This window comes from Pholcus phalangioides, unplaced genomic scaffold, assembly GCF_987345545.1.
Source record: "Pholcus phalangioides strain wild (caught in Gottingen) unplaced genomic scaffold, Ppha-v1.0 ptg000018l_1, whole genome shotgun sequence".
NCBI lineage: Eukaryota > Metazoa > Arthropoda > Arachnida > Araneae > Pholcidae > Pholcus > Pholcus phalangioides.
Window position 1 is genome coordinate 15849730 of NW_028301611.1, and position 64239 is coordinate 15913968.

General features: G+C 35.1%; 1 protein-coding gene across 1 annotated transcript; it reads right to left on the reverse strand.

Annotated features, from left to right (window-relative positions):
- Window positions 1–27633: 27633 nt before the first annotated feature.
- LOC149071770 (arrestin domain-containing protein 4-like) lies at window positions 27634–58454 on the reverse strand. Its single transcript, XM_089247856.1, has 7 exons — window positions 58134–58454; window positions 51791–52151; window positions 45329–45457; window positions 37198–37418; window positions 34794–34976; window positions 34513–34698; window positions 27634–28498 (listed from the first exon to the last, which is right to left on the reverse strand). The coding sequence occupies exons 2-7, from the start codon at window positions 51960–51962 to the stop codon at window positions 28322–28324; spliced, it is 1068 nt and encodes a 355-aa protein (XP_089103982.1). The 5' UTR covers window positions 51963–52151; window positions 58134–58454; the 3' UTR covers window positions 27634–28321.
- Window positions 58455–64239: the final 5785 nt, after the last annotated feature.

Here is a 64239-nt window from a genome sequence, read left to right on the forward strand (position 1 = left end):
CATATTTCAGAAGTTCAGAAAAATTAGATGAATATAAAAAGAATAGAAAGGTAAATTTATATATATATATCTAGTTCGTTTTTCCCCATTTATATGTCCCGACACACCAAAAACATAAAATTCGTTTACAACGAGAAATCCGTTACAACGGCAATCTTCCCTCTGATTGTGAACTGTCATATAACGGACTTTTACAGTACACTGGAACAAACAAATTCTGATTTATATGAACGCACATTTGGAATAAACTCCCTCAGAACATTTACGAGGCAGTTTAAATCGCAACACGCGTATTTCGCAGACTTCCCCTAACCTTTCTGTCGTTTTTATCAAGTTTCTGTTTGAGTATAAAAGCCATATATATCGAAAATATTTTTGTAACCGATCACAAGTGCACTGAGAGGATATTTACCCAAGCGAGAAATAAATGTCACATTATATCATATGCTTGCTGTTTTTTGTTATACATATATTGTTTCTGTCATTTGTGATTTACGCTTGGCTTTGCTCCGAGAATCTTTTCCTGGTGATAAACAGCCTGGGAGGATGACTCTCGACTTGCCGTTCTTTGTTTTTTTAGAAGTGCCGTTTACACTTGGCTACATATCATCGCATGTAGGATCCGAAATTTTGTCAACACACTCCAAAATGCTATTTTCTCCCTTGAACTTGAAAGGATAACACTTGCGTGTTGGTATTCGTCATTCGTAATAAAATCACTGTTGTCTGGAATTTCTGTAGAATATTAAGCAAAATATTGGTGGCGTCGAATAAAAACGATCTGTCCATCCAGAATCTGTTGCTTTGTAATTGAGCGTGTTGTTTTTCGTCCTGTGAACACTAACGGTTTTTTTTTTCCTCCACAAAGCCCTGGTCTATCGCCACAGTGCAATTCACCGACATTTATACTTCCGAGAGTTAGCTGCGTCGCGTAAATGAGCTTTTGTGGAACCTGAATGAGGGTCTATAATATGGTAAAACCGGATATATATAATTATACATGATAAACAGTTATTATGCATAATCATTAAGCATTTTGGTAATCTTGATAAATTTCCTTAAAGTAATGACTTTTACTCGTAATTATGTATAGTACCCAAGTGTCGTTGGTTAATTTAATAAATACAAAAAAGGTATTACCTTTACCGGTGATTGCGCATGATACCCAAGTGGTGCGTCGTTGGTCCACATGTCATAAGTTTAAAATAATTCAATCATAGTTAGTTAAAGATAGATAAATTTCATAATTTGTGATTTTCTATTTCACAACATGTGATACCATGAATGTAAGTAATTGAATACTACCAAATAATCTTAACTACTTCCATTCCACCAAAAAGGACCATTAAAATTCACTTAAGGAGGGTCTTCTACCTTTTTAACTAGACAAAGCATTGAAGATAGGTAAAATTTTGTACTAGTATAGCAAAACATGCACTATCAAATATATGTGGTAAAAATTTAGAATAAATTGGGTACAATGTAAATAGCATTTTTAATGATATTTTAATATAAGAAAAAAATTTCACCATATTATAAGGTAGAAGACTTCTTAATCTATAATGAAAAAAAAAACTAACTGAACTTGTAATTCTCAGATTTCGGATATGATTTTTGAAATTACTAAATTTTCTGCCCTCCCGATACTTTCGAATCACGCTGCCAGCATTCGATAAAGAATATACGTACATCCATCCAGTTTATGACTTTCTCCTCAATCTTTCTGTGTTAGTATATTCATATGAATGAAATATTATATGATAAGAAAAATAAGCCAATTTTGTTATTTGTTCTTCTATCTATCAAGTTTTATATATAATTTTATTTCTTCTTTTCTCGTAGATAAAAATCGACGAAAGATATATATATTTTTAATATAACAAGAAGTTCATATATATGTATATAATCATCACTATCATAGAGATCAAAGCAATTTCTCCCTTTCATTTAGGGATAAAGTGAAATTTACTTCTTTCCGTGTGCAAAATGGCGTAATTTGTTAGGAGAAGCAAAAAAAAGTGAATTATTAACCGCGAAATTATTCTACGAATTCATTCCTATGAGGGAATAAAATAGCGAAATATTCCGGAAATGAATATTCAAATAGTGACGACTACGACTACGGATAATCTTCCCGTAATTACCAGGAATTTTTCTCCCGAACAGACAATTTTCTCCTCTCTCTCTCGAGAATGAAGACAAGTATGGGTCTAATCCAGTTTGATCTGCCCTATTGAAGAGTCCAGTATGTGGTAGCTCTTCTTCTCTTATGTCCTCCTCATTATAATGGTATACAGTTAGTATTTATTACGCCTCTGAATACGGGGGGTCGTACATACATTTAGATGGCATTGCTAGAATGATCCCACTTGAATATTTTTAGGAGGGTTGGTGCACGCAAACTTTTCCAAAAAAATTCATTTTCAATTTTTTTTCAATTTTCAGCTAGTGAGAAATTTTCTGCGTCTAACTGTTCAAGTTTTTGCCCTACCTGTACTAGAAATATTTTAATCTAAATTGCTGGCAGGCATTATACATGCTAATGTTCTCCACTAAAATGCTCTTTTCTGAAAACTAAGTTTTTTGTTAGATAAGAAATTTTTTTACGAACAACACTCATGCAAATGAAAGTTTGTTTGTCTCTCAACACTATGGTGTTGCATACCTCACCATGGGAATTATTCAATAAATTTTTATGACACAAAATATGGGTATATTCTGGTGATTTTTGAAAAAAGTAGTATATTGTTGAAGCTACAATTCGAGAAGAAAATAACCAACAATTAAGATATTAAATGTTCGTGCTAAACTGTGTAAAAATATCCATAGTTTTTCGGGAAAAAATTGAGCGCCTAAAGTAAATAGAAATTCCAAATATCCCTTTAAAGGAAAGAGATTTTTCCCATAACAAAGCATGGGAAGGCAAGATGGTGCACCAACCACCTAAATAAAAAAGCTTGATAAAAAGTAGTTCTGAATTACTTTTCAGCAGTGTTTCAATAAAAAAGAAGTTGCAATGCTTAACTACAATTTCATTTATTTTATAAATGTAAATTCATTTATCGACTGTAGATGACATTCGAGTGCAGACGTTGTATAAATCCAAAAGGATGGACAGAACGAAGAAAAACTCGGGAATACACTATATAGCCAAAAGTCCATGTCGACTTAGGAGTTTAGACATTTTCTCGAAATTCTAGTAAAATACTTAACGAATCGCTCTGAAATTTCGATCATATATTCCTCACATTAGTACTCACCATTTTCAGTGAAAATTTGGCCATGAGTTCATTCAGGGGATCGGCAAAAAATCAAATAGGAAAGAAAAATTTTGATCAACCCTTTTGTATCAGAAAAAAGCTGAAAATGACGAGTAGTTTTGGCCACATATTGTACTGATTATTTGCGATATTTCTGTGAGATTTTTCTCGAAATTCATATTTTCGTGCGAATAGCGTGAATATTCCTGAAAATATAAATGTTTTCTATAAAAATGCAAACTTTCATCGCATGTGTTTTTTACTTATAACCAATTTTTAAGAAATTCATTGAAAAATTGAATTGACCCTATACATGGAGCATACTGTTAATTATAATACATAATATAAGAACATGCTGACAATTATTAATCAATGCGATACGGGTTTTAGTAAATGATTATTAATAACGCATGAGCGCAAGGAACATAAATTTTATTTTTCAAAATTGTATTGCCAGATATACAGTGCAAATTATGCGAAAATTCTAAAAGGTATCGGTGATACAGTGAGCAGTAATTTCGAAACTTTTTGAAAAAACCTGAATGATAACGATTTTATCCAACGTGCTAAAGCATCTTTCATACAACCCGTAGTACATTCCACCATCTCACGCCGCTTGGCTGGGGCGGGGTTACTCTCACAGTGCCTTTTAAGACGTCTGCCTTTAACCCCACAACATTGGCAAAGTCGTCCCGCGTGATGTCGTTGCCGATCATGAAGGCAGCCAGCAGACCGGCATCACATAGTGTTCGGCGATGAATCCCGCTTCAGTTTTGGAGTAGATGGTCATCGGACTCCTCTGCGGAGAAGCCGGGGCCAGCGGTCCATTTAGTCTTTGTTTTGCAGAGGCATACATGCGTTACCCCTAGTGTGATGGTGTGGGGAGCTATCTCTTGCGAAAAAGTCGCCTCTTGCCATCCTGCGTACAACTTTAACAGTTCAACGATATGTTGATGACATCTACGGCCGGTCGCGTTACCCTTCATGCCACGTCATCCTGGAGCAATTTTCAGCAAACTAATGCCAGGCAAAATACGGCTCGCATATTTCTGAAACGCCTTCATGCTGTTGATGCTCTTCGTTGGCAAACAAGGGACATGGTAGGCTGCCAGATTCGGGCATCCCAAAATGTGCAAATCTGGAGCAACAATCAATCTGCCTCGCAGAATGTATCACAAGATGAGATTAGGAATCTTCATCACTCCTTACATCGACGTATACAAGCATGCATCTCCGCTGGGAGGAAGAGGGGGGGGCTCACCAATTACTGATTTAAACATTAAATGTGGAATTGCTAGCCATTGATGGGCCCTGCGGCTTTGAATTTTTAATAATTTGATTAGCTATAATGAGCTTCCCCCACATATTTAATTTCAATAACATTTGTGTGTGTGTGCGTGTTTTCCCAAAGGGTTATATTTCCCCCTTTGCTGCTGTTCGTGTGTGTTCTATTTTATTGTTTTTACTGATATGGGTACTCTTCTCCCAATTTTTCTTTTTACATTGTCCGCACTCAGTTAAGTTAGAGCCTACTGATGTTTCACAGGTTTCGATAATGAATAAACGACTGGACGCAAACTATAAGAATCCTGTGAATTTCTGCCAAATTTAAAATACCCCATCCGTCAGAACCTCGAAATGACGTCTTTCTCCACTAAAAAAAAAAATCCCTTCAAAATTTATATCCGACAAAAGAAAATTCTATATTTTCTCAGGAGATCCACGGCCACGGTACTGACATTCCCTCTTTTGCACAAGTTTCATAACAAGACCAAGGGTGAACGGGGAGAGAAAGGGCGAGAGGAATAAAAGGTGGATGCTTCCTAGGGGTAAATATCCCAACATTGAGGGGGTGAAAACGTAATAAGTAAAGAGATCAGCGACTCTCATCTATCAAGCTTATCTGTCACATTGGCTCCTTTTCCCGTATCGCACGTGTTACGGCAAGGAAACGGACCCTGCTTCCCCCTTTAGAAAATCCCCTTTTTCAAGCATCCACCGTACATTAAAAAAAAGGGGGGGTGAGTTTTAGGAGGCAGAAATTCCTGGCAATAAGTATAAAAAAAACGGGATAGATAAAGTCATGAGGAGCACAAAATATATTTCTTTTCTCATTCCTTCCTTTTCATTTCCAGGCGCATACCCAACGTCTTCCCCGGCCTCCATTCCAAGATGGCGGCATTTGGAGGACTTCCTACTCACATATATACCTACACACTCTATGGAGCCAATCTTATATATATATATATCTACACAATAACGTCTCGAGGAAATGACATGGAGGAATTGATTTGTATGCTGTCGATAATACAGTATATTTTATGTGAATTTTTTTCCTTTTGTTTAGGTCTTTATGCTTTCTCACGAAATACGTTTTTCAAACAAATTCAGTGACATATCTTACGTGAAAATAAAATAAAATTCATTTTTTTAGACTTGGAAATAAACAAACGTCGTTGTTATATAATGGTGCTTGTTTTTTCTTTTCCTTTAGAACTCATGAGGGAAAATCTCTAAGAGATTCCAATTCGAAATAACGCAACGCCTATGTTACTTTAATAACTTGCGAAGACATAGATAAACAATAAATCAATATTCAATATATAAAATATATAAATAAATATATAGGCTATATGTGTGTGTATATATAAAATATAGTACATAAAATTCAATATTCAAAGTCCAAAGACTATATGAAGCCGTACTAGTGTTGTTGTGATACATTTTTTTTTGCTATGGTTGAATGAAGTTCTGCTGAAAATATTATTAATACTCGTTTTCGTTTTACTAGACTGTTGCAGATTTATTGTTATCAAATGATTATGGAACACATTAATAATAATTACTCTCGATTGTCTGGCATAGTTTAAAAACAATAATACATTGATGAATTACAACCCTCACAATCAATAACACATTAATGAATATTACCTTTTCACATTTGAGTGATCATTTGTCAATAAAAAGTAAACTAAGTTTTATGATTTTTGTGTAAGAACTTAGTCTATGTTTTTTTTTATGATTATGTGTTGTCCATTTGTGGAAAGTGTATGTATTTGTACTGTACAACAGTGTTCCACGAAACCTTTTTGATGTTGCGGACTCGCTTTAGTGAAGGTAAGGCACCGCGGATTCCCCTGCAGCAAAGGTCAATTTCCACGCTGCCTCGCCTATAAAATCCAAAATGTGTGTTTTTTTTCTTTTATAATTTATACGTCATAAAAAAATTAAAGTACGTAATAAATTACAATTCCACAATTACAATACTAAATGTATCCTTCATGCAAAATGTATATCGTTTCTGGCAATGTTTGGTGACTTTTTTCGGAAATATTAGCAACGATTGGGAATTTTGTTTGTGTGCCTTTGGCATTGTTTTGGACAATGGATGAGCGATTTACCGTAGTTCCCTCAAGGAAATATGGTCATTCTATTTATAAAGGTATAAGTTTAGGTTTTACGGCATATTTTAAGTTATATTTAGGGCATAAATGCATTTTTATGGAGCATATTCCGTCGGTTTTTAGGTCATAAATATCTTAGCCCTAATAATTACATTAATTATCCGCAAATTAACTGTGATAAAAATTTTAACAACAAAATTAAAATTACTGTAAAGGTCACTTTTAGTGACTTATGTCTCTTTTTTTTTTCATAATAATACTCAGATTTTTTTTGGTGGGGCAACCTGCATATTATCACCGATAATCAAGTGATTTCTAGTTTGCTTTCATCAGCAAAAGTGGTAAAACTTAATTTCGCGGAATGATTAGAACTACTTGTGAAGCTTTCTTCCAGAGTTGAAAATAGTTCGAACTGATGTCACAAAAAATTGTTCTAAATCAGAATTTTGGTTATAGCATGCAGAAAAAGTAATGTGTAAAAAACATTGAAAATTGTATATAAACGTGTGTCCTATGCATATACCCCTTCAAATTGGAAGCATCCAAATTTCACCCACCAAACTTAAAAACTTAAGAACTGAGGTATCGAAGTGTCGATATGATTCATATTGTACAAAGAACTGACAATTTTGATTTTGCCGTCGTTGTGCTGTTCCCAACTTGTTGATTTTTTTTCCATCTCGCACCCCCAAAATCCTTTAAAAAAACTATTTTTTTTTTCACTGGGTAAAATCCACTGTGTTACTATAATGAAGTAAATTAACGTGAATGTAATTGTGTATATCCGCTGGGTTTTTTCGAATTAACAGGCCTAATACAGTTCTTCCCGTATTTCTTCTTTAATGTTAATTAATCACTCCAGGTGGAACGGATGTTGAAACTGGATTAAAAGGGGGGAAAATAGAAAAACGTCTAATGTGACTTCATTTGAATAAGAAAGCTAGATGGAGTTATTATTGAGAGCATAAAGCAGTGTTTTTGGCAAATTATCGTTATTTCTATCGTGCTTTGCAAAAGGGGATGGTTGCTAATAGTTTATCACACCAAATACGTCACATCGTCATATAGCAATTTACTTCCGAACTACACTGTTCAAAACAATTAGGGGAGCACATGGTTTTAACAAAATTACGCAAAGATGTATACCGATAAGTAACATAAAATTAATCATCCATAATTTAAAGCCTAGCAGGAAACGGAAGAAGAAAACTTCATATGCAAATCAAAGTTCATGACGTCAAAAACCAGAAAAAGGAGATAAGGGCAGAAATCGGGTTGTTGCAGAAACGTCTGTTTTATTGCCGTAACTGTGAAATTCGATTGCGCAGTATTTTTTTTTTTGAGACAAGATGACTTGAGGATGTCTCAACAACGTGATTTACCGGAATCCATGGCATGGCGTGTTATAGGCAGACTGGAATCCGGGCAAACACAACGTAGTGTCGTGGACGCTGTTGGAGTCGCCAGAAGTGTTGTTGCAAGGCTGTGGAATCGATTCCAAGAAACAGGAAATGTTAGACGTCGACCAGGGCAAGGTCGGCCACGCACCACTACAGCAACTGATGACCGGTATGTAAGGTTAACAGCCCGTCGAAACAGAACAGAGAATGCTACGCAGCTGCAAAGACGGTTGCTCTTGGCAACAGGACGAAGGGTGTCCAGCCAAACAGTACGTAATTGGCTTCATGAGGGAGGGCTCTATGCACGTAGGCCAATGGTCTGCATTCCGTTGACCCCACGCCACCGTGCGGCCCGAAGAAGATGGGCTGCTGAACATCGAGATTGGGAGCAACATGATTGGAGCCAAGTGCTGTTTACAGACGAGTCCCGATTCAGTCTGGAGTGTGGCACCCGACGTGTTCTGGTATGGAGAGACAGGGGAACTCGAAATAACCCCGCATTCGTTCGTGAAAGGTCACAATACAGACGATCTGGTTGGATGGTATGGGGTGGAATCCGCATAGGCGGACGTACGGACCTGCATATCATTCGGAATGGCACTTTGATGGGCCCGAAGGTATGCAGACGAGATACTGCGACCTCATGTCATCCCTTACGCTAAAGGAGCCATTGGAGATTCCTTTGTTTTCCAGGATGATAATGCCCGACCGCATAGAGCTCGTCTGGTGGAGAACATGCTTGAAGCTGAAACAATACTGCGTATGGAATGGCCAGCGTGCTCTCCTGACCTGAATCCAATCGAGCATGTTTGGGACGTGCTCGAACGACGCATTGCTGCGCGACCAAGGCCGCCTGTTACTGTCCGAGACTTGCAGATTGCACTTCTTGAGGAGTGGAACAGTATTCCCCAAAGTCTGATCGATAACCTCATCGCATCCATGGCAAACAGGTGTGCAGCAGTCTTAGATGTTCGAGGAGACCACACGCCCTATTAAAACTCATGCATCATGTCTAAACAGTACTTTGTTTTATCGTTTACATGTAACCAAATTGTTGCCCTAAATCATCTTTTCATGTTTTTTCCATATTTTCAAAGAATTAAAGCTTAATTCCAAATTTTTTTACGTCTTTTTTCTGTATTGCGCATTGATACGCGTGTACTATCCATTGTATGCCAATACGTGGCTGTCTCGCACGGTTTTCTTCACTTTTTTGCTTGCTCCCCTACTTGTTTTGAGCAGTGTAGTTGGATTGGAAATAAAGGCGTCATCTTTCGGTAGTAGTCTCAGGCTGGATTGGGGAAAAGAAGATGGTGACTGGTTTCGCTTCGCCAATCAGTAAAAAGTGAACATGCATCTAACTGTATGGTGCTATGGACAGGAATTATATGAAAACCCAAGGTGTATACAGACAATGTCTTCCGACAGCATCGTGCCCCATCAAAAAATCTTTGTGTGATCGAACTGGTCACTGTGTGAAATGAGCTCCCTTGCCAGACGCATGTAGGATACAGTGTTTGCTAGGAAGGTGACGACGCCACGTACTCCTATCTCTATCGTGGATTGCAGAATTATGATTTACGACGGAAATAATGATAAGTTGCAAAACCCGCCCATTATGCGTTCAATCACAGCACCATCTAATGGTTTACCACTTGTGTTAAGGGTATACTTTGTATGGCGAAAATTGCTTCTTCAGATGTGTGCTCATAAGCTGATAAAGTTTCTTCGAATGGTGGGGAGGGAGGGGTGGTAGGATGCCCACCTACACTTTCCTGCCTATGTCAATAATATAGTTTTGTTCCGGGTAATGTCTCTCACATGCACTCGGGATGACAAAGTACGAAGCAATTCAAGGGAAACATAGATTTATTTCCCAAAACAGCTATGTACACGTATTCACAAGCAGGCATTTTGAGGAAAAATTCTGGAAACAGAGAGCGACTTTTCACGTACAAGAGATGTCGCTCCCAGAAATTTCCACAAACTCATAGTTCCACTTCGGCGCGACCCCTATACAGACAGAGAAAAGCTTCCAGAGAATTCTATATTCTATATTCTTCAGAGAATTCTAGAGATCGTTATACTCCTCTTAGCACTATGACATCGGCAAATCATCGGAACAGTCGCCAGACTCGCCAGTGTGGCGAGATACACACAGAAATGCATTAATAGTTATTAAAGGTGAAAAATGACATAATAAATGATAAATAAGGATTATTTACATAATTTTCGTAACAATATATTTTCTGAACAGGTAGGCGTTCTCTGTGTCCATCTATGTGTTATATCAATCCTCATTGTTTTACCCTTGATTTTTGAATCACCCTGTACATAGTTTATTAGCCAAATATTCAAATAAAATGTCGTATAAGTATCGGATCCTTGATATTTCATGTCAAACTCGACTTTAAACAAGTGATTTATTACAGTTAAAATTTATTGGACAAAATATGCGTCGCTTCCTCTATAAGCAAAGCATGTATTTCGAACTCGAATGGCTGGTATAACACTCATAACTTTATTATTTTAGGCATCGTTTTGCGAAAAAAATAGAGAAAAGGAAGTATGGCATTTTTCATTTACACAATAATATAACAAAAAAAATTATTTAGCGCTACTATTTTAACCTTTAATTTCAAAGAATAATCACCATTAAATAAAAGTTCAGTATTTAAAGAGAAGATGAAAACAATTTCCCCAAGTTTAGCAATAAAACATTTATTATTAACATATTTAAAAATTAATTTACCATTCATAGCAATCAGTGTATCGATTTTACCAATGATAATGAATTACAAAAATTCTCGCAATAATTCTCTTATCACGTTGTATATAAATACGTGAATAAACTTTAATCAAAATGCATTTAATACGTCTTAAGCTAGGTTACAATCTCTAAACAAATATAATTCTTACTGCTATTTTCATAGAGTTAAATAATCAATAAAATAAACTGCAAAAAAAAATTTTAAATTTTCTAACAGGGAAAAAAAAATTAATTCAAAGCATATGAACGCATTTTGCTACAGTATAACAAATTTCGTTTTAGGTAAAACGGGAATTTCCAATTAATTTCTCGAACAAATGGAATAAATTAATTTAAAATAAAGAAAAAAAAACCAATAAAAGAAAATTTGTTCAAAACCAAATAATTCGCTTTTTTTCTTATTTTATTTAACGTCTTTATTTTCTTGAAAAAGAATCAGGCACATTCGTATCTTCTACTTATATGCCTAATCCCGGAACTCCTTTTCCTTAAAACGAAAACAAAATAAAACAAAAAAAAAAACCATTTAGAATCTTGAACAATGCGAAAATTAAAACCTTCCTTGAAGTAAGCGATATCCTTATCTTTTCTCTTTTCATTATTATAATTCACTTACTACTATTTCACTTTTTATTACTTTTTTTCTTCTTCTCTTCAAGCCTCTTCGTACTTTTCAAACGAAAGTAATATGTATGCAAATAAGTAGCTCGAATTTGCTTGGTTTCCATCTGTGGTTATCTGCATACTGCCTATCACCGTCAAGAACAATTTAAATCGAACTTCCATTTTCGGACATATTCGTTCCTTTTTTTTTTCTTTTAAACTCAATAATTTAGTTCAAAGATTCATCGATTTTGTTTCTGGAATTTCTTGAAATTTTTTTGGATATCGGAATAAAGGTTATTGAAAATAAAAATAGGTTACGCTTAACGGAATTATTTTTATCTGTTTGGTCATTAGTGACTATTTTTTACCTGCTGGCCTATGGAATTTTTGAACGAATCGACATTTGCATTTCATTGTTTTCGACTGTCCTCAGCTCAATAGGGTTTGATTTCGAAGAAACGAAATCTTGGAAAGACTTTCATGTACATCAAGGAAACGTCTTATACGGGGTTGAGCTTGCACGTTTCAGCGTCGTAAATGATTAATAAACATCGGACATCATTTACATGAACATATCAATAAATAGAAACGTTAGAAGGGGAGACCGGTGTTAGTTAACATAGGTTTTACTTTTTGATTTTTCCTGTAATACTAACGGCAAATGTGACCAATGCTGGGGATAGCGGTAGGCCTACTATTTAGCTGCAATTCAATTATGATAATATTACTTAAAATTGCATGCTCAATTCATCAAAAATTGTTTTAAAAAATGTTCCAACTATGCCAACTTACTCCAGATGTGGAGCAAAGGTGGCACAATCCCTGGGTAAAGTTGGTATAGCATGATAGTGTATAGGATCAGAGGAATAAACTCGAGTCAGTAACTATGAATGATTTATTTCCATACAAAAAATCACAAAAAAATTATGTGAATAGTAAGCACTCATTATTTTAAAGAAGAAAACGAATGTAAAAACAAAAGTTACACACATAATCAAAAAGAACGAGGATGTCCTCATTCATAGCTTACTTATTCAATCATTCGCTCACTCACTTACTTGCTCATTGGGTTGCTCACTTATTCATTCGGTCACTCGCTCATCCATTCCCTCAATCGTTCACTCACTCGCTACATCAATATGTCACCACTCACTATTATCAAACTGTTGTCGATGAATTTTTTGTAAATCATCTGCGGGTGCTTATTTGATGTAAAAATAAGGCTCCTTCAAAAGAGTTTTATAATAAAAGAGATGCTAATCACGATGATATAATTGTAAGAAATTGTTAGAATTATTATTGCAAAGTAGGGTAGACCGGGGCTAGTTTACATAATTAGTACTTTTGATTTTTCTATTTTTCCTGTAATACTAACAACAAATGTAACCAATGATGCGGATAGCGATGCTCCTTGGCTACCAATTATTGATGAAAATTAAAATTAATATCACTTAAAATCGTATGCTGATTTTGTCAAATCTGCATTATTTTTTTTACACTATGCCAGCTTATACGCCTGATATGGGGCAAGTTTGCAGATATGGCAAACCTCTCTGGGGTAATTTGCCATACTCTGACGGTTAATAGGATCTGAGGAAAAATCTTCAGTTAGTAACTACAATATTTTCAATGCAGAACAAATGTATATGCATGTTAAACATTTAATATTTTGAAGAAGAAAACTAATGTTAAAAATTACATAAAAACACAAAAAAGAACAAGGAAATCATCATTCACAGCGCCATGTCCACCAATAAATTAGATCGAACGCTTACTTGAACTGGCGGTTCTAATTTTCGCACAATTTTGCTGCGATTATACCAAATCGGTAAGTGTGTGCATGATATGTGTTGCATGCCATCTTGCTCGAACATGATGACTCTTTACACACGAGGGGTGCCTTACTGTTCCACAAAAGTTTCATTCCAGCGCTTGAATACAAAACGCTATTGACGCCACTCTCAATATCACATCTGCTGAAAACGTCTCACCATATTCATGGGCTTCAAAGAACTTAAAAAAAGGAAACTGTTTGAAAGAAAAAGTTAATACTTTCTTCTGGCAGAAAATTAGGAAACTTGCTGTCCTTGTTCTCTGGAAATTCCATTCACACTGAAACTACAATGGATCATACAACATACTCATTTTGTTCGGCAATGGCGATACTAGCACTCACTGCTCACTGCGATAGAAAAGGCAAGCTGTATTCCAACTAGCCCCAATCTCCCCTACTGATTTTTCACAACTAAATAATAATGTACATAATAAATAAATGTGATTTTTTTTTTCGACCGAGAAACCACCATCATTGGAGAAATTATCGGTCTTCATACCCACACATTCACGGCAAAGCATCTTAAAAAATGGAACATAATCTGTTTATTTTCCTAAAAAATTTGAATAAATCAATACCCACACACAAAGAAGAGAAGAAAATATTTTTCTTCATTCAAATTTATTTGATTTTCGCTTCATTTAAGACGTCTCCTCACCCACAAAAGAAAATATAAGGACTCTCTTCGGATGCCTATATCTGTATTTATTTATTTGGTTGTTTATTTATGAATAATTTTTTTTTTCGTGTTAAACAAGCATGAAACATACAGATTCGAGGATCTGAAAAATCAAGAGAATGTAAAAACAAAAATTATTATTTTTTTCTAAATCGAATAAAAGAACGAAACAACCTCTCTCTTGCGTTCCTTCTACATTTTACTTCCCAAAAACCAAGCTCAAATTTCTATACCTTTCATGTCTTTTTTTTTTTCATTATTTACCAAAAAACAAAATAAAAGAAGCAGAACATAGTTGGATATATCTCAGGATTTGTAGTTCGTATCCCGATTTTTATGTTTCCATTTCTTTTTTTTTTTCTTCTTATCCCTGTTTCATAACTTCATCTTTCTTTAAGATATCTATCTCTTTTATCTTTTCCTTCTCATATACTATTTCGCCATTCTTACCTGGAGCTAGAGAAAGATAATAACGACAAAAAAAAACGAGTACTATGAAAACAAATACGTATTTTGGAACTAAATTAAAAACCTTTTTTTTATCTTCTTTTCCAAGAATAAACCAAAAAAAAAAAGCAAAAAAGGAACAGGAAAGGTGAGTTTTACTAAGGTAAAGCGAAGTGAAGGTGGGGAAGTAGACGATTGGAGCTTTCGTTTCTTTTCTTAATGCTACGAATACTCTCCTGATGAGGGATAGATAAATAAGAGAAAATATAAATAAAATACACTATATATACCTGGAAGATATATACAAGGTTAGAAACAAAGTTAGAAACTCAGAGTTCGAACAAATGTCACAAACGTAATCTATATTAGGCTAAGATCAAGTTTCCTTATTAGCGATTGAAGCAGAAAAAACTCAAACAATGTATTCGATGTTATTTTGTGATTAAAGGAAAGTAACATAAATATATTAACTATTACAAATCGACGTATTTTTAATCTTTTTTCTATGTTAGATGTGATTTTTTCCGAATTTAAAGAGATTGCAAATTTTCAAGAAGCGAAAAAAAAGTGATTAAATGTTTGATTTTCATGTTAAATCGAAAAACTTTTTTCTCTGTGGTTATTCATTGTTTTAACTTTGTTTTAATTTATTAGCATGAGAAATATCTCCCTCGGGCTATGGAGATTTCTTTTCTTCTAATATTTAGGCACGGTACCTTCTTTTTGCAAGATAATTATGATTAATCACTTTCTGAAAGAATCATTTTGCTTTCAAAACATCATAATTCTGTTTTAGAATTTTAATTTCAAACATGATTGAAACACAATGTTGCTTTTTTTTATGGCAAAACTGCTGTTTCTGTTATTTTAACTCATTTTGGTTTACCGGCTTAATTGCATCCTCCGAGTCTTCCATTTTTCTAGTATTTTCTTTCACTGTGGCCTACGTTTATTTGGCCAAATTGCTTACATCTCCTCAGAACACAGGGTAGGGGGACCCCGATCGGACTGATGGTCCTTTCTTTTGTACAGAGAGGACACCTCTCTGCCCCTGCCACAAAAGACTACTTTTACTTAACACTAGAAGGGCTGGACTAGACGTTGTACCTAAAAGTGCCTCTGGCAGTCATTTTCACTGTTACTTTTTACTGCAATATATTCAATCACACCAAATTTTTGCAACAAAAAATAACAAGCATCATCACCGGTGGTTAGTTTGTTAATTTTAAAGAAATTTGCTTTTTCTTAAGCATACAGGGTGTCCATAAAATGACTTTCCAACTATAAGTATGAAAAAATTGAAGGGAAACTGTGGACATGATTTACCATGAAAAAAGACAAATAAATATTGCATTTATATCGCATCGTACATTGCTCCATTTTGATGATCTACACATTTTTCTACGTATATCAATGTCTTTTTTATTCACCTTATTCAGTTCATGCTATAGATAACAAATACTGTTATACCTCAGTAAATTTGTATTATCGAGGAAAAACTATGGCACTATTAAAATTTCATACTACAAATTAAATTATGAGGAATATGAAATTTTAAAAAAAACATCTTTCTTTCTTTTTCATCAGTATGCTCCAATTCAGAGAACAGTCACTTCCAGAATCATTACTTTCTCTTTCGGGATAGCAGAAAAATCATGATTTTCGTTGTCAGAGTCGTTGTGCATCGTAAGTCTCCTCAGACTAGGATTTATTGTCCGAAACATCATTCAGCACTGATGAAATTAGGCAATTTTGTTCTAAAACATCCTTTTTCTAAGATCCCTTTTTACACATTGTGAATAAACCTCTGCTAATGAATAAAGCTTTCAAAGCTGATGTTTGCATGAAGAGTTATGAAATAACTCTAACTAAGAAAAAAACCCATCTTGTCAGGTGAACGATCACTAGAAAAAAAAGTTTCCTCAAGTGTGATAACAGAGGCTAATAGCTCAGTAACATATAGGGTTTTGATTGTGGGTACATACATACTGTACCTGTCAATAGACTTTAGATTGCCCAGTAACATGTTGCAACGAATAGCATTATTTTATTTATTTTTTCTTATTGATATGTTACTCGTGAATATATGTTGTGTTGTGTATGCCATCAGGGAATGATAGGGAACAAAAAAAAACCAAAAAGTATACATCAATGCCCACCCCAAGGAGAAAGGAGAAAACGTATGCAATTTACATATAGCAGTCAAATTTATTGCTCCCTGCCGTTCTAGGTATAAACGTCGATATCTCCCGCAGAAAATCACCAATGTCTACAAGTTTTTTGTACTCAGAGATAAGTACAAAAATAATGAAAAGTCGCCAAAAATGGAGTATGTACGTCAAATACTGCCGACATTATAGCTTTTTCCAAATAAAAAAAAAAGCCAAAATGACTTCTCCGGTCGTTCTAGTGATAACTGTTCATGAGCCCCGTAAACATTTCTTTGGAGGATTTATAACGAACTAGTTTCATGCAGGAACGTGTTATGTGTGAGTGTATATATGAGCTCTCATTGGTTAAAGTTGTCAGAGTTATGCTCGTTTCGTGTATGAAAAGTGCTGCTATCTCCCTTCCATATTTTGAGTGAAAAATTCATGTGCCCGAATTTTCGTGTTATGTATGTATCGTGTTAAAGGTCCACCTGCTGATAGAATAAATGATTCAAATCACTAAAGATACTATTTCCTTTTCAGCAGCACACCCTTTAGTTTCAAATGAATTCATAATTTTGAAATTATTTCTGTATTCAAAGATTTTGTTATAACGAACAGTATACCGGTAGAATTAACTGAGACAGGACTTCCGGTGGTACTTGAAGGAATATTGAACTTGGACTGTATTGCATGATTTCAGTAAGAACCTCCTGGACTGACGAAAACCTTGTGTTGCTTATTTTATGACACAATCTGAGATCGATGCCAGTATCAATGTATCAGAGTCCATCCTGAAGATATTTACCAACCATTTAAACAAATTCCAACGTTGGCGTATTCGCGAGAAATCGAAAATTTCCCTTTGCAGGTGCGTTTGCTTGTGAACCATTCAAGTGTTACGTCAGCGTTGAGGGGTATTCCGGAATTGCTTACTTTCAATGGCGGGGTGGGGCAGAAGTGGTTTGAATGATGATTACGTCAACAAACAACCTTTATGAAACTATGAAATATTCTTAATGGCATTTTTTACTTTTCTCACACTGTCTCTCTCTCTCTCTCTCTCTCTCTCTCTATCACCTATATATACTACTCCGTCAATTAATGCTCAAAACTAAAACCAGACTCCAGTAATACAGTATGTATTCATATTCTCAAATTGCAATGACAATCAGAGGCGTACGCTGGGTCGACTTTTAGTGGGGGACACATGTGTGGGACGTGATTAATTTCTTAAACAGAAATTTTGAGTTATTAGCCTTCAGATAGCATAGAAATTACAGAAATTGATTATAATAACTTATATGAAGATATTTTCTTTCGACCCTTTAATTTTTTTAGAAATAAAATAACGTCTTGTACAGGAGGGGCACGAACCCCCTACAACCCCTCCCCGAGTACGCCTTTGATCTTAATACGTGGTAGGATGGAAGCAGGGCAGAACTTAATTTTGCTGAAGGGGGAATGGATGCTCAGATTTTGCTTGCTTTTGTTACGGGAGTTTTTTACATCAAAGCTGACTGAAATTCTGCTGACGAACTACTAAGAATCATGTTCTTATTGCAATTCATCATAATTCACCGTTCTATTAGATTTTTTTTCACGCGTGAATACGTCTTTTAAATCATCTGGCAATACTTCACACTCAATGAATTGACTTTGGCCGGACATTGGATAAAACTCTCGGCCAATTGGAAAACTGGCCAGAAGTCTGACTGCGTCTGTAACATATTTGAGTTAATTTTTCGAATTAAGCATATATCGATTATTGCAGATTCAGAATTTTATCATATTCATATTACAATAGCTCAGTCAAGACTAGATATTGTATTGGTTTAATATATACTGATTATCGATAAGAAAGATGAAAAAATATGTTATCAATACATTGTTATTTTGGAAATTATCTTATGACCCCCTAGTTTATTGTCGCAGTCTTTAAGGAGCGTTGCGACCCATAGTTTTGAAAGCACTGGAGTGGATGATAGGTTAGATTAATGGTCTAAAATCACGATAAAGTTTTGATAAAGTTTTCATGAATTTCACTATTTTTAAAATATTATTCATTTAGGTCTTTTTCCAGTGAGGGAATTTTCATTTTAAAAAAAATTTATTATTTTCTCGTAGATTTTTCTCTTTCGGTAAATTTCGAATATGAATTTAACGATATAAGTCACAAATTTCATTTCCCTGGGTCGTGTTTCAACCAAAAAAGAAAGTCACCACTATCGTTCGAAATAAATCATCAGCACTGAAAAAGCAGAAGGAAAAACAGTTCACACACGCCAAGAAAAAGCACTAAATCATGGAATTTTTTTCCCAAAAAAAAAACAATAAATACACCTAGGATTAGAAATATCTTTTTTTCAATATTTAATGTTATATAATCCCTAGTGAATAAGAAAATTGAATATACAGAAAAATGAACTATTGAATTTTTCATGAGAGAATACAACTTCGATTAATTGCATATATATAAAAAACATAAGCTAAAAACAAAATACAGGCATATAAATCATATGATGGAGGCAAAAGAAACGCAACACACGCGAGTTGTTAAAGTGCTGAACAGATACGCACTTTGCAGGTTTACTATTCCATGCATTTATCGCCCTCCACCGGTCCCTTCTTCTACGCGGTTACCAAGAAATTCTTCCCTCATTGGCTGTGCCTCATTTTTTTCACTATTTTTTCCCTCCTTCTTCTCCTCTTACCTCACTCATGGAATAAGAGAATTGCATCTGACCGTACATACACACTTACATCTACTACCGTACGTAAGATGGCATCATTACTCTAGTACTTCAGGAGCAGCCAAGTGTATAACATTGACTGACCACCGAGGAAATAAGGTGGATTCCGACTCTTCCTAATCAGGGTTCCAACGAACCATCTTATTTTTTCTTCTTGTCTAAGTTTTTTTGTTTTTTGTTATGTTTTTCTCTTTGCCTTCTCTTATTCTGTTTTGTCCCTACTTGTAAGAATTAAGGTTGTTGGCGAAATGTTTTCCGTATGTGAGATGGTGATGTAACTGCTGTGTAGTTATTTATGATGAGAACATGACAACTTGATGTGCAAAAGTCATGTAAACATTCGATGAAAGAGCAATTGAGCATGATTCAGAAACCCGATTTCGAACGATCTCCTGAGAAAAATAACACAACACAGGGTCTAGTTCAAATTGATGGATTTCTTGGGCCCACACGTAGCAACATTACGAAACGGTCTTTTTTGCCATCCCAGGGTGCTCAACCTCAATTCAAAACAAAAAAACCGGGCTTTAATTTTATAAGTTTGAAGAACAAAATAAGAGTATTAGAAGCAATAATAGCTCCATGTTCTCTTACAGTTATGATAAGAATACTTATGACAAACGGCAGCTTTGGTGCTTGTAGGTGTAAATAAATGTGTTTGTAAGGTCTTAACGCACATTAAGTGAGTCGACTTTAATAAACACAAAATAATACACACGGACTCGCAGCTCAATCAAAAACATGACTAAATGGTCGCGCGCACACTCTCACTGACAAGGAAGAAACGACAACAAAGTGAGATTATAAACATAGTGCACGCTGGTTCCCGATTCTGCAAGTCAGCGCTGTTACGGATTGGTTGAAAAACCTGAAATTAAGATTTTTAACCAATTCTTCAGGGACGCATCTCGGCTTCCAGTGCCACTGAAGTGACGGGACTCAAGTGGGATGCGGCTTCACCGTCTCCTCCCTTCCGATTTATATTGTGGTGCTTGAATATTTCAATGGCTTCTCTCTTTATGAAGACGAGCATGGTAGTGCACCTCGGACGTCATTACCTCGGTATTTTCAAACTTAATTTATGACCGATTTCCCACATAAGTTCAGCAATGGCTGAACCTTCCCCTTTTTCCCAGGTGGCAACTTCTCTAGTGCTCCTTTATTCTTGTAGCAGTAGGCCGAGTTTGGTTGGCCTACATCTTTTTTGTTGTTTCTATGTATACTTTTTCCAGATGAGTATGGAACACGGTATGCACCTGCCACAGCAAAGCGGGTCTCTTGAATCTTTTGCAGATCGTAGTGATTGTGCCAAATTTCTGGTGGGTTTGAAAATGGGTTTGATGTTGAACTTTTCCAAAACTTGCCCACTTCAATCGGTGACCTTAAGGATGAATGGCCAATAGGCTTTGGCTCGGGATTCCTGATCTTCATCGTTAATATTGTTGTTTTTCATGCGAGGCCCTAAGGTTCTTTGAATCACTTTTATCGTATAATCGTTCGCTTTGAAGGCCTTCTGCAGATGAAACAGTTCTGTGTGTATGTTACGGTAAAAGCCCGAAGGTAAATTCTAGGATTCACTGGTAAGACCTAGGTTTTACCAGTAATAACGAGTTGGTAAATGCTCGAAATACGCTTATAAACGTTTTCATTTCGGTCTTTATTAAGTGACTACACGGATGAGCTCAAAAACAACAATCTGAGGAATTTGCGTACAAAGCGTTTTTTCTTCTATACTCTATACTATAACAAATTCACTGATTCACATGCAATTTTTAGTATTTTATTTACAATTAAATGAAACATTTTTTTTGGTGTCATTTGCAGTGGCGGCTCCTGGTCGGATATTCAGGAAGGAGCAGATTCTGAAACATTTACTGCCATCTATCTGTGAAAATATGTAGTCAAGTACAGTAAACCCTGTTTTTAACGGAACTTGTATCAAGCGAAAACCTGTCTTCAACTGAAACTTCCGTGATTTCAATGCTAAAACACGCATTAAAAAAAAACCTGGATTGAACGGAACCTGTCTAACGCGGAAACGGAAAAGAAAATTGCACGCTCTTAACAGAAAGTTTCATAGGAATGCTTCACAAAACAATAGACCAAAAGAATCACGCAAAATCTTGAAGTGCTCTACTGGAATTTTTTTTATGAAATCTTTGCTTGCCAATGTGAATTCTGCTACATCCGCCCCTACATTAGCTGTTTCCGCACTTGATGCTGTAATTTTAATAAGCCATACTTAGTAAGGCAGTTGCTCCCTAAAATTGTTACAAATGCTTTCAGAAAAGCAGCCTTTTCTTCGGGAGAAATCAGTGCAAAGGTCGAATTTCTTACTGATATATGCAAGACTTACAAAATTGTATGCAAGCTGCTTTCCGTGATTGCAGGGTTAAAGATTACGTAAACATAAAACACAATGGACAAACTGAACATGATACGACAAATATTGACTTTTTCATTGAAATATTGCAGAGAAAATCACAAAAAGAAAAGGATGAAGATGAGATGAATATCGTCATTTTCAGAGGAAGAAAACAGTATGGGTTTATACACACAGATGTTGTCAAAACCTTCAAAGAACTGCAGAAATCTTGCTTTATAGAGTTTTTCACTCTCTATCTAGCTATTTAGAGATACGAATAGTTAATGTACGTAATGGACTGTATATAGTGTAATATTGAAGTAAATACAGTATGTGTGTATTTCTAATATATATAATGTATCATATAAAGTGATAAATATTTAATAATTAATTATTACTTACGGAAGTAAGGTGCTTTGCATCAGTCCAGGGTTGTGAGCGGTTCTATCTCTCACTTCTTTGAATACTGTATTTTAATTAAAAAGGTATAATGATAAAGTTGAATATATATTATTTTTTATACTCAAATATATTCTAATTTAAAACACAACAGATTTAAAAGATAGATTGTATCATCAATATTCGCGGCGCGTTTTCCAGCGGGACCAAAACAAGGATAATAAACCTGTGCAAAAAACTATTTACTTTCTCCCTTCTCTCGTGTTTCTCAGTAGTCAGGGTATCGGTGCAGGACGGATAGCGCATGAAAAGGAAAGGATAATACAGAGCTCTCTCACGAAAAGATCCGCCGAACTTTGACCCGTATTTTACGGGACATTTTTTTTTTTTCAGTGCCTTCCGAAAATAATTATGTCCTGATTTAACAATTTCATTTAAAAAATAAAGAAATTCAATGGTATTGAATTAGTATCAAATTCATTTGAAGAATTAAATTAATCAGTTGAAACTTTCAAGGGGAGGGGGAGGCACGTGATTTCGCGCCTACTTCACGAGCCGCCCGTGGTCATTTTTGAAAATTCGACTTCAAGGGTCGTGACACCCGTTCAATTCATTTGAAAGTAGAAGAAATTCATTAACAGAACTTCTATCGCCATCTACTGGTAATATAAATTACGACACAAGTTTCTCTAATAAATATCAGATTATTTTGTATCTCCGATTACAGATGGCAGGAGCTGTAACCGTAATTAAATGTTTCATCCCTATCGAAACATCCTCGGCAAAGTTTGACTAAATAGCAATGTATGGTTTCGATTTTAAGATCTCATTATGTCAAGTTTTCTAATACACACAACATTGTGCCCCGGTATACCACCGAACTGCTTAATTTTGTTGCACTTGCAATTGTTTGATGACAGAGTGTTTCGCTGTGGAAAAGCATGGTTCTGCACATAACACATGATTGGTCTAATGACTTATACATTATGGCTTTGTTATTGACGCTCAGTGCAGAGCGTTTTTAACAGACTCTGTTTAGAAGGCCTGCAGTCTTAGCGACTCGAACTTTTGACTCATGAATGTGAGGCATGTCCAGTTGAACACAACCGAATTTAATTTCCTTCGTCGTGTCCGAGCCTAAAGAGGTTATCTAGCGACTGCATAAATAGCCTTACTGATTCGTTGTGATGAATGTCGACATGTTTATTCATCCACGAGTAAAGCATGAGCATAGGCGAACGCAGAATTTTTAAAAGGGGCACTTCAATTTTTTTTCTTCTCAAGGGGGAGGGTGTTTAATTTTTTACCTGCAAAATAACACTATAATCTGGGCTTATGGGGGGTTAGAAACCAAACCCCCACCCCTCTTTTCCTATTCTTCCATTGAGTATGGGTATGTGTAGAGTAAACAAAAATCAAGTGCAACTTCCAGGGCCTACTAAAAACTATAATGCCCCCCCCCCCCCAAGCCAAGTAATTTTTCTCAACCAGTTCTTGTTTTTGTCAGAGCTCCTCTTTTCTTGAGGCCCCCGGGCCGTGCCCGGGTAGGCCCATGCGTTAAGACGGCACTGGCAACGTCAGGTCCTAAGTACAAATGCAGTATGCGTGCGCTCCGAAAGATCACAATTAGAAGGTAAAATTAAAATATTCAGTAGTTAAAATATCGTTAATATAAACAGAGTAGAGGATCACAATTATTTTCTTGGCATGAAATAAATAAAACAAAATGTTCAATTATTAATTTCAAAAAAAAAGTATATAGGAATATAAACGAGCATGGGACATTTATGTACGTAAAAGTACGTAAAGGTTTTTTTTTACTGAGTTATTTCTATTCGTCAGAAGATGGCAGCACTATTCAAGAGAACGTTTGTATCTTTATTTCATATGAAGTCTGCTAGATGGCAGCACCATTCAAGTGAAACTTTGTATCTTGATTTTATATAAAATCTGCCAGATGGCAGCACATATCCTATAGATGTTTTATGCTTGTTTTATGGTGTCTTGAGATTATGTGATTAACAATAGGTAAATATCGTATTTACGAAATGATCTCGATAATTATGGAATTTACGTTATACGAAACGTAAATGTATTTCGTAATTACGGAACTTGCCAATTTTGACGAGTAAATACTGAAACTCGATTTTTGACTACTTTTTCGTGAAATCTCAAGTAATTTACACTTTTTGAAGTGGGAAAGAGTAATTTCACTGAGTACTTGTTAGTGTGCTTGAAAATGAAATTGTAAGCATTACTTCTTTCCACTCTGACATTGTTTTCGGTTTAAATACAATCGAGCTCAGTTAAAACATGCCCCCCCCCTCCTCGAGAAGTGTATGTTTTAACGCAGCGGTTCTCAACCGGTGCTCCGCGGAGCTCTTGGGGCTCCGTGTTCACTCTCCAGGGGCTCCACGACCGCTCGAGGGAAATAAAAACAGTAAATTTGAAAAAAATATATAATTATAAATATTTTTAAACAATAAAAATAAATCAGTAACTTTGATGAATAAATAAAAAATAGGCTTACTGGGTATCCGCAAAAGAAATTTTTTACAAAAAAGGGCTCCTCCATTCAAAAAGCTTGAGAACCGCTGTTTTAAGGGAAGTGTGGAAACTAGCTTACGTATATATATATATATATATATATATATGTTGTGTGTGCCAATTAATAATACTGTGAAGAGATTTGATTTGTATCTCACAGATTGCAGCACATGTAAAGCCGTTGCTATCCTGTTGCCACACGTGAAATCGCTAGATTGGCGACCGGACCATCAAGCGAACAACACATGTCGCTTTTTTTCGTCTTATTATGTTTCGTGTTGTAAATAAATTATTATTTTAAGAAATTAATTAATCATCCTGAATCCTTCATTTTAAACAAAATCACGCAACCTGTCAACTAAAATACACTTTGATTAGCACAGCTTTTCAATAGTGTACAACAATCGTAATCGTAAAGTTTTGCATACAATGACGGGATTTTAGTAAATGTCAAAAACACTTATTGCCAAAATAGTTACATTTATCACCATCAGGTGACGTTAAAGTTCCTTAATTATAGTATTCGATGTCATCTGTTGACGACAAATGTAACTAATTACATGGAATACAATCTATACCAGTGATTCCCAACGTGGGCGTTAACGCCCCGTGAGGGGCGATGGAATGTTTCAGGAGGGCGGTAGAAGCTACGGGTATAGTATAGGATTCTATGGGTTAGATTGCGTCGGGGTCGCTGAGAGAAAAAAATTTCTGGAGAAGGGGGCAATGGGACAAAAAGGTTGGGAAACTATGATGTATACATATTAAATAACATGACCTGACTAATTGGACTGACTGATTCCTAATCGCTGAGCCGAACTCGCTGGAGGGGTATTAATGAAATTTTATCAGTGGTTTTATTTCATGATGTGAAACCTCACTTAGTAGAGGTTTTTCAAAATTCGAACCCTAATGGGGAGTCATAAGAGGGTTCAAAGGTTATATAGAGAAATCGTGCCGAGCCGAAACCGCTACTTTACCTCACACCAACTGCTGTCATATATCGCCACACGCCATAATTTCCAACCAATGGAAATGGGCGGGAAATGAAGACTCCATCCATCGGTGAGGAGCCGAAACCTCTGGAGCTATATTGATGGAATTTGGTCAGTAGTTTTATTTCATGACGTAAACATTCACTAAGAAGGGAATTTTTGAAATTTATCCCCTAAAGTTGGTGATGGGGAGAGCCTCAAAGGTTATATAAGCAATCATCGCATAGCCGAAATCGCTGAAGTTATAAATATAAAATTTATGGTCGATAGTTTTATTCTGTAATGTAAAAAACTCACTAACGAGGGATTTTTCAAAATTCAGGGTGCATGGCAAAAAATTCAGGCAATATGAAACAGGGTGCATGGCATTTTACTGGCGAGCCGTTGATCCTAGAGGCATAATTTCAGTTAGGAAAAAGTACCCAAATGACGTGTAGTACTCTGATATGTCATTCATGTTGCCAGGGGGTTGTATAGTTATTTAAACCAAATATGTTAATTTTTAGTACAAACACCCTATGCAATCAAAAAGTTGTTGCTTTGTCTCTCCTGATACTAGCAAAAGAAATTCCACGTTTCTAAGTGCAATATTCGATTGGATATTTGAGTTCAAAAAATGGAAGAAAGTTGAGAAAACAGTATTCCTAGAAGAGCCATTAAGTAAGTTACAAAAGGTAATTAAAATGTAATAGGTGATTGCCACTTCAAAGCTGTTTTTATTTCTTAACATAATCTTCACCAATATCCATGCACTTTTTTGCATCTCCCCAATACCAGCTGCATGAAATTATTTGGGTTGCTGTCTCAGCAACAATAGGATTTCATCTTGAACCTATTCATCATTCACAAAGTGTTTGCCCCCAAAATGTTTTTTAGTGGACTGAACAGATGAAATTCGCTTGAGGGTAGGTCGGGGCGGTAAGATAGATGTTAAAGAAGTTCCTAACGGAATTTTTTAATTGTCTCCTCTGTTAGGCGAGCTGTATGTGGATCAGCCCGTATCAATGCCTCCACCTGCTGCACTTCTGATTCTGTCTCAATGAAAATGGAGCATCCGCTTCGATCATTGTCACGAACTTTTTGAGCGACTTTGGGAAAATTTCTCTACCCAATTCGTCACTGCTTTACGCGGCAAACACCTCACTCCATAAACAGGAAACATGCCTTTGTGGAAATGTTTTGCGTCAAGTCCACCAACAAAAATCGGAAAACATCGCGCTGTTCCTCCGATATCGTACAATAATCGAGCTTGCGTGCGAATTGCACGAGTTGATCTGAAATGAATATCACAAACATGATGATACTGATATCTATCAATATTCTTCGAAAGTACTTGTTACTACTCTAAGAGTTTTCATATCAATTTGTGAATTACTTGATTACGCATCCTGGTACACATAAATGCGGGTGAAGCGGTTGCAAATTTGAAAAAAAAAATGTCGCGACGATCAAAACTACCATCAAACAGGTCGTGTGGTCACATGACGCAAATTATGATGATACTCTGACATGTAGAATGCGATATGCGTCAGATTGAACAAAAATTTCTTTAAAATCAATGTATATAAAAATTCTTTATCATGCACAAGAAAATATAACGATGAATGAAATCGAGATTACAACACAACATCTTTTTATAGAATTTTATCATAAATTTACATAACTTGTCGTTTTTTGAATCGCAAAATAATTTATGACAAATGGCATATATTTATAAAAGTATTGTTTTTGCTTCTATTTCTTTTTAATCATTAAAAGTATCGATGAAGAGATTTAAACAAATTCTTCCAGAGAATTTCAGATCTAGAAACTCATTATAACGATTAATAAAATTTTTAGATTTATATATTATATGTTCGTTTGTATATATCATATAACAATATCAGTATATTATATATTAAATATATAAATAATATACACTTTATTTTTGTAATGGCACTCCCATCAAGAATTCCTGTGGCATGTGTGTTCACGCCAATACAGCTGTACAATATAACCATGGGAAATTATGAACGCACGAATCTGCATAGACTACTATTTATTTCATAAAATTTGATCCATGACAATTGGAAAAAGTTTCCGGGTTGCATATTTATAAACCATACAAAAACGAATAAGTGAGAAATTTAGTGTCAAGTGATAGGTCGTAATGAGTGACGTGGTACAATACGTCATCATTGGCGGAAATCTTGGCGAAATTTAAGGCAAAAGGCAGAAGGACGATTTTGTTTTCTCTGCTTTTGCCTACTTTCCTCGCGTTGCTGCAGGCACTTTTATCTTTATTTTAGATTCCACCATTTCTTTCATTAATTAAGAAAATTAGAAAGAACGGTGGGTGAAACAGCAAAGTATTGTCATTCAACTTTCATCCTTAGAACTTCTCCAAGAACACCGCCAACTGTGACGTATTACAGCCATCTTCGTCATCCATTGCGACCAATAACAAGAATCAAAATTTTCTTCTTACTCGTATGACTGTTTGTTTATTCTTTTTCCGGCTGAAACTCCGTGGTCCAGAATTAAACTAGATGTTTCCATCTACGGTACACATCATCGGTTTCTGGTTTAATTAAACTGGACCACGGTTCTATAGCACGGAAAATTCTTTCAACAAAACCGACTGTGAAAACTTCCATTCTTTCATTCCATGATAATGTTTGTTTCTTTTTCTCACACAATAGAAGTCCTATAGAAATTCGATGAAATATTGCTCTATTTGATAGCTTCTGACTTGAGCCACGGTCTAAACACTGGCAGCACAGCTGGATACGGTGGGGGCCTACCACGCCTTTTCAGCGTTGACTCTTTCCCTCTGACAGGATACGTTGCTATCATGATTGGAAGTTGTAACTTGATTGGACGGTCGGGCCCTTTTGGCTCTATTATGAACTGAAAATACACACAAAAATATTTATTACTAGTCTAATATGACTTTGACTTCTCAGGCTACATATAAATCGCCACGAGCAGAACGTGAACAAGCAGGATGCTACAACTACTGAACCGCGCATTTACCTCATCCATATTCCTCTACGGAATTTCTAATGTATAAGTAGATGTCGTAATGTGCGTGTGTGTTTTACTGTGAACCTAATGTGAAGTATGCTTTTGTGGGATACTTGTTAGGTGTTGCTTGTCAAGTGCTGTCATCTGTCTTCAGTGTTAATTAATGGATCAAATGTTATAGGTCTGATTCATGGACTGAGTTACGGGAGGAGGGATCATGAGGGTGCAACGCCCCCTCATTCTTTGTGTCAACGGCGGAGTCGACGGATATAATGTATATGCATATATATGAATTGGTATCATCATCATCATCATGCCACCACCCCCCGTGCCTTCTGTCTATCTCTGCCAATGGCCTGATTGCTCTCTGTGGAAAGACTTTCTTAAATGAGAGATCGGCTCACGAGTTCGGGACTGCTGATACGACCACATTGTCACCAATCAGAATGCTGGATTCATTCCCTAGATCAATTGCCTGAAGTAAACTATGCACTCAGATAATGGCTTGAACATCTTTATGCATCTCAAACGATTTACACCATTACCAGCTACTAATACTTTGTGCTCCAAATGTTCTCTACTAAACTGAAAGGTCATCTTATAAGAAACTTTAACTGGTAGGCCACTTGGGGAACAGTGCACTCAAAGACAGAGACGTACGCAGCGGGGAGGGTACAATTCCCCCCCCCCACAACCAAACAAAAACTCAATATTAATTTAAATGCTTTTTTTGAATGTTGCTTTAACAATATACTGCTCTCGAAGTAGAGTAGTAGAAAAGCCAGACACGCGTCCCCACGTTAATAATCGCAACGAATCTCTAACTTATGGGGGGGAAGTTGAGCACCCCCCCCCAAAATGTCGATCCCGCTTACGTCCCTGCTCAATAAGAAATGAACTTCGCTATTTTAACAAAATGTAAATGTCGGATGAATATATCTAATTTTATGAATTAATCTTTAACTTTTTCAGACTTCAATACTCAAATTAAATTCGCAATTGATTTTAATTGAAGTTTTGTGCAATATTTCTAAATCATATTGTTGCGGTCTTTATTGTTGTGAAAAATGTAAAATTTCTGGCTAAATTCTGCAAACCATGACATACACTGGCGTGTGTGTACGAATTTGACTTACAAAAAGCCGTCTACTCTTTTCTTCTTCATAGACCTGTCTGGGCAGTGTGTAATTCCCCTATCAACCATTAGGGCAGGGCAAGGGACAACAGTTCGATTCTATCTGGTTCGGAATTTTAAATTTTTAAGTCATGTATTTTTTTAATTTTAAATACATACCCCGCTTATACGGGTGAATTCCTTCGGCACCAAAATTTCTGCCATAGAGACAATGCTAGAGTTCCTTGTTTAATATGATAATTTAAACAACATCTCCCCGCTTAATTGAATATTGCGCTTCAGGTGTAAACTGTTAATACACATTAACCACTATACATATTATGGTTTTTCTTTTTTTGAATGAAGCATTCGAAATTGATGTAAAACATGTTAGTAGGACAAGATTAAAAAAACACACTTGAGAGCAGGTACTCTCTACCTCTACAGGCGTAGCAGTAGTAGGTAGGGCCTCCAAAAAAAGGCTCGGGGATCCATGATGTTCTTAAGTCAGCCACCTCGTTGGGCAGTTTGCCTGTTGTGGCGTTGTATTTGTATTTCACTTCATTTTTTATGTCTGTTGTATTCGAGAAACTTTGTTAATAATATTGATCCTTAGTCAGTTTTCAATATACAAACTATACTAACGTTTCAAAATGGCAATTTAGCTGTGCTCCGCATAATCGGATACCACATTCAATCGGATATTGTGTGTGTTGATATCCAATTAAGAAGGGCCGACTGTACGTTAATTAAAATTATCGTTGTGCGGAAAAAAATCATTGTAGAGTGAATCTCCGTTCTCTGGGCTAGATATCCGTCAGCATGGGTCTTCTTCGATTGACCTCAAAATGTATAGCTTTGAATTTCCAACGTGTCTCCACAACATGTCGATTGCCCTCAGTCTAATTTTCGTTATTGTAAGTTAGCGTTTTCCAACCTATGGTCCGCGGGAATACTGGGTAATTTAATTCTGATTGAAAAGATTACTAAATTGTTGTGATTGATACAAGTAATATCCTTATGGGCTAAAATAAGAAATTAGACTTTTTTCTCCTTATGATAACCATATCTCATCGACTAAATGATGCCAAAAAATGCAATTTAGAAGAAATTAGGAAAAATTTCTTGCTAAAATTACTGAATGGTGGTGAAAAGCTGCTACAAATGGCAGTAAAACAGAAGAAGGAATGTATATTTCACCGGAAAAAAATCGTTGATAATGGCTTATTGGCTTATTTGATCAAGAAAAATAAGAAAAATCTAGAATCTTGAGAGAAAAAATGCGGGACGTCATTGAGAATGTTGCTATAAGTCGGCAAAATCCCCAACTGTAACTAAAATTTCTGAAGAACTTAGGAATTACCGAAGATTGAGCAAGAGCTGTTAGGAATCGCAGTGAAATGAACTGCAATAATTAGCCGAAAAAAAATTTAAACTTGCAAATGTTGCAAATACAGTATATGAGTTGGAAATTTATTAAAATTATCGCAATAACTACCACAATACATTTTATAAACTTCGAAAATTAAGTGGAAGTACGAGAATGTTCCGTAATATAACAGAAAATGTGATAATACAGTTTAAATTGTTTCAGACATTTCACTGGTCCTAAAAAATACTGAGAGGTTGAGAAACGCTGGTATAGGTGATGGAGTGATGTGGGGGGGGGGGAGACTTTGAAATTACTCAAAAATATTAATCGAGTAACCAGTGGTCATATATAAAAACTATGTACAATTCGGATAAGAATTAAAAGAGAACGATGAAGTTATCTTATTACGTTTAAAACTTCATTTCAGGAGAAAATATCGTTTCCTATTTTATAAGAAATCTCCATTTCTTGTCATTCCAAAACAAGCATTATTTTGTTTATAGGATGCTTAGAACTGACCAATGCCCACTTTAGTTTTGCATTTTTATATTAAGCAATCGCTGAATAAAAACTTCAAACGCGTTTTACGAACAATGCCATTTTTGACGTTTTACTGGAGTTTGAAACATGATTTGTAAAAATCCTTTGCTTGTATCATTACAAAACTTTAATGTGATATTCTGACATATATATTATTTTAAGGTGATAAACCAAAATATAAGGCCTATCACTCGTATTTGTCTCGTAACAGTGTTTTTATGCACAATATGTCAAATGAAATTTCAAAAAAAAAAGAAACGCACACACAAATCAACAGATTTTGGTGGAACTTATGGATATCATAGAACCTTTCAAATTTTGGTTCACAACCTGCATCATCACTAGCTGAACGTATATGTATACTGTGAAAATAACAAAACACTTTTCATTCATAATTTTTTTTTTCAATCTTGCTTCGAGAATATCACATGAATTTTGCTCAAAATTCTGACGTAAAAATGACGTTTTCATAGAAAGTGACATAGGTAGTAAAACCTTTATTACTGTTCTCCCCATTTTGAAACCCTCTCTATCAAAATATGTTATTAAATTTCACTCCAGTAACATCTTATAGAAAAGTGCTAAAATAGGTAATCGAATACCTTAAAAAGATATGTCTATTCGCATGCCAGGAAAATAATTTTGTCAGCGTCATCTGCTGTTGATTTGAAACAATAAATTCCGACTTGGATGCGTATTTAAGAAATATCTGTCTTTTTTAAGAAAAATTAAAGTGTATGTTACCATTTAATTAATTTTTCTACCAATTAAAATTAATTAGAGTGAAATTTAATACAGTCAAATATCAGTTAAAATGGTTTTAAGTTATGTAGTTCTCGTGGACGAATAATCACAATCACTGTATCAAAACGTCCGCTTCAAGTTTCGGTTTCGTCAATTGCGCACTCCAATCAAAAATAGTTTCGGTGTCACTAGAGGCATCTATCGGCAGTTATAGATATTATTTTCATTTTATTTTATGTGTTATGTGTGAACGATATTTTTCCTTTTTATTTTCTAATATTTTTTTTTTTTCAAATATGTGCTGTAATTTATCATTTCAATAATATTTAAGAAAGGTGAGCCCACTTATTACAAAATCTGATATACTGAAATATCGGTTAATACGATTTTCTCTTCCGATTTTGTAAACGTGAAGCCTGCCAAGATAAATTAGTTTTGTTGTGTCGCGTCATCTATCTCTGACTTTAAATGACCCGCAAGTGGTAGAAATATCAATTTTTGCGTCATATCCGCGGACTGAAAAGGTTGTGCACCCTTGGTCTAGAGCAGTGATTCCCAACGTGGACGTTAACGACCCCTTGGGGGTGATGGAAAGTTCCAGGGGGCCGTAGACGCTACGGGTATAACATAGGATCGTAAGGGTTAGATTGCGTTAGGGGGTGATGGGAGAAAAGCATTTCGGAAGAAGGGGGCGATGGGACAAAAAAGGTTGGGAAACTATGGTCTAGACTCTAGAGTAATACTAGAATTTGTATTGATATGAAATAGTGGATGTTATAAAATGTCCCAAGCCTTAATAGAAAAAACTAATTCTCAAATAGCGCCACCCCCCCTCCCCAAAAAAAACAAAAACAAATTGCCCGCTTCTGGGTGTAAGCCCACGTTGGGAATCACTATTCCAAACCGAGCAAAACTCCTGTTTTTTTGTCATTGTGGTTAATTTAGTAGGGTACCGTTTTGCATGGTTTGTGAGCAAGGGTGGCTAGAGACAAAATCCTCCCCCATGCCATGCTGGGCATCTTTTTTGCACCCCGCTGTGGTATAAGCCGCACCTGTTAATTGACCAAGAAAGTTCGAAAATTTGTATAGGTCATGCGTATGTGTCAAAAATAAGTTTTTTCTACACATTATCCCAAATATGGTTTGAATTTGGTTCTTCAATTCGCGCCCGAGCGGCGTGGTGATAAGGTGCTCGTCTACCACCGTGAAGCTTGCTGTCCGGGTCCCAAGTTCAAACCCGAGGAAGGATATAGATCAGGTATTTCCCCTAACGAGCTTGAGGCGACCATCGATAGACAATGCTTTCACTTCCAACCCATCTCATTAATGGCAGTTAATTGAAATATAGTGATATGGTCAGAGTTGGTGTTGCAGTTTATTCTGCACATTTCCTCCCCCCCCCCCCACACACACACACCTGAAGATCTGCTTGCTCTTTGCGGAGTGCCTTCTTCAAATAGGACACCGGTTCGCATTCACTTCTTGAAGTTGGAACACCACATCTTCAGAGCCGACTACGTGCCACTGCACCTCCAATGGGGTTCGAAACTGGATCCTCATGATGAAAGTAGGGCACGGTACCCACACGATCGCAGAGCCGCCAAAATGTTATAACTGAATATCTGTATCGTTTTAGGGTTTGATGCTCTCCGCTTACAGATTTACCTTTATTCTCGGAGTTGTAGAAACAATTTCTTCTGACCATCCTTGTGATGCCTGCGAGATCGAGCCCGGGTCATCAAGATGCGGTTTTGTGAGTTCATCACTACACCCACACGACCTAAGGGCATGACCAAGGTATTGCCTGTAGTAGCATAGGGAAAGCTATGCCATAATTTGATCGTTTCCTACCGCCAGATGGTGCCACATCAAATATTATTAAAACTACCTTGTCTGTTGGGTAAACTTTGCCTTTTGTTCTGCTCCCAAAAAATGAAATCGGAAGCCGTGTTAGATTGAGAAATCAAAGCATCCGACAAGTTCAAACTGTTATCTGTGAATCTTTGAAAATAATATAATATCCCAGAATTCGTATGGAAGGAATTCATGTGGGCTTGGACCTGTTTTTAGTTAGTCGTTAGAGGACCTCATTTATAAAAGGATTGGTCATAAATGCAAGCTACTCACGTAGACGTCGTACTGAATGCGTATCAAATGACATCCTCTCAAGTTCGTCGGTGGCAGTGGCGGAATATGAAGCATTTCGTTTTGCCACTGGTCATTAGAGCCGCACAGGATTCTACCTTTCTGTAATGAGGCTAATTCCCGGGTCTCACTCTGCACAAGCTTGTTCTTTGCCGTGTATTGAATGGTCTGTGAACATGAAACAGTAATTAAATCATCATCAAAAAATATCGAATATATTTGTTTTTAATTCGGTAGAGAAACTTTCAGATTTCCAATTTTACCTCCGTCAGAATGGCCTTTGTCCTCTTGATGGTGACTCTGCTGCTGTTCTCGATGGAAGCAAATATGCAAATGTTTTCACCTGGCACGTAACCACCTCTGTCGAGTCTAATCCTACAGATGATGCGACCAGCCGTGAAACATGGGATGCCTATATTTTCTTCGATTTCACAATGGAAAGGTTGCTAAAATGAAGATATTACAAGTTTGGTCTCGAGTATTCAGAAAATAAATAATTCCTCCAATACTGATTATAATTGACCTAAAGATACTGTTTATCATCGATTTTTATTAGTTTATCCCTAAATTTCTGAGTTTTTTCTTTCTCGTAAATTTTTGTGCAATGAAAAGAACTTCGACTCTATTGTCCAAAATTAACTTAATTAATTTGATCCTTTTGATCATTTTTTTCTGACCCCCACCCCCAATACTTCCTTGGAATGGAACAGTACGAAACTTTTTCCAGTTTAACTTAGATTACCCTCAACTTACTAATTCTCTTGTTTTGCGTTTAAATACAATTTGTATCTAAACTTTCAGTTCACCCTTCTGTCTTACAAAAACCTTCAGCTACCATAATTTCGTCTCTTCCATACACCTTTATATTTTGCCAATTGAATTTGTTGAAAGACACATAGGATTACTCTGTGGGATGCATCCAAAAAAAACTTTTACTCAGTGAATTTCCTTTGGAGGTGAGTAAAGATTTTATTGTCCATTAGTGCCAGATATAGCAAACGTTGACATCCTCGAGGTTGTATCTCTTACCGCAATCACCTAGCATCAAAGGAACTGGCAGAACTAAATATTTAAAAACATTTTTCTACAAGTACAATGTATATATATACAGGGTGATTATAAAAAAACTATCCCGACATATGGGCCCTAACTATCATACCATTCACAGAAACTGAATGAAATTTTGGCATAAGGTATTTTGATGTATGCTCTCAAGAATGATATGGAAAACAACAGTGTCACTCTAACAGTTACGGTTACAGTGAGAAAATTTCAAAAATATCAAATGGCAACACCAAGTTTTTTGTATTGGAATGTGATCTCCATTGTGAAAAAATCCTAAATAGCGTTCGAACGGCAACTGTAGCATGAAAATCACCGGCGGTAGATAGGCTAAAAGTGAGGACAACCAATAAGGACAGAGAAGCAGCCTAAAATAAAGCATTTTATTGTGTTTCACAAATTTTCCACATGACCTTGTGGAGGACTAATCAGGCTGGGATCTCAGCCGAAGAAACGGTGTGACGAATGAAACGAACATTAATGCTCTGGTGCACGGCAAAGTACTTTTTACTTTTTCCTTGCCTAGCTCCGGGGATTTTCGTGCTACAGGTGCCATTCCAACGCTATTTAGTGTTTTTCAGTATGGAGATCGCATTCCAATACAAAAAACTTGGTGTTGCCATTTGTTATTTTCGAAATTTTCTCACTGTAACCGTAACTGTTAGAATGACACTGTGGTTTTCCATATCATTCTTGAGCGCATACCTCAAAATACCTTATGCCAAAATTTCATTCAGTTTCTGTGAATGCTATGATAGTTAGGGGTCCATATGTCGGGATAGTTTTTTTATAATCACCCCGTATATATATATAATATTTATAGATTCCAATAACATTTGCATTTTTTTTTTGTGTTTGTAATTTTCAAGGTACAACGGTGGTTACAACTTCTTGTTATACCTTGGAGCATTTTGGATTTTCCAAAAATTCGTATTTAATGATTACCGTAAGATACAAAGGTGATTTTTAAATTCTACCTGATGTTTCATACAGTATACAGATACTAAAGAATATAATATTTAGCGAAATTTTACGATAAAAATTGATCGAGAAAAAAATGTTTGAAAACAGAAATGTGTCAAAGTATATATATAACAGTGTTCCCTATTTAACAAAAAAATTTCAGATTTTTGAAATTTTCTATACATTTTTTTTTTTGAAACATGAAATTCTAATGAATAATCAGATATTTTTGCTAACACATGTAAATAAACATTTCTGAGAATTTTAGAATTTTTGGTGAAGTAATTTTTAATCTACTGAAATTAGAGAAAATCGCGTTTAGTGTCTTTCACACTATAATTCATTACCTTTTCGTAGTTCTATTAGTTATCCCTTTTATAGTAGTTCTTTTATTTTGAAAGAACTGATTTACCGATTGACATGAAATTTTTTGCATCCGATTTTTAAATGAATGTAATATATTTTCAAAAATACTTTCCGAAAAATCGAGTTTAGGGGTCGTGACACCCCTTAATATGAAATAGTAAAACAGTATAATTTAGGGAGACTTTAAATTTCCATTGGATATATTTTTCATGAGAAAAATTATCCACCATTTTATTACTTTCTATGTAAATCCCAACGTATTGATATTTAACATACCATCAATAGCGACGGTTCCAGATTTAAGTCGATTGGGTTCATGACAATGAAGACCTGCTGGTTCTTATGAGTTAGGCCTGAGGCTTCTTTAAGCTCAGCTTTGCAGTAATATTGCACCCAGCCGTGTTTGGCCAGAAATGTCGATGGTAGGCCGAGTGGTAAACCCAGCTTGAACGGGAAAGTGTGAATACCTGGTGACAAAATCATTACTCTTCCACCTCCTGGGACAAAAAAAAAACATACAAACCTTGAGAATTTATTTAAATTGTACCACATATGCATTCACGAAAACAATTACGAAATGTAAAAATTACTAATGTGACAATTTCATCATAATAGTAATCGTACATTAATTAAGAATATTACTTGAACTAAAAATTTAATACTAATAAAATAATAGAAATATACAAACAGTAAATCTTGGCTAAATCGAATTTTGGATAATTTAAAGTTTTACGAATTCCCCTTGAGTTTTCTCTCTAATTTAAGTGAAATTCTTTAAGGGACATAAGAGTGAAATATTTGAGGGGGGAAAGAAATCCGTTACAGAAAATGGAACGCTTTCTTTTTCCTCAAAACTGGTTACGTAGAATGACTGATTGTGTGGTGAAATTCCGAAAGTATATGGGATGTGGTGGTGGTGGGGGATGTCAATAGAGATTCGTCTGTGAAAGTAAATAAAGTTGGGGGGGGGGGGGTGTTTGGATGCTTTATACCGGACAAAGACAGTTTATTACCTCTCCAGCCCCGTGACACCGCAGGAATCGTAGAACGTCCCACGTCCCCTTTAGTATGATGGGTGATATACACCAGTGTTTCTTTATTGCCGGACCACGGCCTGGTGCCGGGCCTCCAACATCAGTCAAACCGGGCCGTGAATAGCTCACTGATTCATTTTTACCCATTTATACGCCCATTAGGAGTGTGTATGACCGGGCCTTCCACTCGCATAAAAGAAATCAACCGGGCCGCGGGCTTCCAAAGGTTGAGAACCACTGATGTATACCGTTTGGAAAAAAAGAAAAATTGGGTTAGGGTGAAGTGGGAAGGAGTGAGTGTTCCCACACTATTTTCGCAGCCTAGGATTTAAACAACAAAGAAGTTTCACTCCTATCGCGCGAGATTCTCGCGAAGATTTTTTTCAAATTTTTTGGATAAATCGAAGTTGGCGGGGGAAAAAAATCGTGGTATTTTAATGAACAAATTTAAGTGTGGAAAATTTCTATAAAAACAGTTAGACTTTGTTTCTTAATGCACAGCACATTATTGCATCTGATTATTTTTTATACTTGAAAAAGTTTTGAAAAAACGTCAACCTCGGTTGTAATGACACCTGAGTCTTAACGACAACATTCCGCGGAATATTCGATGTCGTTATTACCGAGTTTGACTGTAGATACTATATCAAATGGTTCTTCTTCTCCATTTTGCAGTGTAAAAGACTTCCAAGTAATTAAGATTGAAAATATTATACCGAATAATTTATTTCCATTCCTGCATGGAAATCACAACCTTGGCCGAACGCGGAAATGAGGATAATCACTTCTCTAGAACAAGAAGAAGAAACACAAAAACGAGTTCTACGACTACAACATGAAATTTCAGTGTAGTTTGAATCACCATCATCATGGTCTGGAACGCGAGCTCCAAGAACTCGACCTAGGACCTAACTGTGTTTAAAAATAAAAACACATCTCGAGGCTAGAATAGGTTCAAATTGACGATGACTTATCGCTCTTTGCAAAGAGTTGACGCTTTCTCCTCTCTCTTAACCTTTTCTTCGATAATACAATGGAAATTGGAATTTGTATATAATGTTTTATTGTAATTTAAAACTGCTAGATTCTTTACCATTGCTTAACGGGGGGCATTCAAAATTGATGAATTAAAAAATAAAAATATTACAATTGGAATACATAATGAGAGAAATAATGAGAATTATTGAAAGTTGAGCATTGATGAATTAAAGAAAATAGTAATGCAAAAAAAACAATCCAAAAACTAATGAAAATTTGAAATTGAGGAATACGAAAAATAACTCAAACTAATTCCGAAGCTAAAAATAAAATTGGAACCAATTGGAACGAAATCAATGAAGGAAATATTTCCAGAACCTACGAAAATTTGAGATTAATGAGAAAAATAATTCGAGCTCGTACGGAAATTCGAAATTAATGAAATAGATCAGGTGGTCATAAAAAGAGGTACTTTTTATCTTTTGTGAGGTATAATCTCATGAATTTTTCAAAAACTGAATATTCTTTTGTTGGTATTTTACATTACATTCTTAGAGAGTAGAGTTTTTGCGTATACACTGTACTTAAAAAATATTGTTGGATGCAGCATTTTTTAGACCTCACTTTTGCGGCATCTTCACCCTATAGGGTGGAGTAAAATAAGTAGAGCATGGGATAAATTTTTTCACATCAAATAATAATGAAATTTTAAGAAAATAATTAGGGTTGGTTAATCGGGTCGGTTTATCGATCAATTGTTAGTCGAAGTTAAAAATTAATTGAGTTAGTCGACTCAATCAATTTCTGATCAAAAATTGATTAAGATTTTTATTTAAAGTTGAATTATAAACTTGATTTACTAGACTAAACCGATAAATGTTTTAAATTACGTTCATATACAAAACATTTCGGATGAATGATCGTATTTCAAAATATTTGAATCAATATTTTTATCAAATTTTACGACATGAGGAAACACAAGTCGATTGAACGAAAACTAGTGATAATTTCGAAAATTACTGACAAGAAAAAAAATAACGACAAGATCGAATTTATTAAATTGCAGGATATGCCAAGCACATATGCAGCATATCGTCCCTTTTGTATGTACCAGAAGCATGAATGCCAACATGAATATATACCAGAAACATGAATTACAACTTTTCCATATTTAGTAACATGGGTAGACTAAATATGGAAAAGTTGTTTTTTAAGCTCCAGAAAAATTCACACATTAATGTTTCTGAGAAAGGGAAGACTATATTAAATAACTTCAAGCAGGGCCTTTATTTCTTAATCTATTTCTATATTTGTTTATATATCCATTCAGTGAGTGGATACGTGAAATAAATATAATATACTAGCCATAATACCCGGCGCTTTTCGGGTTTTCTTTAATTACTGGGAGGATTGGAAAAATGATAAACCATTATAAAGGAATAAACTGTTATAATGGCAGCATTAAAGATGTGACAAACCATTGTAAAGGCATATACACGTCTGAAACGCATTGTTGGGAACCACGGTAACCAAAGTAACTGTTCCGAAAGTGATTGTTGAGGCCCCAAAATCATTGTGGCCCGACAGTTTTTAGTCCATTTCGGGCATTTGACCAGCTCCCCACGAACTTTTAAAGTAGCCTACGATTTAATCCCGGTCCTGTTTAGTATATATGCAAAATCTGGCGATGATCGGTCTAAAACTGTAGATTTGTGTAAATAACAGATATACATACTTTCACATTTATATATAATATTTTTATAGCATCAATTGATATTATATAGTTACCAAAACACTACATTTGCTATGAATGAATTTGACATTATTCGATTAAAATTCGATTAAATATATATATATATATATATATATATATATATCGAATACAATTGTTTGATTCACCAGTAAAATATTTTAATCGATTCCCAGTCCTAAAAATAATCAATCAGTCAGCTAGACACTGAAATTTTATTTAACACACTCATTTAACAATCATTTTCTACTATTAAATTCCGAACTTTTAATGTATTTTATGGTCAAAACTGGCTTTGTTAGGATTTTCAAATACAACCGACCCCTTATTTTTATCTATGTCGTCATTTTCTGGAAAGGTATAAATATTCCTAATTTTGGTTTCTTCAAGATGTTTAACATGTAAGAAATTCTTATCTTTATTAATTACTTGTCATTTGCATCCCTGATTTTTGTTCTTTTCATATTAAACCAGCATCCTACAGCTTTCTGACATTTTTCATAAAGTTTGAATATGTGTGTATTTCCTCATATTCGCCATTTTTTATTTTCATTATCATGATCTTAATCGCATGAGATGATATCAATTAATTTCAACCGCAACATTTGCTTTTTCATGTCCATGTGGATAAAATTGGCATGACGGTCAGACAAACGTTCTTTAACTTCTTTTTTTTACAGCTGCGGGCAGGTGAAAGCAGTTGAACATTTTTGTTCACCAGCGTAAATGGGATAAATAATTTGCAGACCGACGGAAAATAAATAAATGGAACAAATAATTTTTGAACAAAAAAAATCATACACAGCAAATAATGAATAGGAGACACGATATGGATACATACAAGAAATTATTTGCAGACCGGCAAAAAAATTACCAAAATTGGCAAAAGATTGCCAATATTAGCCGAAAAATTATCCAATTATTGCTAAAAATGCTGAAAAACTGCCAATTACGGGAAGAAGAGGGGGCTACTATTACTACTACAACTCGTAATGGGTAAAAGTGTTTTTTTTAAATAAATTTCGAAAAACGTGAATGATTTTCATGAAAAAAAAGTATGAAACGAATGTTATATGAATACAAATACAAATACAACGCCACAACAGGCAAAATGCCCAATGAAGTGACTGAGAAAAAGATGCCCATAAAAATATGGATGTCATATATTTCAAAAATACAGCAATCCAATTAAAAATGCAATTAACAAAAATTATAAACAATACATACACATGCTAAAATATTATGTACAATGCCCATAAAGAATACTTATGGTTGTCTTAATCTAAGAAAAATTATGGCCTTCTGGCGCAGGTCGGATTCGAACCCATTTCTAGGACTGTCTCTACGTATCTCTGAAATTTATTATCAGAGTCATAATTATCATAACGTAACGGATTTTAGAAGTAATAGTTATTATGTAGGTTGAACAAGTCATGCATTTTTTTTAATTCTTAATTTCAAATATTTAACTAGCCCTTGTTAAAAATAAGGCAAAAAACGGGAGTTTCATGTCCCGTAAAATACAGGTTACGTGGTCACTTCATACTATTTATATACAAGTTTCTGGCCGCAAATGGCAAAAATACCATATATGGCGCACGGACTGAAAAAGTTGTAAACCTTTGTGGTCAAAAAAAAGTATCGGATACAAAAATTCAAATTCTGATTTGCTTCGTAATAACTGATAATAATAACTTGATTCTCCCGTATTCCCAATAGATCCGTATGATCTGTCCAGCTGAGAATTTGTTAGATTTAATAAACATCTATTCCCGAACCGGAATTCGAACAAAGACCTGCACAGTCTAGCTTCCTACTCACTTGACTGCACAAGTTGTTTGCAAACAATCAAACTCGTTGTTGAATGTTAAGAATCCGCTTTTGTGATTAAAAAAGAGGTTTCACTATGATTTTTTGAGCTTTTCAATTTATCGCTTCCTTTTCACTTGGCAGTCTACTGACAAGGTGCGAAACATGTTTGAGACATTTGCGAAGAGATTGAATGAGCGGAATAAAAAAAAAACGTGAATAGCTGCCAAATCCTGAGCTATGTAAAATAGTGTAAATACGTAAGAGAGCTTTTCGATGCCGATCGCATTGTGCACAGAATGAACTGATTTTATCGAAAACATCAACGACATTCATAAGTAGAGTTATGAAATCTCATAATTTCTGGCAGGTATCTCTTTTTTTCCGTGGTTTCAATTCTCTGTGTGCATGGTAAGCAAGACCTAGATTTACTCTGTTTATCAATTGTCGAGAGAGAGAGAATTATTCTTCTCTCTTCCTTTTTCTCAGTCGACTTTTCAGTCCCTTGAGGCTACAGAGTGCTTGTTTGTATGTGTATAAAAGAAATTTTATTTGTGCGTTATATGCTGGCATTTTTCTGTTTTACATGCTTGCATTTGTGTGTTATATGTTTTTATTTGTGTAACGTATGCTTGAATTGTGAATATGTTTGTATTTGTGAGTATGTTTGTATTTGTGAGTATGTTTGTATTTGTGAGTATGTTTGTATTTGTGAGTATGTTTGTATTTGTGAGTATGTTTGTATTTGTGAGTATGTTTGTATTTGTGAGTATGTTTGTATTTGTGAGTATGTTTGTATTTGTGAGTATGTTTGTATTTGTGAATATGTTTGTACTTGTGAAAAATAACAAAAAATATAAATATTTTCCCGTTACAATAACGTTCGTATAAGAATACTGTCCATTTTAGCATAGATTGAAATCATATCAGTTATGTATCTCTATAGGTTTCAAAATGAATGCTACCATCGTTCAACGTAGAACTTCCCCTCAACCCTAAACTAAGAACTCCCAGAACATTTATATTTTAGGAATTTAAGAGCCTTAACCAGATCAGAAATGGCCCCTTACGATGATAGGAAGTAATCCGTGAATTCGGTTTCTTAGCAGAACTCATAAGCTATACAAAAAAACTGCGAAGGAAAAAACATTCAGGTGCCTTCCTCATTGCAGGGGGAAGCGCTATGAAGTGCGAACTATACCAACGAAAAAACCTCTGCACTACCAACCGTAAGCAAGAAATGAGAAATGTCATGAAATTTCAATAATCTGACATAAACAGTTTGGGTATAATCGCATGTCAAATAAGCTTTTGCGGTCAGAATGACACTTCCGTCGTTTAAGTGTAAAAAGTGTTTGCGCAAATGAGTGAGATTTCTACCAAAGAGATACTTTGTCGGTTTTTTTTTTTTTTTTACCTTTGAGGTAAGAAAATGTTATATACGTATAATACTCACGTATAAATACCGGTTTCCCTTCTTTAAAAACGAGTGTTTACGAAGCTGTTTCTTTCATTACCGCTCATTTCTCCTTGGCCTTCAGGCCCAAATTCTTGTCGTGACTGGCGAATTTTCGTTCGAAAAAAAAAAAACTTGCTGGAGCAGTTTTCCATTCATTAGTGAAAAAATAAATGAATTAGAATTTACACGGGAGAAAATTCTAGTTCAGCGTAACTGAACCTATGTTCCGCGATGTTGGGAGAGGCAGATATGATAACTCAATTTTAATTGAATGTGAAAAATTATATATTCGTTACATGTAATATTAGTTTTATCCGTATGAATGTAAATAAAAAATACGTGATGAAAAACACGGTGGAAATTGTGAATAATCAGGGTGTTTCATAAAGAATCATCCGATTTCAAAAAATCATAACTATTCAGCTTTTAATCCATTTTGATCGAATAATGTATAGGTAGAAAGAAGGAAATCTCAAGTTTCTCTCACGCACTTGCCGACATGTAGCGCTAATGCTCTTTCTTCGGCCACCACTTCAGTGTTTGTCAAGATGGCGACTACACAACAGAAATCGTTTCGTGTTCTTAGCTTCGTGAAGTGTGAGTCCGTAACAACTGTTCATCGTGCTTTTCGTCGACAATACCCCCTGGTGTTGAACTTCCTACCGCTCAGAATATTAGTCGATGGTCTAAACAATTCCGATACACGGTTGTCTGTGTAAAGGGAAATCCCCTGACCGGCCACGCATGTCAGACGAAAATGTGGATCGCATCCGACAGTTTCGCACGTAGTCCACAGAAATCGACTCGCAGTGGATGCAAACATGCTCGCAAAAGTTTGAGACAAATTTGACTACCGTATAGACATATGCCGTGCATCCCAAGGTGGACATATTGAGCACATTTAATTTGGTTTGTACAAAAAAAACTTTATGATTAACCCTGTAATGTAAAATTAATCTTGTGTCTATGTGTTCAATATTTTTCGTAATATACGCATTTCAAATCGTGTGATTCTTTTTGAAACACCCTGTACTTCACTATATAATGAGATATCACTAATTTATCACCAAAAAATATAATTTCCAGCTATTACTGAATGGTGGAACAATAAATGGCTACTGAAAATCACATTGAACAAAAATAGTGCATTTAACGGAAAAAAAAGTTTATCATGATAAACTACATTACATACCATTTCAATGAGAAAAATACAAAATACGGCGAAATACGCCAGTTGTCATCAAAATTTCTGCCGCATTTTTGAATAAATGTATTCGCGGAATCTGTAGAAAAATTGATTCAACATTGAAGGTTCGACGAATTGTAAAGTTAATGGCTCGGTTGTAATGGCAATGAATGTTTCGATTTATTTCTTACCTCCGACCGGTGGACCTTCACCCAACATCCTCATTTTAAAGTCTATATAATTCTCTTTGTCATTATAATTGGCTCCACCTCGATCCGATAGTCTCACGACTCCTTCACCGACTATATGAAAATATAATCCTGTAAGAAAAAAAAAGATGCCCGAAAAAATTAAAATATTCATGCAAGATACAACCTCCAACTAAGAACATTGCAAATATTCTTACATATGCCCTAATGAGTTTATATCGATTAACATAAATTTTACTCTCATTAAAAATAATTGCATTTAATACTATTTCCCATTTATATATTGCAGATATTTTCCAATACGAAAAATCATTTCCACTTATAAAACTAAATTTAACAATATATAGTGCGTCTTGAAAGAACATAGAATGATCACTTGATCATTTTTGTCGCACGACGGTCATTTTCTGCACACAAGGGCAATATTTTTAAAGACCGGGGCCTACAATTTATTGCAGATTCCGAACGGCAGGCTTGTTTTTTATACTCATCGAGAGGTTGGGGCACTAACCCCTTGATGGGGGACTCCCTGCGGTAGCAATTTTTACTGCAGTCATGTCACCGCAGAAATTTTGTAACCGTTTTTGTTGTGCCCCTGTATCAGGAAAGTTTTTGTGACAAGGACGAACCGGGTATCGAACTCGCGACACCTCTAAACATCCTTTGGTACTTTCCTGTCTAATAACTTTGACATGAATAACAAAATTGCAATTTGAGTTATTAATACGAAATTTAAAAATTGTCTCAAAATTTTAGAGACAAATGCATAAAAGTGCGACTTCCCATAGAATTTTAACAAATTTGCATGAAGATGGATAAGAACATGGACAGCCTACTTCGAAACGGTGTAGTAAAAGACTGGACAATAATTCAATTTTAATGGAGTGAAAAAATTATATATTCGTTGTAAATAATATTAGTTTTAAACTTACGAATGTAAATAAAAATATATATTATATGAAATTCGGGAGAAATTAGGATGTATATATACTGAATGAGATATCCTAATTTATCACCAAAAAATAAAATTTCCAGCTATTGCTGAACGGTGGAGTAATAAATAGCCACTGCACAAACCACATTGAACAAAAATAATGCATGAATGTCACGCAATGATAATTTTTCTTGTAAGGAAACCTTGGGAATATGGCGTCTTTAACCGAAGGGATGGATTGTCTCACATATATCCAGTAAAAAATTATAGAAGTCTGTTATTCACAAAGTCTTACTAAAACGTGGTGGTTCTATCGAAAAGAAAAACTGGAAGGTCAAGGAAAAAAACACCAGAGAAGATTATCACGTTTGTGTTTATCCCAAAATTGCAGCTATATAGTGCGGTCTCAAAAGCATGGTAAGAGGAGAGAGGGCCTTACAAAAATGAGATATGGTTGAAAATTTCAAGAATTTTCCTGAGAGGGCCACAGAAAAACCACTTGGCCCGGGGGGCTCACGATGCTCTTAAAACGGTCCAGCCCTCCATGTGAAATTTTTCGGGTATATTAACTGCTATCTGAAAGTACACAATTCGTTGGGGCATTCTCGAAACGGTAACATTGGAACTCGAACGTGAAGCTTCCTGACACCATAACAGATGCCTCTCTTTCCTGTCTACTTTCTTTCACACCAAGCACAACTCAGGTCTATCGCCTTGAGCAATTTACTACCTAGTGAGTTTTTCCGGAAGTGTTTGTACCTAACAGTCTGGATGTGTAATCCAGTGTTGTGCCGGCTTATTATTCAGTGCTGCCATCTATTTTTCAGAAGTGAAGTGTGATGATTGAATGTTTGTACTGTTTGTAGGCCTTTTGCTGTCTGGGCGAGATTTTAGGCTCAAAGTTGGGAACCACAAAAAAAAACAACTTGGTTTGAACCCAGGACTCACGATGTGAGTTCGTCACAATGATTATTCGACCACTAAAGCGGCCAATTCTGTCTACTCTCTTTCTTTCTTTCAAACTGAACACGGCCCAGGATCTGTCGGCTTTAGCCAATTTCGGCCATTATCCCTATGCAAGGGCGGGATCGTGTCGGAGAAAAATGTATTATGCACAGAAACAAATGTACATAGACACTCTCATGCACAATTTTGTCTCCTGCATGAAAATTCAAGCATTTATCGTCTCCACTTAAAAATATGTATGACAGATGGCAGCACCAGCAGGAATACAAGACGAGCATGACTCTGACAACACAAATAAGTAAAGACCACGCGTATTTACTCACAGCATGCTCTTGCATGGACAGACGGAGTTCACGTCTCAAATCATGCCAGTTACACTTCCAGCCACTTGGGTTACAGAGATTGGCATCTCCCAAAAAAACATGCATGAAACTCAATACATACCTGAATAGATATTTTACATGCCCGAAAAATATTATCACTATATTTACTTTAGATTTATTTGCATAAAAAATATTGAAAGTGATCAAAATTTCGATTAAAAAAAGCATTACATCACTTTCGATATCTTTTTATGCAAATAAATCATTTTTTTAATCGGAATTTGGAAAGACATACGAAAATTCTAAAAGAATGTGATCAACATTTAACAAACCGCTAATTATAATTTTTCACTTTTGGAAAGAAGTCACCAAGTTCATTTTTCATGAAGTCACCATGTTGTGTGTATGATATTTTTTTTTCAATTACACATGTACATACATATACGGGGTGATTATAAAAAAACTATCCCGACATATGGGCCCCTAACTATCATACCATTCACAGAAACTGAATGAAATTTTGGCATAAGGTATTTTGAGGTATGCGCTCAAGAATGATATGGAAAACAACAGTGTCACTCTAACAGTTACGGTTACAGTGAGAAAATTTCAAATGGCAACACCAAGTTTTTTGTATTGGAATGTGATCTCCATTGTGAAAAACCCTAAATAGCGTTGGAATGGCACCTGTAGCACGAAAATCCCCGGAGCTACGCAAGGATAAAGTAAAAAGGACTTTGCCGTGCACCAGAGCATTAATGTTCGTTTCATTCGTCCTACCATTTCTTCGGCTGAGATCCCAGCCTGATTAGTCCTCCACAAGGTCATGTGGAAAATTTGTGAAACACAATAAAATGCTTTATTTTATGCTGCTTTTCTGTCCTTATTGGTTGTCCTCACTTTTAGCCTATCTACCGCCGGTGATTTTCATGCTACAGTTGCCGTTCGAACGCTATTTAGGGTTTTTCACAATGGAGATCACATTCCAATACAAAAAACTTGGTGTTGCCATTTGATATTTTCGACATTTTCTCACTGTAACCGTAACTGTTAGAGTGACACTGTTATTTCCCATATCATTCTTGAGCGCATACATCAAAATACCTTATGCCAAAATTTCATTCAGTTTCTGTGAATGGTATGATAGTTAGGGGCCCATATGTCGGGATAGGTTTTTTATAATCACCCTGTATATATATGTGTGTGTATATTTTTTGATTTCCAATTTAAGATAAGTGCCTTAATGACAAACTATTCACATCACGATCTGACACTTCTGCTTGATTTAATTTTTTTTCTCGTTTCAATATTAATGATCACCTTAATACTCAATCAAACTACACAAGTGTATTTTGTTTTATTTGTTTTTATTTTCCATATTGACATGTACTAACCTAATGTCCTTAGGAATTATATGTAATTAGTAACATGAACCATGTTATCCCATGGTGTTTCGAATACTTATTGATATGTAATTATATGTCTCTAATTGATATTAATTTAAAAAAATGTTTTTAGTGTTTACAAAAAGTTGTTTTTCAGTAAACGTAGATCGGCTCGAGGCGCAAATGCGAGCCGTTCTCCCCGTTAAAAAGTCTCACCGCAAATAGCAACAGGCCTACAACGTTACCATTATTCATTCATTACACTTCACTGACTATGAGTTGAGAGAAAACTCATAGTTTAAAAAATTGATTGCAGGTGGCAGCTCTACACATGACAAGCATTACACAGAAACAGGTAAATTTCAAGAAAGGTTCACTATACATACACATCCCAACATGTACCAATTCGTTAGAAGTTCCGCAGAGGAATGTGGACGAGGTGCATGTCTGGTTTAGTGGTAGTAGTAAACGGTAAATACGTAATGACGGTATTTCTGCATATAAAATTTACACGGTTATCTTCATGCAATAAAAAATTATAGTTTCATGCCTCATCATAGTCATTTTCATGCCGCACATTGGTTTAAAATCAACAATTATCTTATTTCAAGAATTATAATAGATAGTTTTGCTTTTATTTGATAGATAGCAACAGAAAAATATTCAATTTTTTCAATTTTTTGTCCATGCACGGTCAAAATTTTTACATGTCCTGGACATGCCGGTCAACACATTCGTCCAGCTCTGCGGGATCATTCGAGTTGAACTTTTTTTCATCAGAGGAAACATTTGTTACGCATATTCGTCCTTCAAAAGCATGTGTGAACAAGTCCATGATAATCGGGCTTGTTTGTGGTACACATAAAATTTTGGCAACGAACGCATGTATTTTATGCCATACACACACAATGTTGCCGCTTCCTAGGATACATCGATTAATTGTGTACAATGAGGTACTGTACTAGTTGATATGCTGAAGAACTTCACGTGATGAAGATTTCTGAAACTTGGTAATCTTTTCTGATTTTTTTTTCTTTACCGTCCAGTTTGTGTTTTTCTCTTATAAATCCATTATATTTTTTAAGACTTTATGAACAACTCTGACTTATACTTTTATTATTTTCACTGAAAATATGTGAGACAATCCATCCATTCGGCCGCACTTTCAAGGCGATGCTACTACTCACATGCAGGCCACCCGGAAATCTGATTCGCCGAGGAAGACGAATCGAACTGAAATCCTGTATGATAGGCCAAATTATTTGAACCAATGTTATGAGAATGTTTGAGAATATTTGGATATGGGTCGATGTTTGCTCTGTTCTGTTACATCCAGACTAAAAAGATAATGATATACAGATATCCCTCTATCTAGCTTCTCTCATTCCAATGATTCGTCCAATTTCAAACACTTTTCCTTTCCACACACTCTTTCGTTTGCGACATTACGTCACACCCGTTGTTGAAAAATGTATCCAAAACAAGTAATACAAGTAGAATTTTAGAACGTCCTAGCAGAGTGACAAAAAGGTCTACTATGCTCTTAGGTAGTCCGCAGGTTAACCTAATCACGTGGATTCTCTAATTACACTTGACAACAATGAAACTGCGTCCGACATAAAAATATGCGATTCCGTATTATTTTAACCTGCTGAACACGAATATTGCCATGAAAAAGCTTCATTGGCTGGCTCGTTTTTTTTTTTTTTTTTTTTTTTTTGAGATATTACCATGTAATGTGTTAAAAAAGTGCTTTACGAGAGGTGTCTGTGGACAGCGATGAAAATGAATCTGACATGAAAATGCACAATTTCAACTGGTTTTGATCTACTGAAAACGGATATCACCATTAAAAATTTCTATCGGCCTTTTTCTCGGAGATATTACTATATTAAGAATGAATGAACTATAGTGTGGCAATATATCTGTATTTATATGAATTTTTGTGTATTTGTATTGTGTGTTTATATATATATATATATATATATACAAAGTGACTACTCTTTAGTGTATGTAACTTTTTTTGACAATAAATGTTTCACATAATCACACATGATAATCAGCATGGCTCAACTCAACAGAGTAAATGGCATATATCCCTAGCGGGACAGAGCCTGGGCCACGTCTGGTTCTTGGCATTATGATAACCACATACAACTGTGTGCGACCACTGGGATGGAGCTCTGAAACGTTGATTTGGGATGGCATAATAATTAATAGTCTTCGTGAAGTCTCAGTTCAGAGATGCTAGCGCAACCTGGTGAAAACGTTTTCCTACAGGTCATTTTTAAAAGTTATTTCCTATTTTCAAACGATTACACTTTTTTATGTGCACCGGAAACTTGCCATTGACATTTCATTTATAGATACTCTAACATGCTGAGATGTTGTATAGCTCCCCACCCCTAGGGGAAAAAAGAAAGATGGCAGGCATATCGGTATTGCACAATGTACCGTACGAAAGTTTAAGTGAAGTTGCCGTGAAGCTAGTTCGTGTGTAGAACACAAAATTGCTGTGCGGTAAACCAACTTTACAATGTAGAACAACTAACTGAATCAATTACAACTTTTTTGTAGAGGAAAAAATGCTTGCAAATGAGTTTTTTTTATGGCGTTATCAACAACACCAATTCAGAAGAGATGCCAATAATAGCATAAACTTAGCGGCGTTTGATGATAATGCTACCTCTCGATTTATAATGGTAACCACTCTACAACGATATTTTTTCTTGGTCCGCAGAGTATCATTATATGGAGGTTTCACTGTACAAAAGCAAAACTGAAACTGAAAAATGAGGGTTGTTTTGGTGATTTATGGAAGATATAATCTACTCACCGGTAACTGGCGTATCCTCATCCAGTTCTATGAGTACACTTCCTGACAAAAAAGATCCCGGAAGGTACAACAGGCTGTCATTATCGAGTATGATGATAAACTTTCTGAGTTTCTTGGCAGCTTTACCGCCATTATCCGTCCTTATATATCCATTGGAAGCGTTGTACCACATTATAACTGGTCGGTTCGGTTACTCGTATATTTCTATCGTGATTATATGAATAATTTGGCACTTTCGATAGAAATCACAAGAACAAATCCTAGATATGACCGCAACATAGTCACTGTAAACAAACACTGCGTCTCTTTCATATCATGGTGAAGAAAAAAATGTCCTAACCAACCAACATATGACGAATTCCTGAAATATGAGACATGATAAATTAGAGAAGTATAAATAAAACAGAATTATCGATTATAATGTTGGAAAATATACCATTGATGGATATCACATTCAAAGATTCGGGCCAATACGATATTTTTTATCGGTCCGCGAATCAATTTGAAACATTAACATTGAAATTTATTTGATTGGTGTTTTTGATTTACATTCAGCACTCAAACAAGTTATTCAGTTTTTATACCGCCGTCAACAAAGTTATTTAGTTTTTGTATAGCGTAGAATAAGTTATTCACTATTTTTGTAAAACGTGTAAGAAGGTGTTTGGTTTTTGTATTACGTTGAAGAAGTTATTCAGTTTCTAAACAGAACGCTAAAGAAGTTGTTCATACTTTTTTTAAACAACAAATGGAAGAAGTTATCAAGTTTTTGTATAGCGTTGAAGAACTTATTCAGATTTTTCATAGCGTTGAAGAACTTATTCAGATTTTTCATAGCGTTGAAGTTATTCAGATTTTTCATAGCGTTGAAGTTATTCAGATTTTTCATAGCGTCGAAGTTATTCAGATTTTTCATAGCGTCGAAGTTATTCAGATTTTTCATAGCGTTGAAGTTATTCAGATTTTTCATAGCGTTGAAGTTATTCAGATTTTTCATAGCGTTGAAGTTATTCAGTTCTTGTACAGCGTAGATGAAGATATTCAGCTTTGTATAGCCGTCGATGAGATATTCAGTTTCATACAACGTGTATGGAGTTCTTTAGTCTTTGTACATCTAAAAATTATTAATGTCAAAAAATATTTTAAAAATTATTGACGTCAAAAATTCATTATCGTCAAAATTTAATTGACGAATGCTGTCAGAATGTGGGTGGTGTACGGTTTGAAATTTAAAAAAAAAAAGCCTTAAAAAAATTTCATTCAGTTTTTATACAGCCGTTAGAAATATTATTCGCTTTTTATAGAGCCTTCGAACAGAGCGAGAGAGAGAAGTTATTCAGCAGTTCCCCTAACACGGTTTTCTAAGAAATAATTCGGTTTTTATGCCACCTTCTCAGAAATTAATCAGCATTTGTACCCCCACCCGACAAGAAATTATTCAAATTTCATATGGTATTTGAAAATCTCTCTCTCTCTCTCTCTCAGACATAGCACTTTATTCCATGTCTGTAATTGAAATTGTCACTAAGATGTGTGAATTAAAAATTGTTTTTCCCTCGCTTATGCTGTTCTTTCCCAACTTTTCCCTGATTTCTTAATTCAAATATCTCAGCAATTATCTCACTCAGACACGCGAATTTTTTTTCTTGTCCTCAGTATGGGCAGGGCAACAACTTTCTAATTGGGTTTTTGAGGACAGGTTGACCGTATTGAAAGTACGTTTTTGCATTTTTATAGCTATACAACTCCTTGCACCATGAATAACGTACCTACACGATATTTAGATAATTTTTTTCCAATTGTGGAAGTATGCCTCTATGATTAAGGGTTCACCAGTAAAATGCGGCAAGGGGAATTCAATAATCACCCTCTATATTATCATGATCAGACATCAGTGGTCTTTATTCATTGATATTGAGAAGGTGAACTTCCTACTGGGAGAAGAAAGCTTATGTAAGTTACGGTAAAAGTGTTAAATCGATTATTATGCCCTACCAATCGTTTTGATAAACTTATCACTTTAACCGGTGAATATGCATAATACTCAAGCCTCGTTTGGTATATTTGATAAGTACTAACAAAATTATCGCTTTCACCGGAGATTATGCATAATACACAAGTGCCGTTGGTAGATTTGGCGAATACTTGAAATTTGTCGCTTTTATCAGTAATTATGCATGATACCCTGGAGTAATTGGTGAATCTGATAAATTCTCTCTCACCACTGAAGAAAATTCCAAGTGAGCCTAGTATGCGGGATAAATATAATCGTACCTCGATAATATAATGATAACGAATTTCACAATCATACACAGGTATAATGATTAAATACATATATTAATTATCCAGTATAACATACCATACAGTACGATTTATCGTCTTTACCAACAACACATCACTTGAACATTATGCATAATCACCGATAAAAGTGATAATTTTAGGGATATGAATTAGATTTTTTTATCACATTTACCGTAACATACAGTTGTATATACGAAGTAGCTCATTTCATTGGCTTGTTCAGCCAATCTCACAAAACCAATTTCACATTCCGAGAATCAACGCTCCAAAATTACCCTAAAATCATTGAAATAAAATTAAAGTAGAGCCGTGTGATGTAATGACAGCTCCCAAAATTAATCATGGGTGTCAAAATGCAGTTCATTCTTGTATAATTATTTGAACACAGTATATACTCACCAGATTCTCGTAAACGTCCGTTGGTCATCGATTCGAACGATCCAAGAATATTTCAACCAAAAATTTTGCTTTTGAACTGATTCAAAACACACTTGAAAACCCTCTGCCCATTTTCTAACCGGCCGCACCCTGACTGTATCACGGACTGGTGCAGTACTTTCACAATACTAGGCATGAACTTTGGCGCGTGACACCAAAAATAAGCTCAACAGAAACCTGTCAGATGTGTTTATTACCGAGATTATAGACTAATAACTTTGTCTATCCAGTTACGGATCATGAATTCCACGATGATTTTATTATCGTTAAATGAGTTACATTAAATTCTTATCACATCTTCATATATTTACATTGACATCACCTCAAACTTAAATAGCCCATGAAATGATGTAATAACGGTAGTGTTCAGATAATATTTAAAATTAATATATAATGATGATAATTTGATGTGAGTATGAGTTTGATATTTCTCTCTGATGAATGATGTCGGAAAATGAATGTCGAATAACATCAATGTGAAATACAGGGTGTTTATAAATAGACCGACACTATTCAGATGCATATAGCGCCCATTTTCTCATGGAGGTATTTTGATGGAACTTGGTATGCAGGATATATTAGACCATGGAGTATATATGAAAATGCAATAATTTTTTTTTTTCAATTTTTAGCCACCAGTTGAAAAAGTAGCGCTATTTTATCGCAGTTATTTTCTCCCCCATGGTCTGAATAACGTATATACCAAGTTTCAATGAAATACGTTCACCACCGCGGGCGCTACGTAGGTCGGAATAGTGTCAGTATAATTAAGCTGAGTAACTAGCTGTCAGTTGAATTATACTGACATCATCGACCTATATAACCCATTGTGGCGGACGTATTTCATCGAAACTTGGTATATACGTTATTTGAACCATGGGAAAACGCTAACTACTATAAAACGTGCCACTTTTTCACCTGGTGGTAAAAAATTGAAGTTATTTGATTCTTTCTTCCCCCCCCCCCCCACCAACCCATGGTTCTAAAATCCTGTATACCAAGTATCATCAAAATACCTCCTTCTACATGGGAGCTACATACGTCTGAGTAGTGTCAGTTTATTTATAAGCACCTGGTACCTGTTTTGATTGAAAAAATTATTAATTATAATGTGTAAAAGTAGTTCTTGACCCTTCCCCCCCCCACACTTTTGGCCCTGGCATGTACTAAGGCAGCCGTGAAATGTGTTTGGGGGGTGAGAAGCTAGAGAAAGCTGTGAAGAAAAAAAAACGAAGATATTTTTAATTTCTTTTTATGGAGCATTACGTGACTTACAGGTTAAAAAAACACTTTAGGACTCCGTTTCTCTGTTTTATCGGTCGGTCTTTTCATTCTCTCGCGACTCCCTCTCCCTGATCGAAGAAACCATTTACTCACAGCTACTTTTAGTCCTTATCCTAGTACCTCCATCATAGCCCTCCCACCATCTAACCTTTTACACCATAAAACTGATGATTTTAAATCTGTTGCCTCATACCCTAGCCCGTATTTACGGGCTATTATTATTAACCATTGTTCACTTAATCATACCGCAACCCCTTCATTTACTAGCAGATCCCTTCCCTTGTCATAGTAAACCTCTTTATTACCCTAACTCTCATTCACCTATTCGTTTTGTCTTACTGTTCATTAAACTGCGGGTCCTTTACCCAAATGCTTAAATATCTGCAGCTCATTTTCCCACGGGGGGAAGTCCTTGTCCAGTGCTCATATATCCGCAGCTCTCTCCATCTAGCCCTATTAGCACCAATTCTTTCACCAATAGGGTTTCTTGACTTACGGTCATATATCTGCAGTTTTCCTAATCTTTCTCCCTTTCATCCATTGGGGTCCTTTGTCTGATGGTCAGATATCCACGGCTCTCTTAATCTAGTATCTCTATATCCGGCAGCCATGCGGTCGTGTAGGCATCATGTATGACTCTCATTGTGAGGATTAAGATTTGAACCCATATTGATGCACATTGGTGGGCCGCTGAAGTTGGTTTTCCAACTTCAAAGCGCAAATGCGAGTCGGTCTTCCATTTGTAAAACTCTCTCCGCAGAGAGTAAGCAAACCTTCAACATGATACTTATATAACATGGAAAATTCAAGCATTTATCATCTTTACTTGAAAATGTTCATTGTTTGAGTTCATTGTTTAGACAGTGGCGGTACTCTCTTGCGTAATGCCAGTTATCCATGACTTAATTAGCCCTCATACCTTCATCGATCCTTTGTCTAATGGTCATGTAACTGCGGCTCTCCCATTCCAGCCCTCGATAACCTGTGATAGAGTCCATTGTCTCTAATGTTTATAGTCCCGTGGGGCCTTACCCTAAGGGACATAAGTTGCGTTTGATATCAAATACCTTCAAACGTCCCTAATAGTTATGTAAATAGTCGGTTGAATTCCGATTCCTACTAAATACATACATCAGGTATCCTCCGATACCTTCAAGACACGACGCACACTTCGAGAAACAGCACCACAAAAAAAATTGAGTTGGTTTACATGGCACCGGATCAAGCCACAACAGTCCTCTTTAAGTATCGGTTTTTTCTTATAATCGCGAATTATTGAAATATTAATTATATTTATTATTATATTAATTATAATTTGAAAAAAATCCGTGAAAAGTAATAAAATTATTGTCATAATATTAAATTGATTATGGTAAAAATAATTTTTGGATATCATTATTTAAATATTTTAATTATTAACGAGCTCAATCCGCCCCCCCCCCCAATTTCGTTATAATAGTAGTAGAATAATTAATAATTGACTGTTTTTCCAGGGGAAACATTGCAAAAAAAAATAATAGTTAAATTTCTACATGTTTTTTTCATTTTCTATAATTATTTTTGCATAATTCCTCATTTATTAAACGCAATATTATAAAGTATGAAGTTCAGGATGGCGAGGATAATAAGATTCTAAAATACATCAGTATTTTTTAATTATTTTTTCTCTAAATTTCCATGCCATAACTCGCTTTGGAAGCAATGTAAAAATATTAACTTTTCTAAATTTAATAATACAGTGTAACTTCGCTACAAAGGTACCCTCTACTACGATAAATCTCTCGATCTAACGATAAAATCTAACGATATTTTTTGGATTTTTCACTCAAAATCATCTTGAATTTAATTTCAGCTTCGTCACTTGTTCTCATTCTTCCAAGAGCGTCAACTAACATCGGTGATTTGCACCACGTGATCACCGAAAATATTGATGTTAAGAGCTATATATTGGTAATTAAATTTTCACTGTGAAACAAAAAAGTGCAACACCTTAAACTTCTATACAGGGGCTATACAAATGAATGGATCTTATTAATCAACTAATTAATTACAGTTTTTCACGACGAATAAATGCTTTACAGCACATTTTCTGATGGTACTAACAACGCAAATTTAGAAATGATGCCAACAACAGCATAAATTTGGTGGCACGTGATGACAATAACTCTCGATATAACGATAATCCCTCTACAACGATCTTTTTTTTCAGATTACGCCCGCAGAATATCGTTGTATACAGTTTTCACTATATTCAATTTAATTCAATAATGATAAAAAATTTAAGTATCCTAAAAAAATTATAATATTAAATATCACTTACTGTATCCAGAAAAAGTATCCAGGAAATAATATAAATATTATATCAGACACACATTTATCTCATCAGAATTCGAACATTATGTAACGAGTGAGGGAAAAATGAAATACAACATGCTTCATGTCTCACATGTTACGTCGATCGAAACGGAACCGGAAGAAAGCACATGAAGAAAGACACCCATGGAGATCACAAACACTAACGCCAATTGGGGAAAAAAAAAACAATAAAAACCAAAACTAAAATACAAGTTCAACTCAATGTACCATCATGTTACGCACGCATGTAACTCTCTTTACACGCCAACTGTGCGACTGAGTGTGTGTATATGAACTTTCCAAAGTAACTACGGGTAATTTTCTCCTCGCAGTTCGAAGTGGCTAAGTGAGTTGATGAGGGCTAACAGGTTCTGGTATGGAGTGGTTCTAGTCCGTAACATTGAAGAATTCCAAAAAAGAAAATACTTTTTTTTTTGCCCTATAGCTGACCTGTAGCATAAGTTGTAAGAAGAGGTAAAGAACATCTCAACATGTTCTCTTCCCTCCAATTTTTCTTTCGGTTTCTCAGATTATGGTGGACAATAGGTAATGTTATAAAAAAAAATGTGCAGTAATACCCCCCCCCCCCCGACTTGCATTACCTCGAGTTGCACGATTTCGGAGTTACGCGATTTTCGGCGAAAAATCTACATTTCTGAAAGTCGAGCATAATCACGGGGATTATTGTGAGAAAGTAGAGATTATATTAAGTGATAAACACTGCTCTCAACATTGATTTTCCTTCTCAAAGATATTTCAGTGATTTAAGGAAGATTTTGGGGGCGCTAATTCCGAATCTGGCATTAGTTTTGTCAGATTAGGTCTAGATTTTCAGGATAAAGTGAAAATTAAATTTCGGTGATAGGTAATACATAAATATATAGCATACACATCACATTGAACAAGTGTGCGCTATAAATAAATACATAGTGCGTTATAGATAAGTGAATAAACTGCATAATAAGTAAATCATTGGGAAAAAAATATTTTGGTGATTTTATGGTGACTTTGGGACACCGATTCCAAATCTGGCGTTTGATTTGTCAGATTGGCTCTAGTTTTCGAGATAAAGTGAAAATTAAATTTCAAAATGGCAATTTTTTTTCAAAATTTTCAATCAAATTTTGAAATTAACTACCATAAACAGAGCATACAAATCAAATTGCAACTGCGTAATAAATAAATACAGTAAATCATTGGCAAAGATATTTCAGTGATCTTAGAGACATAGATGCATTTTGTATTGCTGATTCCGAATCTGGCATTGTTATGCAGAATTGAATCTAATTTTTGAGATAATGCATACTCTCAACAGTGTGATTTTTACGCTGTTTATGATATAACCATTGAAATAAGATTTTCCCCTTTTCTTCAAAAACTAGAGCCAATCTGACAAAACCAATGCCAGATTCAAAATCAGTGCTCCAAAATCGCCTGAAATCACTGAAATATCTTTGCCAATGATCTACTGTATGCATTTATAATGCTCAGTTTCAATGTGATTTGTACGCTGCTTATGGCATTATCATTGGAATTTGATTTTAACTTTATCTCAAAAACTAGAACCAATGTGACAAATCCAGTGCTAGATTCGGAATCAGCAGCCCCAATATACCCTAAAACCCATTAACATTTTCTTAAGAACATGATTTTTTTAGCATTGTAATCAAGTAAAGAATTGTTCTATTCGGCCTATTATATGTAATGAAATTGATGTATGTTTGACATGCTAAAAAACAAGAATATTTAAAGATGAAAATTTTTAGCGTGAAAATACAGATTACACAATACAGTCCTTTTCACCAGACCGGATTGCAGTTACAACGCAATTGATGAAGCCCTATAGAAGCGTGCCATAACATCATAGTCATAGTAAGGAAGAAAAAGACAGGTGTTCTTCCTGAAATTTTAAAAACCAATGAAAACCACGGAATTTAATGTTTTCTTCTTTTTTTCGTCTCAAAAACATGTTGGAAAATGCAAAAATTATTTATTATGCCTAAGATTATCTGAGAGAGAAGGGGGTTTCAGAGAAGTCTGCTCTGTTATCAATTTCTGTCATACTGGTTGATTCGGAGCTTTATTTATATGATTAAAATAATAACATACAGAAAATAAAAAAGCAAATATGCATGTACAAAAATATTAAATACCAGAAGTTGTCATATCTTGGCACATTTTGGTTCCATTTGTTACATTCTCTCTACCAGTGTGCAAAATTCCTGATTCTACTCGTGTTTCTGTAGTACTAGTACTCTGATTCTGATTCCCAGTCTGAGAAATTCGTCAGTGCAGACGAAATGATGTAAATAAACGTATAAAATTATTTCTTCCAATTATTATGAAATTATTTCTCATTAATTGCGTCATTATTTCTTAATAATTATGTCATTATTTCTTAATAATTATGTCATTATTTCTTAATAATTATGTCATTATTTCTTAATAATTATGTCATTATTTCTTAATAATTATGTCATTATTTTTCATTCATTACGTCATTGTTTCTTATTATTTCCGTTATTATTTCCCATTAAGTCCGACAATATTTCTCTCAGTAGTTCTGAAAAGTTTTCTTTAATAAATTTTCAATTTACTTATTGCTTCTTCTACCAATTCTTCACTGAAGTTTTTTTTCTTTTTTTTTAAGCATTACTATGAATTCTGCATCTATGCAACCAGTTTCACCGGAGAGAGAGACTGCTATAAGTTAGTTTCAAGAGCCATACAGAGCGCGCGATCCTTGTGTTAGAGAGACTCCTGATTTAAAAATGAATATTTTCCAAAAAGACAAGAATACATAGCCGTAGCATTAAACTGTGTAATAACATAGCATAATAACTTGACTCTTCAACATGTTTTATTTATTGTTTAATTTTTTAATGTTAAATATGATTGAGGTTATTGCCAAAAACAAAACGTCAAAATTTGATGGCCTTAAGAAAATAATGATTGAACAAAACATAAATTATAATACACAAAATCATATGATTATAATGCATCGGTGAGAATATATCATTCATTGTCCCAATTTTCATAATCTAAATACTTCATGAAATAGTAATGTTTCACGCTGGTAACAATTCATCAGCGATTACGAATGGATTGAAATGAAAATTCTGATTCTATAAGTAGAAAACAAACAAATAAATGGGAAAATGAAAGCTTTCTGTTTATGTGTGTTTTTTTTTTAATCGATCACTTTATCTTCCACAATGGTACACTTTCACGTTACTAGTTCTTAAGTTGGTCAACGATAATCATTGGAAAATAAAAACTTCTAAACAGGTTTCTGGGTCATAATAACTAAAATCTCAAGGCTTTCTATATAAATGTCATTTCTTACCATTAAGAAATGTTCTTAGTAGTTCTGGTAATGGCATGTTGTAAAAGAAAACTTTTTACATGTGAGAACTTGTCATCTTATCAGCTTCGAATAAAACATTAAAAATATATACGTTACTGTAAAAATGTGATATATATCCGGTTATTACGCACAATCTCCGAGAATTTTAATAAGTTAGATAAATTTTCCTAAATATATCAATGTTATTGTCGGTTATGCCAATATTTTTCATATTTATCAAATTTACCAATGACACTTAGTTATTAAGCATAATCGTGGGTAAAAGTGGTAGTTTTTTTAAGCATTTATCAAATTTCTCGTAAACATTGCTCTGGAAAACTTCTAACGAATTGGTGTACATCGGAATATGGCATGTACGTGTTGTGTGGCATCATCAATTTTGTTTCTGAAGAATGTCGGTCGTAGGTTCTGTGAAATTCGGGAAATAAATCCTCGATGGGAATATTATATCTTTTGCAGATGACACGATTTTATATGTTGAGGATACAGAGAGATAGATACTCTGATTAAGACAACAGATGAAGATTAAAAGATCTAACAAAAATAATATGCTGGCTAATTAAATATCCATTTAATTTAGTTACACAGAAATCAAATCCATGTGCTCGAAAACAAAAATATTAATGATAGTACAAGAAAATACACACAGAATTCCCGTACTGTCAATCTCGCTATCAAATCTCGTTGTTTCTTTCACATTTTTTGTGATAATGTATTGAACCGACAAGATAGGATTTAAGAGAGTGCCGAGGGAAAGAGTTTCAATCTTCTTTAGTAACCTGTTATCAATTTCCTCTACATCATTTCCCCCATGTTATGTTCATGTGGGAATGGGTGAAGGAAACTCGCCGAAATTACATCGTTATTGATTTGAAATAGGCATGAAAGAGTTTTTCTCCGTGTCTATCTCATAAGACATCAGATGGAATCGGTTTAAAATTGTATGTATGATATGGGAATCAGTCTCGGTGGATGGGTAAACGTCCGTCCATTTCTCCCTCTCGGGTCGATGGTGCTTAAACAACAGGGTGATTCTACATTCATGGGACAAATTTTTAAGAGATCAAATCAAAACACATAAACAAGCATTTTTCATCAAACAATGTGCGGTCGAATGGCAATAGCAAAGGAGATAGAGAGTGTTTTTAGAGAGTGCTCAACATCACTTCACCAAAAACAAATATAATATTTTACTGACTGATTTGCTGCAATAAGTGCAATAAACCACGCGAGGATGCAGTGTATTGTGATATGCTAGTCCTGCTCATAGTGCAAGATTGCTAACGCAAAGTCTGCCACAAGTCATTATACTGCTTAATCACCGTTTGGCGTAGCATAACCTTGATGGTCCTTGCACCAATAAAAAAAACAATTTAAAATCCAATAAGAATATGCATATGCATATTGCATATAATGTTTGTTGCAGCAAATTCGTCGAGAAAATATTATATTAATTTTTTGGTGACGTGCTATTGAGCACTCTCTCTAAAAACACCCTATATCGCCTTTGCTATTACGATTCTATGACCGAAAATGCTTCTTTCGGTGTCCTGTATCACCTGTTAAAGTTTTTCCAATGAGTTTAATCGCCCTGCATATTAGAATGTTGCTGTGAAGAAATATAAAAGATTGTTCAATTATAAAAAAAAAATCAGAAACTATACAAGAATCTTATATAAACTTAAATGAGGAATGAACTACCTTTTGAGTTAGATAATACAATTGAACGACTGACGTTAGTTGACCCGAAAATTGCAAAAAGGAACCACGGCTATACGCGTTTCGGAACGATATGGAGTTCCTTTATCACTAGCGGAAATAGTGAAAAATATTGTAAAATACTCCTTATAGCGGGAGTTACTCGCTGTTGTAGACAAAAGAGTCGAATTCAAATCTTTTGTCTATAACAGCGAGTAACTCCTGCTATAACGAGTATTTTACAATATTTTTCACTATTTCCGCTAGTGATGAAGGAACTCCATATCGTTCCGAAACGCGTATAGCCGTGGTTCCTTTTTGCAATTTTCGGGTCAACTAACGTCAGTCGTTCAATTGTATTAAACTTAAATGAGTTTACTTACATAGTTGACAGTAACTTTTTTTAAAAGAGAATTTCTATATGCATGGATATACTCAAATATAACTTATGCAATACAGAATGTGTCTGAAAGGAATTGATCTAGTGGCTTAAGATATATTATTTTACCAACATACATGTTAAAAATATATGTTCAGGGTGATTACTTAGCTCTCCTTCGCATTTTACTGGCGAGCCGTTGATCCTAGAGGCATGCTTCCAATTAGAAAAATTATCCAAATGATGTTTAGAACACGTCATTCGTGTCTCAAGTGGTTGCATAATTATTAAAATAAAAAAAATATTAATAACTTTTTATACCGTAAGCGTCTCTCCAGAAGCCTACAAAAAAAATCGGGGTTTCTAAGTGCTTTATTCGCTGAGATATTTGAATTCAAAAATCTGAGAAATTTTGAAGAAAAAAAAACCAGCAGAAATAGTGTTTTCCGCTGTGTGCATTTGTGTCTGTTTGTGTAATTTATGTTTGCATTTGTATATTATCTATTTGTATTTGTATCTTGTGATTTTGTGTAAATAAAACAAATTGAGTTTCCCGCTACCTAAAGGCACTACTGTACACTCACTGTATAGCACATCACAGTAATAAAGTAATAAAGCTATTTCGAT

Bases quoted from the DNA above. Each gene is read 5' to 3' on its own strand.
- LOC149071770 (XM_089247856.1), bottom strand. From the start codon at position 51,962: ATGTGGTACAACGCTTCCAATGGATATATAAGGACGGATAATGGCGGT. The intron at 34,977-37,197 runs GTATGTTAAATA...TCTTCATTTTAG, and splicing joins TGGAACCGTCGCTATTGATG to CAACCTTTCCATTGTGAAAT. The intron at 34,699-34,793 runs GTAAAATTGGAA...TCATGTTCACAG, and splicing joins CAAAGGCCATTCTGACGGAG to ACCATTCAATACACGGCAAA.